The 72089-nt window shown below is 34.7% G+C and overlaps 2 protein-coding genes across 2 annotated transcripts in view; one reads left to right on the forward strand and one right to left on the reverse strand.

Annotated features, from left to right (window-relative positions):
• Nucleotides 1–2153: 2153 nt before the first annotated feature.
• Nucleotides 2154–36734, reverse strand: ubtd1b (ubiquitin domain containing 1b). Its single transcript, XM_056469047.1, has 4 exons — nucleotides 36439–36734; nucleotides 36167–36339; nucleotides 10365–10592; nucleotides 2154–8176 (listed from the first exon to the last, which is right to left on the reverse strand). Exons 2-4 carry the CDS (start codon nucleotides 36237–36239, stop codon nucleotides 7794–7796), a joined length of 684 nt encoding a protein of 227 aa, XP_056325022.1. The 5' UTR covers nucleotides 36240–36339; nucleotides 36439–36734; the 3' UTR covers nucleotides 2154–7793.
• A 2474-nt stretch (nucleotides 36735–39208) lies between these two features.
• The window catches only part of mms19 (MMS19 homolog, cytosolic iron-sulfur assembly component), a 44905-nt gene continuing 12024 nt past the window's right edge, over nucleotides 39209–72089 (forward strand). Inside the window, exons 1-21 of the mRNA XM_056468969.1 lie at nucleotides 39209–39328; nucleotides 43338–43386; nucleotides 43927–44027; nucleotides 45613–45698; nucleotides 45773–45847; nucleotides 47217–47286; nucleotides 49702–49830; nucleotides 50321–50382; nucleotides 52012–52098; nucleotides 52279–52353; nucleotides 57594–57671; nucleotides 59369–59507; nucleotides 59703–59857; nucleotides 63450–63528; nucleotides 63960–64085; nucleotides 65801–65882; nucleotides 65960–66057; nucleotides 66363–66485; nucleotides 68184–68351; nucleotides 70141–70225; nucleotides 71940–72042. Coding sequence (XP_056324944.1) covers nucleotides 39241–39328; nucleotides 43338–43386; nucleotides 43927–44027; nucleotides 45613–45698; nucleotides 45773–45847; nucleotides 47217–47286; nucleotides 49702–49830; nucleotides 50321–50382; nucleotides 52012–52098; nucleotides 52279–52353; nucleotides 57594–57671; nucleotides 59369–59507; nucleotides 59703–59857; nucleotides 63450–63528; nucleotides 63960–64085; nucleotides 65801–65882; nucleotides 65960–66057; nucleotides 66363–66485; nucleotides 68184–68351; nucleotides 70141–70225; nucleotides 71940–72042 — 2058 coding nt within the window. The 5' untranslated portion in view covers nucleotides 39209–39240. The remainder of the gene's footprint in view (nucleotides 39329–43337; nucleotides 43387–43926; nucleotides 44028–45612; nucleotides 45699–45772; nucleotides 45848–47216; nucleotides 47287–49701; nucleotides 49831–50320; nucleotides 50383–52011; nucleotides 52099–52278; nucleotides 52354–57593; nucleotides 57672–59368; nucleotides 59508–59702; nucleotides 59858–63449; nucleotides 63529–63959; nucleotides 64086–65800; nucleotides 65883–65959; nucleotides 66058–66362; nucleotides 66486–68183; nucleotides 68352–70140; nucleotides 70226–71939; nucleotides 72043–72089) is intronic.

Genomic DNA, 72089 nt, shown 5'->3' on the forward strand with positions numbered 1-72089 from the left:
TAGACAGGTGATACAAATATATTCCGTTACACATCGTAAACACTGTTAAGTTGTTTTATCATATGTATTTGGTGTTTTGCAAAGAACTGCACACAATAATTATTTATTCCTAGATATGTTCCTGTACATATCATTAATGTGAAAAGAAACTAAAATTGTTTGTATTATAGCACCCCCTAGTGTTCGTTTTAACCTAGAAACGTCAGTCAAATGTATGTTTGAGTTCAGTTTTTCCTGTGTTTAGATCCACTAAAACAAGCTCACGCATCGTAACCCTTTTAAATCTCTTCTGAATGTCTATTTGGGTTAAAATGTTTCTGTTCAAACTAAATACAGTTGCATAAATATCCAAAAGCAAATATGAAGGTTTTGACTTCATCAACAGCAGTGCATGTATTTGGGCTGTTGTCAAAGCGTGAGGGTTTCAGATTGTGCTGAATAATGGCAGCAGGAACGGTTCTCCTTCAGACCTGTTTTTCGAGGTCAAACCACTGCCAGCCTGGACGAAAAAGCTTGCATAATATGCGGGATTTGAGGAGTAAACACATTTCTGTGTACAGTTTCTTTCTTATCAGAGCATGTAAATCATGACGCAGATACATTCAGACAGATCCTCTTTGTTCTAATCGATGATCTGAGGTTTTGCTCCAGAACTGATGCATGATTTTCCACATGCGCTTCACACTTTGAGGGAATTTTCGAGGTTTGTTTATATGAAAATGTAAATTGTCACTTTATCTGCCCTCAGGATCTAAACTTAAACAAATGAAACAAAATATGCAACAACAAAAAAAAGAGACGTATCTTCAAAACATCATTTATTAAAAGGTTGGAATTATGAGATTAAGTGAACTTATGAATCCATTTTTTGCCAGACTCATCTAAAACGTACTCTTATACACTCTTCAGTGTTTGGACTCTCAGTAGTGATTATTAAACCACACTGAACTGAGCTAAACTGAACTGAACTTAAACACTACAAACTGAACTACACTGTTCCTATTTACTGTGACCTTTTATGTGAAGCTGCTTTGACACAATCTACATTGTAAAAGCGCTATACAAATAAAGGTGAATTGAATTTCATTATATCCCTTTTAATGTCAGAATTATAACTTACAAAATAAACTACTTCAGTGACTTCAATGTTATCTCATAATCGCTGACATTTTCAGCAATGTTTGAATTATTTTCTCATAATTACAACATCCGACTTATTATTTTAGCATTTCACAATAATGAGCTGTCAAAGCTTTTTTAATTCTTATTTAAATTAGACTTATTCTCAATTACTATTATTAATTTGTCAAAGACAAGCATCTCGTAATTGCAAACTTTATTTTACTATTATAAATTCATAAAGTACGAATTACATTTCTTAATTTCCAACTTTATCTTACAATAAAAACTTTATACCTAAATTAAAATCATATTTTTCACCATTTTACTTTATATCTCAAAATTGCAGATTGATCTTAAATACGAGCATCTCACAATTACCAAATTCATCTCATAAGCACCAGCTTATCTCATAATTACAGCCCATCTCATAAATTCTGACTCTTAATTCGTGTCTTTATAATTACAGTAGTAAAATACGTTTTTTTAATGTCATAATTTAAAACTTGATGCGACACGGTGGCTCAGTGGTTAGCACTGTGGCCTCACAGCAAGAAGGTCGCTAGTTCGAGTCCCGGCTAGGTCAGTTGGCATTTCTGTGTGGAGTTTGCATCTGGTTTCCCCCACAGTCCAAACACATGCGCTATAGGTGAGTTGATTAAACTAAACTGGCCGTAGTGTGTGTGTGTGTGAATGTGAGAGTATATGGGTGTTTCCCAGTACTGGGTTGCAGCTGAAAGGGCGTATGCTGAATAAGTTGGCGGTTCATTCCGCTGTGGCGACCCCTGAAGAACTAAAATGAAGGAAAATGAATGAATGAATTTACAACTTGCCTAAATTTGGATCATTTTTGTCATTTGACTCTGATGGACACATGATTTTCACTGACAAGAGGTTTGGACCAAGGGAGAGTAAATGATATTGCAGCTGACTGTAAAATAAAGAAGATTTAGAAGTTTCTTACTTAAAATTTTAACCTCAAATGCCAAAAAGAAAAATAGCAGTTTGCAAAAATTAATTAACAAAGGCCAATCTACAACAATGTGTATATCTTTATATAGAAACACAGGAGAGCAACCCAGAGTCGCGTGATAGAAAAGAGCCGTATATATTGAACCCGCCAGCGCTCCAGAGACTCAAACTAATGAGGAACAGTTGCCGTTGAGGTAATGAGCTGTTTCTAAGCGGTGTGGGGTGTGCAGACAGTCACATGGTGGAATAATCATGAGAAAGTGAAAAGAAACCTCTCCTAATACACACATAACCTTTGTTACAGATGCAGACCAAATGTTGCAATGTGTTCTTAAAGTGACGCTCCAAATATACAGTTGAGGGAAAAATGATCAGCTCTCATGTGAAATTTTGTATTCTTTGTCCAAATATTTCCCAAGTCATGTTTAACAGAGCAAGGAAATCATCTGAGTATTTCCTTTAACATTGTTTCTTCTGAATTTTCTTTTCTTTTTAGCTTGGCTGGAATAAAAGCCACTGTAATCCAATGACTTGCCTAGTTAACCTACATTAACCTTGTTAAGCCTTTTAAAGGGGACCTATTATGCACATTATTACAAGATGTAAAATAAATCTCTGATGTCCTTAGAGTGTGTCTGTGAAGTTTCAGCTCAAAATACCACACAGATAATGCTTTATAACTCTCTGAAACTGCCCCTTTTAGGCTTTTATCCTAATTGTGTCGTTTTGGTGACTGTCGCTTTAAATTCAAATGAGATTGTGCTCTTTTTCAAAAGAGGGCGGAGCTACAAATGCCTGTGTCTCAACATAGTGGCAGATTCAAAACTCTAATGGCAGATGGCTGCTTCTCACTCAGGGCTGTTTATGCTAATGAGGGAGAGATGGTCACTAAGGGGCGGGGCTTTGCCCTTCTGATGACACGTAGAAAGGGAGAATGTCAATCAAAGTGTTTCTGCAGACTGTTTTCTATCAAGTCTGATTATATAGGCTGGATATTTCACACACTGTTGCCACACAACTGTGTTTAAACCCCCATAAAAGTGATTTTTGCATAATATTTCAGCTTGGCTGGAATAAAAGCCACTGTTATCCAATGACTTGCCTAGTTAACCTACATTAACCTTGTTAAGCCTTTAAAGGGGGCCAATTATACGCATTTTTACATGATGTAAAATAAATCTCTGATGTCCCTAGAGTGTGTATGTGAAATTTCAACTCAAAATGCTAAACAAATAATGCTTTATAACTCTCTGAAACTCACCCTTTTAGGCTTTGATCCTAATTGTGCAATTTTGATGACTGTCGCTTTAAATCCAAATGAGATTGTGCTCATTTCAAAAGAGGGCGGAGCAACAGATGCCTGTGTGTCAGCATAGTGGCAGACTCAAAACTACTGGCGGACAGCTGTTTCTCACTCAGGGTTGTTTATGCTAATGAGGGAAAGATGGTCACTAATGGGCGGGGCTTTCCCACTATGATGACACGTACAAAGGGAGACTGTTTTTATCAAGTGTGCTTATAAAAAAATATCCTTAATTAATTTTTACAATTACACGCTGGTTAGTTACACACACTGCTGCCACACAACTGTGTTTAAACCCCTTATAAAAGTGATTTTTGCACAATATGCCCCCTTTAAATGTCACTTCTAGCTGAATACCAGGAAAAAATATCTAGTAAAACATCACGTACTGTCATCACGGCAAAAACAAAAGAAATTAGTTATTAGAAATTAGCGATTAAAACTATTATATTCAGAAATACGTTGAAATAAATCTGTTAAATAGCACTTGGGAAATATTTTTAACAGGAGGGTTAATCATTTTGACTTCAACTGTATCTATAATGCCACTTTTATAATAAAAAAAACATAAGAAGCTACTTAAAAGAAGTCAAAAATATATAAAGAATACAGAATATAATCTCCCAGAATATGATCAATATTCTCTTGATTGCAGCCTGAGCACTTACAGCATAACAGCACTATAAAAACAGAGGAAGTCAGACGGCCTTTAAAGTGACAGCGTCTCTGATTCTTCCTTTATACGGTTTCTTTATACCTGTAATCTACAGGCCCACAGCCGCTAATGGAAATGCGCAGGATCACTGGCAGATTAACGTGTCTTTTGTGCACTCCCATTTTCACAGTGAGCCTTTTCAGAAAACGTTTCGGAAACGTAGATCAGCTACACATCGATTGAGTATTACCAGCGTGATTTCCAATGATTCGAAGATTGCATAGTACTGGTTTGTGCTCGTAGACATCAGTCTTAACATACAAAAACAAACAAACAGAGCATGTGATCTGTATAACATGCCTCGTAAGCGAAATACAAACAGCATTGAAGAACCATCTACTCTTCGGTTCAAGGCACGGCTATTCTAAGATACTCAGAAGTGTGCAAAATGAAGCTCAAGTTGGAGATTTCTCGCGTTTTGGACTTTGCAGGATATGCATAGTCGAGGGACTTATAGTCAGTGTGTGCTTTAAGACCACAATTCACGTTGGCACAGATGTGATCCGTGGTTTATTGGTTTCTCCAGATGTTCGAGGACTTGCTGTATGCAGCTTCCCTACAACACCTGGGTATTAAGACTTGTATGGCTTAATAATAACATAAATTATGTGACTTTACTGAAATATCTAGTAGAGAAGCAATGAATGATTTACGTTACTTAAAAAGAATAAAAAGTGCATTAATTTTGGACTATAGGGGGCGCCATTATTTGAAATCTTCATTATCTAAATACTCATTTCTTAATATTATTATCTAAATATTCATTATTTAAAACTGTTATTATTATACAGATTGTTAAAGAAATATTGAGATGAGTAATCATGTTGACAAATTAAATAAATAAATAAAAAAGATTAAGATGAAATCAAAATAATGAAAAGCGAGTCGAATAATCAGTCTGATTATCACTAGATTTCAGATCATCATCAATGGGGCGCCATTATTTTAGGTGCGCAGTTTGAGATGGGAAATGTCGAGTTGAGCTCTCATTTTGACAAAAATGTGAAAAATAATAATAATAATTATCCAATTTTGAATTTAGAAATCGAAATAATGAAAGCGAGTCGATGACGTTTATTCTAGACTTTCGTTATTTTCCTTTTTAGCTCAAACTAGCTAAGAGGAGAGTCAGCATTTTGACAAAAGTTTGGAAAAAATAAAATGTATCTAATTTTGAAATAATGAAAAGTGAGTCGAAACTTGTGAAAATGACGATATTTCATTTAGACTTTCGTTATTTAGCTTTTTAACTCATATTTGCCATTATTTATTGCGATTATCATCAGATTTCAGATCCTCATCACAGAGGCGCCATTATTTTAGGTGCGCAGTTTGAGAGGGGAAATATCAAGTTGAGCTATCATTTTGACAAAAATGTGAAAAATAATAATAATAATTATCCAATTTTGGATTTAGAAATCGAAATAATGAAAGCGAGTCGAAACTTGAAACGTGAAAATGATGACGTTTATTCCAGACTTACATTATTTTCCTTTTTAGCTCGTTCTCGTTATTATATAATCTGATCATATTCAGATTTCAGATCATCATCAATGTGCACCGTTATATTAGATGTACAGTCTGATTTGGGAAACATTGAGACGAGTCATCATTTTGACAATAATCTGAAAAATAATTTAAAAAACAACAATTATCCAATTTTGAATTATAAAATCAAAATAATGAAAAGTTTGATAATGAAATTTGTGGAAATGATGACGTTTATTCTAGACTTTTGTTATTTTCCTTTTTAGCTCAAACTAGCTAAGAGGAGAGTCAGCATTTTGACAAAAGTTTGGAAAAAATAAAATGAATCCAATTATGAAATAATGAAAAGAGAGTCGAAACTTGTGAAAATGACGATGTTTCATTTCAGACTTTCGTTATTTCGCTTTTTAACTCATTATTTATTGCGATTATCATCAGATTTCAGATCCTCATCACAGAGGCGCCGTTATTTTAGCTGCACAGATTGAGATGGGATATTAAGACGAGCCATCATTTAGACAAAAAATTGGGAACATTTTTTAGATCCAATTTTAGCTCATATTTGGCATTATTTGTTCCGATTATCATCAGATTTCAGATCATCATCAATGGGGTGCCATTATTTTAGGTGCACAGTTTGAGATGGGATATTAAGACGAGCCATCATTTTGACAAAAAATTGGGAACATTTTTTTAGATCCAATTTTAGCTCATACTTGCCATTATTTGTTCCGATTATCATCAGATTTCAATCATCATTAAATCATCATATTTTAGGTGCGCAATATGCGATGCACTCGCTGAGCTACTGGTGCTGCTTGTTGCAATTTTCACTACAACTCTGAAAAGTCAAATACTGATACAATACCACATTAAGACATTTTTGACTAATATACCGATAATAAATGAATTTACTTCACTTCTGTTGATCTTTATAGTATAGTTGACAACTATCTGTATAGTATAGTTGATGTATCCAAACATCAAGAGAAATCTACGTTTAGAAAAGAAACACTAGACAATAAACATTATAACCGACGCTAATCTACATCTGATTTTATTATCGATAATAACTGGAGAAAACCGTCCACTTACTGACCAATCACCAGCAAGTTTGTATTTCAGTGATTGACAATTGGTAATTTGTTCACATACATTCGTTTCTCAAAGCGAATTTCTCTCAATATTCGAGAGACTCTTTATGGAGAAATTTGGTATTTGGTTTAAGTGTGCGCTTGCGTCGATCTACTACACCTGTGCGCTTTTTTAGTAGTTGTGCTTTACTAATTACTAAATCCATCAGTCATACTTTACACTTCTTCTTCTGGTGTTGTTTTTCTGAAAATTATCACATCGTATCAGTATTTTGTATTCCCAGTTGTGTTGCTTTTATCCTAGCAACATGAAGTAGTGCAACTGTGACATAATCAAAAATAATGGCGCCCCCTATTGTCCCAAATATGTATAAACCGATGTGGATTTTAAGAAAATAATGTTTTTTTGAAAACACTTCTTTATTCTGTTGAACACTAAAGAAGATATTTTAAAAACTGAAAACCTGTAACCATTGACTTTCATAGCAGGAAAAAACAAACACTATGGAAGTCAATAAATGGTTACCAATGTGCAACATTTTTCTAAATATCTTCTTTAGTGTACTTCATTAGTATTTTGTATTTCCAGTTGTGTTGCTTTTATGCTAGCAACAGGTAGTGGTGTAACAGTGATGTCATCCAAAACAGTGGCGCCCCCTATTGTCCAAAATATGTTTAAACCGATGTGGATTAACATAATTCTTTAATGTTTATTTACACAAGTCTTTGTCCTGTTGAACACTAAAGAAGATAATTAGAAAAAAGCTAAAAACCTGTCACCATTGACTTCAATAGCAAGAAAAAACAAATACTATAGAAGTCAATTGTTACCGGTTTCTAACATTTTTCAAAATATCTTCTTTAGTGTACCATATAAGAAGAAAGGTTTATGCTGAGTAAATGATGACAGAATTATCATTTTTAGGTGAACTATCCCTTTAAATTAAGCCATATAAGACTCAATACACAGAATTCCCTTTAAAACAGCAGAATTGAGTTGCTTGATTCGTTTTCTTCGCGTGTGTGTGTGTTTGTATACGTGTCTGTGTGTGTGTGTGTGTATTTGATTCTGCTGTGTTTTGGTCCTTTATTTTTCCTTGTCTCAGTGGTTTGGTGTGGGTTGGTTCACGATGACCTGAATGACAAAATCCTTCTGGATCTTGGTGTCCTGCAGGCGGGTTTTGTCCGTGAGAAGCTTTCCGGAGAAGAACCAGCGCTGGTGGCCGATATCAATGTCCTCCTGAGCTTGTAGTTGTTTTTTCAGCAGGCCGATGGTGTCGCTCATGCTGGCGTTCAGACGCAGGTCTTTGCCGGTGGACAGTCGAACCTTCAGCTGAAACTCTTTCTTCTGGGTGGTCTGCGGTTCGGGATTGTCTGACAGGTCTTCTTCGCTTCTTTCAGAGATCAGGTTGACTGGTGGAGCCAGGCAGTAAACTGGTAGCTGGTAGCGGTTGCCAAGTTCGTCATAACACTCTGTTAGGGATCCTAAAGTGATTAAAAACACAAATGGACACAGGAGTGGGTAGAGTATCCAAAATCTATACTCAAGTAAAAATAGCAACTTTAAAAGTTACTTGAGTAAGAGTTAAAATGATTCAAGTACCTAGTTCAATTAACTAATCTTGCAATGTCAGCTCTAGATACAGTGTGCATCGCATTATGAAACTATTCTTAGAGTAACAACATATAAAGGATGAGCAAATGAGGACAGAATTTTCTGTTTTAATTAAGTTTAAATCGCCCAACACGGAAAAAGATTCAGAAGAAAGCTGAAAATCTGTAACCACTGACATCCATAGTAGGAAAAACACATACTATGGAAATCAATGGGTACAGGTTTCCAACATTTTTCAAAATATCTTCTTCTGTGTTCAACAGAAGAAAGAAACTCAAAGGTTTGAATCAAGCAAATGATGGCAGAATTTTCAGCTTTGGGTGAACTATACTTTCGATAAGCTTTTATAGAGTCATATTTTCCATTACATCAATAACTGCACCATGCACATCAATAACTGTCTGGTTTAGCTTAGCTACTAAATACGACCTCCAAAGACTATGTTGAATAGTTCGGACTGCTGAGCAAATCACTGGTACAACCCTTCCTACTCCCCAAGAACTGTACTTATTCAGAGCGAGCAGAAGGGCTGCCAAAATCACTCTGGACTCCTCACACCCAGCACACTGCCTCTTTGAACTTTTACCTTCTGGTCGACGCTACAGAGCACTGCGCACCAGAACAGCCCGACACAGAAACAGTTTCTTCCTTCAGGCAATCCATCTCATGAACACTTGATGATAATAATTGTGGAACCAACATCACTACTTGCCATACACTTTTATACACATATACACTTATTTAACAACACACTTTACATGGCAGTTTGCACATAACAGCTGCACATATAACGTTGTATATAGTAATAAACATGTACATACACTTGTCAATCTGTTTATTTGCATTCACTACTTACTTGTATTTTTTTTAATATATTTATTATCTGTTTTTTGTCCTGTCTCTGTTATCCTGTTGCACTGTAGAAGCTCTGTCACCAAAACAAATTCCTCGTATGTGTGAACATACCTGGCAATAAAGCTCTTTCTGATTCTGATTACTGAATCAAAAAATCAAAATACAATAAGCAGAATTTCATACTTCGCAAGCATTTTTCATACTTTTGTTTCATAGAAAAGTGCAGCTCAAACATTCTTCCAAACTTCTAGAAAATCAACCGACTAAACTGAAAAGGCTAAGCAGGGACTCTCAGCATGTGGTAATGTGATGCTGGTTCCGTCCACTACTTCAAGTAACTAATCTTGCAATGTCAGCTTTGGGTGAACTATACGTTTAATAAGGTTTTAGAGTCATATTTCCCATTAAGGAATTTAATAATAAATAATAACATTTTATACTAAAATTCGACTAATTTGCATTTTCAACTAAAACTAAACATTTATTAAAGTGTCACTTTTCCTGGAAAACATGGTCATTTCAATTTCCCCAAAATACACTAAGTAGAATTTCATACAAACATTTTTTATACTTTAGCTTCATGGAAGAGTGCAGCTCAAACATTCTTCCAAACTTCTAGAAAACCAATAAGGCTAATCAGCGACTCTCACCAGGTGATAATGTGATGGCTGGGTCCACTGGTTCAAGTAAGTAATCTTGCAATGTCAGCTCGATGTACAGTGTGTATCGCATTATGAAACTATTCTTAGAGTGAAAACACAGACACAGATTTGCACGTCTTCAGCTATCATTCACACTGGTATTATGCACACTAAATGAAAGTGAGAGACGCGTCTCTTTAGCAACCTTTTGCCACACAACCTGTCCAACGTGGTGGCTCATGATATTTGCAAACAAATCACATGAATTAATTATATTTATAACCATTTGAGAGTAACGGAGGAACGACATTAAATGTAGCGAAGCAAGAAAGTCTTTCCTTGAGTGAGAGTAACAGTACACATCTTTAAATGTACTCAAAAAATACAAGTTCCCCAACCATTTTGGTCAAGTAAATGTAGTGAAGTAAATGTAATTCGAAGTAAATGTAATACTAAAAGCTCAAAACCTTTCCAATCTTTTGCTTCATAGAAAAGTGCAGCTCAAACATTCTTTAAAAGTTCTATAAAAGCCAAACTGACTAGGCAAAGCAGTGATTCTCACCATGTGGTAATGTGATGTTGGCTCCGTCCACTATAGCCTGAGCCAGTTCATGATCACTGCACTCCAGAGCCACAGCGGCCGCTTTCAGGGCGTCCCAGATCTCCTTGCGGCCCTCAAACGCCGGCGCCGTATCCCAGAATTCATCCCTCTTACTGCGGAGCTGCCCCTCCGTCATAGGATAATCACTCTTCCACTTGGGCTTGTCTTTCTTCAGCGGCTCATTACGACCTGCAGATGCACATGAGATGTAAATTACCAATAATATGCTGTGCGTGAAAAACATTACCTTTCCATTTTAATTTGAAGCAAATCCTTTTAAAGTTCACCAAAAAAAAGATACAAAAATAAATAAATCCCAAACGTGAATTAGGTGCATTAGGCGTCACACACCGGATGCGCTGCTCAGCACCAGCCGCTCGGCACATTAGGCATCACACACCTGATGCGCCGCTCAGCACCACGACACGGCGCGCACATGACAGTTGGAAGTATCGCACACCAGACGCGCACATTCGCATGCTATTTGAAACAAAACCAATCAGATGGCGCTCTGTGGCGCGGCAGAAATATGAATAGTGTCCCGAGTCGTGGCTGGGCGCTGTGGACAGCCACCGACTTGCGGCGCCGGTGTGTGTAGAAACCTATGTTTAGTTAATTTAGTTAGTCAGAATAATGTGCATTTCCACCAAGTTGCTAGAGTGGCTGACTGTAGTATTGGTAACCTAGCAACCAACAGGCAAGGCAAGCATAATAGAAACAGCTGATTGGTCACGTGATTGTAATGTTCATTATGTCAAGGTTTTTCCCACTTCATTTATTTTAGTGGTGGTGTTTGGGAGAATCAAATTCAACTTGGTTAGTTTAGTTAATTGTTTAGTTTGTTTGTTAGTTAAGTTAGCTTACTTGGTTAGTTTATTTTGGTTAGTTAGTTAAAATTAGGTACGTTTCCACCAGGTTGTTAGAGTGGCTGACTGTAGTATTGGTCACCTAGCAACCAACAGTAAACAAGGCAAGCATAAAAGAAACAGTTGATTGGTCATGTGAGTGTAATGTTCGTTATGTCAAGGTTTTTCATTTCATTTATTTTGAGGGGTGGTGTTTGGGAGAATCATTTTCAACTTAGTTGGTTACCCTGCTGAAAATACCAGCACATGCTAGTAAGATATGTTTTGATGCTGGTATGCTGGTCTTGCTGGTCCCGATGCTAGTCTTGCTGGTTTCAATGCTGGTCTGAACTGCTGGTCCTGACCAGCATTGAGACAAGCAAGACCAGCGCTGAAACCAGCAAGACTAGCATCGGGACCAGCAAGACCAGCATTGAAACCAGCATCAAAACATACCTTACCAGCATGTGCTGATTTTTAAGCAGGTTAGTTTAGTTAGTTGCTTAGTTTGTTAGTGAAGTTAGCTTAGTTAGTTAGAATTAGGTTTTTTCCATCAAGTTGGAACTGACTTACAGAGTGGCTGACTGTAGTATTGGTAACCTAGCAACCAACAGTAAACAAGGCAAGCATAATAGAAACATCTGATTGGTCAATGATCATTGTGTTAAGGTTTATTATTTCATTTATTTTAGAGGGGTGGGGTTTGGGAGAATCATATTCAAATTAGTTGGTTAGATTAGTTAGTTACAATTAGATGCGTTTCCATCAGATTAGCAAGAGTGGCGGACTGTAGTAATGGTAACTTAGCAACCAACAGTAAACAAGGCAAGCGTAATAGAGACAGCTGATTGGTCACATGATTGAAATGTTCGTTATGTCAGGGTTTGTACAGCAAATGTGTTTCCATCTCCCATTTTTTGCCAAAAATTTTAAACCACCTCAAGAGTGCTTTTATTTATTATTATTATTTTTTTAAACAGACACTTTTTATTTTAAAAATTGTGGTTTCTGTGACTCATTTCTTATGCGATGCTTCAAAATGCACATTAACACAGTGATGGAAAATATATTGACTACTGGGCAAGGTACTTTCTATCTTTATCCCCACCTTCCCATTAGTTGCTGTTCAGCTATTGGCTAGAATGGCGAACCCAGAGCTGAAAAAAAATTCTTAATGGCAGAAAAGCTAGTAATAGCTAACAAAAATAACATTTTTATTATTTGCAAGTAGGGCTGCACAATATATGGTTTCAGCATTGATCTCACCATGCGTTTATCCTCAATAGTCACATCACTGGATTATAAATAGACATTTTATGGAAACACTCATGATTTGTGCAGCCATGGTAAAGTTTAATCAGAGTTACTGAAAAGCTTGTGATTTGGTAAAGCATTCAGGCTCAAGAAATTAAAATGTTTAGCATCTTTAAAAAGATTAATTGTAATTATGTATTTATATGATGAATGCTAAACAGTGTTGCTTTAGGTTCCATTATTCAATGTGTGTCCCTGAATATTGCTATACTCCCAGACAATCATAAACCATTGTTTATTTCACTTGCATCTTTACTCTAGTCTACTGTATATTAGTCAATATTCAGGTGCACACATTGAATAATGGAACCTAAAGCAACACTGTATGGCATTCATCATATAAATGCATCATTTAGAGAGGTCAAACCCAGATATATCTCAAACCCTGCTAATGTGCGAGAAACAAACAATATAGCATTTCCTAAATCTACAGCTGCTGTAGAAATACTATGATGATTTGTGAGGATCAAAGAGAAGTGCGCCAGAATCGTACTCTTCTGATGAATTACGCTGAGGTTAGATTGAATCAAATGTACATGCATTTCCACAGAAAAGGCATTTCTGACTTCACTAATGTAGGCCGACAAAGACTTTCCATGCGTATTTTCCATCAGTACTTTTCTCTGACGCCTAAACTGGCCAACAAACATGAGACTTAGCGGAATGTTAAAGTAATAGTGTAATAAACAAGAATTGACATTTAGTGCTTACAAATGATTATAGTGTAATGGAAAATTTGGGGAAGGAAAGTTTTACACAACAAGATCAAGCATTACATTATTAAGCCAAGTAGAAAGAGCAGATTTTGTCACCTATGACTACAGATATGCCGCACTATTAAATATATTTAGTACAGTTCAACAGTTTGTCATCAGAAAAAATATTTTAGAAAGTGTGTATAGCTTTATTTTGCAAAGACACACATTCACATTCAGAATATACACTGAAATGGCATTACATATAGTTAAATATAAAGCTTTTATATAGTTACAATAGGTCAATTTATTAATTTGTAGTGAACTTTACAACATTTAAAGGCACAGTATGCAATATCTGCCACTAGAGGGCATGTATTCACAACAAACAAAGGTGTAGTTAGATGATGCTATGATTGAGTGTGGAATCGTGGGAGTTGTGGTCTTCACCAGCAAAATATATAACAGTGATCTAGTGGTTGTTTCATGACCAAAATCATACATAATATGCATTTAATGGTTTTCCATCAATATTTTCAAAAGCGTCTCACCATCTGGCAGAAGCTGGCGTAGCGGGCGAGAACAAACTATTAACATGACTTTTAGCCCAAAACTCCTAATTTGCTGCTAATTAATAGTTAAGGTAGTAGTTGGGTTTATGTATTGTGTAGGATTTGGGATGTAAAATAAGATCATGCAGAATATGTGCTTTATAAAGTACTAATAAACACCCAATATCAAAAAATTGACAACAAATTAACCACTAGTTGATGAAGAGAATTAATCCATATGCTGAATTCTTTAATATGGATTTTATTTGACAAAGACGAGGGGACATCATACAGGTTTAAACTTTGCTTTGCTTTTTTGGTGGTGAACTACACCCTGCTGAAAAAAACTGCTTAAACCAGCCTAGGCTGGTTAGCTTGTTTTAGCTGGTTGACCAGCCTGGTTTTAGAGGGGTTTTGGCCATTTCCAGGCTGGTTTCCAGCCTGGTCTTAGCTGGTCAGGCTGGAAGATGATCAGCTAAAACCAGCTTGACCAGCCTAATCAGGCTGGGAGCCCAGCCAAAACCAGCTATGTCCAGCTTAAACCAGGCTGGTTAAGCTGGTTTTAGTTGGATTTAGCTGGTCCTTTTCCAGCCTGACCATCTAAGACCAGGCTGGAAATGGCTGGAAACCAGCCTGGAAATGGCCAAAACCCCTCTAAAACCAGGCTGGTCAACCAGCTAAAACCAGCCAACTAGCTTAGGCTGGTTTAAGCTGTTTTTTTCAGCAGGGAGGGCTCGACAGTGCGACCATTTTGCTCGCATTTGCGACTAGAAATAGATGTGTGCGAACTGGACATCACATGTGCGATTTCTTTTAATAAGCTTGATTGATGACTTAATTCACTCAGTCACGGTAAAACAACATCCTCTTCACATTAAGTTATAGTATATTACGTTGGAAATCTACTGTAACTGTAGCACGTGCTGACACGATCAACAACAGCACATCTCTACTGGCTTATTTACTTCACGTTATGCGGTCTTTACATTGTTTTGACTACGTTGCTAAGCAACACAAGGCACCGAATGGCGGCGTGTGGCACATCGTGCGAGCCTCATAGAAAACGTCCACAATTCGGCCATGGATGGCATATCGTGGGACATCCAGAGTGTAAGACCCAATTCAACACCACACTGTGTGCTTCTAACACTGACTTTACCTGGGGCTCGGTTCTGTGTTCGCGAGAAACCGAGAACCCTCTTCATGCAGACCCACAGAGACGCGCTGGATTCAGAACTGCTGTTCTGACTTCTGGTAGTAGTTTTGAGAAGGGCGCGAGGACACGTGGAAAAAAAAAAGCCTTTTACTAAATAGACTGACCCAGCGAATTATTTAGGGTAACAATACATCCTCTTTTTCCTGGACATGAGCCAGATTCAGCTTTCGTTTTCGATATTAAGTTGGATACGTTTTTGCATTACTTTATGCGCAAATATCTCAGAGAGATATTGAGGAGCGCTAATAAGTCTCGACTTCAACTGTATATATTAAATACACCTTTTTAAAATCATTTAACACTACTTAACGACTGATTTATCCAAAACACAAATATGCAATTCAGAGGCCTCAGTCTGGAAATAAAAGCAGAAGTGAACCGTCCTCCCACATGACGGAGCAAAGGTTGTGTGTTTATGACTGTTTGTCTGCAAACACACTCCTCCCCTATGACTGATCGCTTAAGACAAAAAAAAACAACAGGCTTCATCCATCCAGATCGCATCCATCATCAGCCGGAGGGCAAATGGCCAGCTCTGCACATCACCTCCATGAGCCTCCTGGTGTCTTATGGACAAACAGAGAAATTGTTTTAAATCAACAATCATATGTTGAGCCTAAAAACACTGATTATAATATGGCTGATGATTAAGATTTTGTTGTGTTTACGCATCAGGGCTGAAACTATTAGACCACATTATGAACAACCGTCTATTACTGTTAGTCATGTGATGTAATGAGATGATTGTTAATGCACTGCATCTGGAGACTTTAAAAGTGACTAATTTAGCTTTAGTTACAATGTGCGATGGTGTCACAATAAATCACAAGCAAAGTGAAAACAGTAATAGATCAGACTGTCCTATCTGTAGGAGATTACATCCTTAAAGGGCCCTTGAGATGCCAAAATAAACACTTATATGCTCAGTAGTTTTTGCAAATGTTTGATTTTGACCTGCAATGTTCCCTGAGCTTCACCTATATTGTTGGTATAGGATTAGTTTGATCATTGATATGAAAAAAGAAAGCTTTAATATAGACTAATTAACAATAAATAGAGTACAAAACATGCAAAACATTCATTTAATTGTTTAAATATACAGAAAAAAAATCTAATACATCACAACTTCTGCACAGATCTGCATTTATTTTCTAATATCACTTTATTTTAACTATATTTTACTGGTGCAAAATTTAAATAATAATAATAATAATAATAATAATAATAATAATAATAATAATAATATGGGCCCTTGAGTTGCCAAAAAAACACTTATATACAGGATTCTGACTGGCATCTAGGTTTTGCAAATATTACAATGTTCCCTGAGCTCCACTTATAATGCTGGTATAGTATTAGTTTGATCATTGATATAAAAAAGAAAGCTTTAATTTAGACTAATTAACAATAAATAGAGCACATAACATACAAAACAATCATTTAATTGTTTAAAAAGACAGAAAAAAAATCTAATATATCACAACTTCTGCACAGATCTGCATTCATTTTCTAATATTACTTTATTTTAAATACATTTTACTGGTGCAAAATTTAAATAATAATAATGATAATCATAATAATAATGATAATAATAATAATAATAATATGGGCCCTTGAGATGCCAAAAAAAACACTTATATACAGGATTCTGACTGGCATCTAGGTTTTGCAAATATTACAATGTTCCCTGAGCTCCACTTATAATGCTGGTATAGGATTAGTTTGATCATTGATATAAAAAATTAAAGCTTTAATTTAGATATGACTAATTAACAATAAACAAGAGTAAATAACATTTATTTAATGGTTTTAATAAAGAGAAAAAACTAAGACATCACAAGGCTTTCACAACTTCTGCACAGATCTGCAATCTTTTTCTAATATTACTTTATTTTAAATTTACTGGTGCAAAATAAAACAAAAATAATAATAATATGGGCCCTTGAGATGCCAAAAACAACACAAAACACTTGCATACAAGATTCTGACGGGCATCTATGTTTTACAAATATTATGTTCCCTGAGCTTCACTTATAATTAACAATAAATAAGAGTAAATAGCATGCAAAACATTGACGCAGTTGTTTAAATATAGAAAAAAAACTAATATATCACAAGGCTTTCACAACTTCTGCACAGATCTGCATTCATTTTCTAATATTACTTAATTTCAAATAATTTTTTTTGGCGGAAAATAAAAATAAATAAATAAAACGTCCTAATCATGTTATCGTGTTTTTCAGATTACATCCTTAAAGGGCTCTTGAGATGCCCATATGCCCAGTAGTTTTGCTAATGTTAGATTCTGACTGGCATCTAGGTTTTACAAATATTACAACGTACCCTGAGCTCCACTTATAATGCTGGTATAGGATTAGTTTGATCATTGGTATAAACAAAATTAAAGCTTTAATTTCGATACGAGTAATTAACAATAAATAAGAGTAAATAACATGTAAAACATTCATTTAATAAATATAGAGAAAAAAAAAATCTAATTTGTCACAACTTCTGCACAGATCTGCATTCATTTCCTATTATTACTTTATTTTAAATATATTACCACTCGCACAAAATTAAAAAAAATTAAAAATAAAAAGTCCTAAACATGTTATTGTGTTTTAGACAAAAAAAAAAAGAGAGAAAAATAATTTCAATCAAAAATAAAATGTCAATGAAATACAAGTATAAGGCTGCGGGTAGTAAGTACAGCAACAGTAAGTTTACATACAGCATATAATGAAAATGACAGATGTAAGCTATAGTTTAGCAAACCTTAAAATCAGATTACTGAAACGTGTGGCACTGAATATTTATATTCAAACACTTGTGAAACTGATATAAACGTGTGATTGCTGAATAGTGTTTGCCTTTCTATATTTAGAGTTAATGATTGAACAAACGTATTAAAACTGATGACGATGGAGAACGAGAGCTCATGTGTGTTTATGCAGAATTCAATTCACATGTTTGACTTGTTGGCCAAACAAAAGATACATATCAGCCAATGCAGAGAATTAGGAAATGGCATATATTGCATAATTATAGGCCTCTATGAATGTATTTATTTTGAAGAGAGCACTCGAGAATTATTGAATAAGCAAACCCTAGGGGACTTAGTCTTAATCTTTTGCTATGTCTGGCAAGAATTATTTTTAATTCTTTTAAAATCTGCGAATTTATGAGGAATTATTGTTAAAGTAAAGTAGCTTAAACCATAACAAAGGCGCTGGATGTAAGTTTTTGACTCTTCTAAAAAGCATAAAAATAGCATAATATGTTTGCAGATGTTTCAGAAACATGCTAAGTGAACATTCTTGTTTATCTGAAAAACAATGCTGGAGTCAGATATTCTGCTTTGAGAATGCGTTTTCCGTGCCGGAAATTTTTTTTGGTCATTTTAACCCGCCCAATGCCAGTTTAGCCAATTATATTTCAGCACCCCGGGTTGCCTTGGTGGAAAACAGCGCATTTCATTCGTTCATTCAGAAAGGCTCTGAAAGCTTGAGTCCGTGAGCGAAATGCGACCTCCGGTGGACAGTAGCAGACTCTGAAATGAGACCATTTCAGAGTTCCACATGAGGTTATTAATTAGCAAATAATATAAATATTACGAGTGTAAACATTAGATGAGCAGGTTACATTGTAACCCTGTGTCCCAACAACACGCTACGTGATGAGATTTGCAGTGATGAGCAATTTGGCTGTTTGCACCAGACGAAACACGACAGGAATTTAAATACAGCCAATCAGAAGCACAGAATAGTGCACTCACTCATGAAATGGTAAGGTTTATAATCTAATTAATACATATTAAACCTCTTTAACATTATTAAATGTCATGTAAAGCGGCATTCAAACTTACATTGTAAGCATTTAACACTGAATAAAGCACATGAGGTGTACCTGAGGTGATCATGTCATCAGGTTTTCTGTTGTTCAGTTGCAAAAATGTAGAAGCAGTTTCTAAAATATAAATTCCAGGTATGAAAATAGTATTATGAAAATACTCCTATTGCGTGCTGTTGCTTTAATTTAGAACATGATTTAAATCAGCCTTAAATAGTCCAAAGTCAGGCACAATGCTCGTCCTCAATCTGGCAACCTGCGCTTGCATGCGTTTTGATCCAGGAATGCAATACCTAGATTAACCACTGGGTGTCAAACTTACATTCAGCACCTTTAAGGTTTACAATACATTAACTTAAAGACAGAAAATATTACTTCTGCTTGTAAATGCATGTACACCTCGCTAGAGGCCATGGACCTTAGCTTCTTTGCCTCTAGCCTCTTTGTTAGAGCAACCGACTCCCATGCGGAGAGTAACCGGTTCGATCCCAGCTCAGAGCGGGTTGGGTGATGTTGGACTGGCGGGGTTACATTGGTGCCGTGACCCAAAAGGGAGTGAGGTTTAGGGGGATGAGTGTAACAGAGCCAGCTAGAAAAGTGCTATGCATGTAAAACTCACTCCTCTGAACCCGAAAATGTGCTCCAGCAACAGACGCTAGAGGCCATGGTCTTCAGCCTCCTTGTTAGAGCAATCAACTCCCATGCGGAGAGTCGCCGGTTCAATCCCAGCTCGGAGCGGGTTGTGTGGTGTAGGACTGGCGAGGTTACATAAACAAAGTTTAATCAAATATTTGAATTCAGTTTGACTGGTTTAAGTTGAGATGACTAGAAAAGTGCATTTCATTGAACTAAATCATTTCAGGGAGGGAGAATAATTTTTACATGATTTCACCATTCAACCCAATATGTGTTCATGCGATGAAAGTTATCCAATCAAATGCATCTTTGATGACCTATAGTCAAAATTGGACAGCATTTGAAAGGTTTTACCCCTTATTTACACGTGTACTTGGTATGGTTCATATGCGATCAGACAGACAAACATGCATATTAAAGAGGTCACGTGATCTTTTAAAGTGTTGTGATGTCGGATTCTCTTTAAGTGCATCCAAGGTCAGAAAACTGTGATTTCTTTAAATCAGGGATCACCAAACTTGTTCCTGGAGGGCCGGTGTCCTGCAGATTTAGCTCCAACCCTAATCAAACACACCTGAACAAGCTAATCAAGGTCTTACAAGGTATTCTTGAAACAATCAAGCAGGAGTGTTGAGGCAAGTTGGAGCTAAACCCTGCAGGGACACCGGCCCTCCAGGACCGTGATCGGTGACCCCTGCTTTAAATCATTTCTGCGCTTAAAGTCTTTAAGCTCCTCCCTTCAATAAGCCAACTCGGCTTTGATTGGTCAGCAGTCTGTTTTGATTGGTCTTGCCAGTATGAAAGGAAACCATTTCAGAGTGCTCATTTTGTTGGTGGGCGGGGATTATGCAAATATGTTACTTTCATCATGATGTAGATCGGCAGAAAATATAAGAACTCAGAGATGACAACTTTCTTTTGAGAGACAATATCTTGATTTTTAAGCAACAACTTTGCAGAATGTTTATGCTGACACAAATACTTTATTGAAACCCCACCTATGACCTGCTCTTTAATATTGCTTCAAATTAGACCCTTGATACGAGCAAACAATAATGACACTGGCCTTATCAAACCCTTCTAATAATAAAGCTGCTACAAAAAGAGGAAGTTCCTGCTGATGGAGAGATACCACGTCTGATACACTGCCAAAGTGTGGCCAAACACTCAAAAGGTCACCTTCATCCAAACACATTATTTATAGCATGGCCAGCTTATAGGTGTAATGAGAAATCATCAGGACACACTGTGTGATTTAAAGCATGGTTGCACCCACAATGCTTCACTCTACCTGACAGCACAATGGCCATAATAACCTTTAGGACTGCATAAAATTCAACTATCACTTAATTCTTTTAAGCCTGACAACTAAAAACTTAATTTATTTATTGATACACACCCCTGTATACATTTTTGGAGAGCGCCAAATGTGTCCAGGGAGGTACGTTTTTTTTGCAGTTTTTGTTTTCGCGCATCCACTAGAGGCCGCTGTGTATGCTTTATCAGATCTCAAATGTCTCTTGCAAGTGCCATTCGCGCCTGCTGTTCTCACGTAAATCCACCGGCGGCTGGTGTCGACTGACTGACTGACCTCCCACCCACCCTCTTCCATAAACTCAACAGACAGTGTTTTCAAAAGCAATCCAGAAAAAGAAAAAACCCTAGCGACCACCTCATTTTTACCACATTGTCAGACCTTACCACATTCTGATCATGGTACTTTCTTGTTTATTTATTTTTTTGCTTTTTGTTTTACCCGCTTTCTGGAACTGTTTTTTTACCAGACTAGAACCCTGCCGGTCAACTCCTTCCTGCGTCTCAAGTCTGCAGACGTACGCAGCGAGCAACTGGTGACCCAGAAAAGTTGTCCACATGGAGGTAAGCGGTCAGCTAGTATCGTGAAAAGAAATAAATGTCATACTAGGCATGGGCCGGTATTAAATTCTTACGGTAATGATAACCTTGGATAAAAATATCACAGTTTTACGGTATCACAGTATTGAGATTACTGCTATAAAATATATTCTTTTTAAATGTCTGGGTAAAAACTAACTTTTTTCTCCTTTGAAAACAATACATTTTATTTTTGGAAAGATTTATAATGTTTTAGAGCAGAAAACATGTCAGGCTAAATAATTCAAATTAATCATTGACTCTTGCGGTCTTTATTAGTTTAAAAACACAGATTTATTTACAATTTATAAAAGCATCTTTGCTCAGCTTTTTGAGATAAAAATTGTTATATTGTTTTTAGGTCTGTTACTGTTGTCCTAAAAACTGTCAGATACTGTTGTCCTAAAAAACAAACAAAAAAAAAAAAAACGTAAATAATACATTACACATACCTTAGGAAAGGTATAGCAGAAAATTTGGCGGTTTTAAAACCTAGACTTTTCCAAACCGCGGTACACCTTGAAAACGGTTATCGGTTTTCTCGCATCCACTAGAGGCCGCTGTGTATGCTTTATCAGATCTCAAATTTCTCTTGCAAGTGCCATTCGCGCCTGCTGTTCTCACGTAAATCCACCAGAGGCTGGTGTCGACTGATTGACTGACCTCCCACCCACCCTCTTCCATAAACTCAACAGACAGCGTTTTCAAAAGCAATCTAGAAAAAGCCCTCGCGACCACCTCATTTTTACCACATTGTCAGACACATTCTGATCATGTTATTTACTTGTTTATTTAATTTTTTGCTTTTTGTTTTACCCGCTTTCTGGAACCATTTTTTTTTACCAGACTCAAACCCCGCCGGTAAACTCCTTCCTGCGTCTCAAGTGTGCAGACGTACGCAGCGAGCAACTGGGCCAACTGGTGACCCAGAAAAGTTGTCCACACGGAGGTAAGCGGTTAGCTAGTATCGTGAAAAGAAATAAACGTCATACTAGGCATGGGCTGGTATAAGATTCTGACGGTAATGATAACCTTGGATAAAAATATCACAGTTTCACGGTATCACAGTATTGTGATTACTGCTATAAAATATATTCTTTTTAAATGTCTGGGTAAAAACAAACTTTTTTCCCCTTTGAAAACAATACATTTTATTTTAGGAAAGATTTATAAGAGCAGAAAACATGTCAGGCTAAATAAATCAAATTCATCATTTACTCTTGCGGTCTTTATTAGTTTAAAAACACAGATTTATTTACAATTTATAACAGCATTTTTGCTCAGTTTTTTGCTGAAGATACTGTTGTCCTAAAAAACAACAAAAAACGTAAATAATACATTACACATACCTTAGGAATGGTATAGCAGAAAATTTGGGCGGATTTAAAACCTTGACTTTTCCAAACCACGGTATACCTTGAAAACGGTTATCGCCCCATACCTACGTCATACCACCCCGTAGTGTTTGCTTTAAAGACAGAATGCAGCTATACATAGCTCTGGTTACATAATTTGCGTTCTCCAGAAATGTGTACGGGGGTACGTTTTCACAATGAGCCTGTGTTACATATTTTCTACTAAAGTGTAAATAGATATGCATATAAAGCACTTAACACTTCATATAAAGCACTTAACAGTTAAGAGCTAATTTAAAGGGATAGTTGACCCAAAAATTAAAAAGTCATCATTTACCAAACATTTATGGAGTTTCTTTCTACTGTTAAATGCAAAAAAGGATCTATTGATGAAAGCTGGAAACCTGAAACTATTGACTTCCATAGTATTTGTTTTTACAACAATGGTTAACGGTTTTCAGCTTTCCTCGAAACACCTTTTTTTGTGTTATTAGAAAAAAGAAACTTATAAAGGTTTGGAATCACTTGAAAGAGTAAATAATGAGTAAATTTAAATTTTTGGGTGAACTATCCCTTTAAATCAACTTAATATTATGTTTTCACATGGCAATTTTAGCAGTACAATTATTAACATAATTTGCATCCAATTTCTATCGAATTTAAAGAGAACAAAACCTGAACATAGATAATAGAACACGACTGTGTAATTGTTTTTCACCAAGATTTCACTTTTGTAAAGTGTTTGTGTGTCTGCAGTTACTTAAACTTGAATCAAGCACTACAGTTTTAAAACGGACGAATAATTCAATTCTTAAATCAATTAACATCTACTTTGAGATTTTGTTGTGGTCCAAATGGAAACACATACAGGTCAATTACTCGATGTCAATATTTCATCTGAAAAAGTCAAATAAAGAACGGTCACAGCGATATATCGGTCGACAGCTAATAATATACATTTACAGAATTATCAACAATAACAGATAAAGTAGTGTTAGTTTATTGCCTCTGTTTTGCACCTTGATATCCATGACCATTCCAGATAATATATAGTTTTAAACAGCTAAAATGTCAATTATAGTCTTTTATAAAGCTGTGGTCACACTGCACTTTTCTCCCTATAGACTTTCATTCATACGCACGCGAATGCGTCAGACTGAAAAACGCAAGGTCATGCGACAGGTTTCGCAGTTCGCTGCATTGGAAAGTTCAAGCTTGGTGAACTCTGACCTGCGAAATCGCATCACATGATTGCGAGACCAATCGAAGGTCAAAACATGACCTCTCTGGACAGAAATTTAAAACATGGACAAATCGCTCGCTTTTTTAATGTCTAAACATTGTTTAATCCCACCCCTTTTCGCAGCACCGTACGACAAAATTTCGCATCATCAAACTCTAGTGTGACCACAGCTTAATAATGAGGACAGAACATAAGTCCCAACATTCAATTTAAGATGAAAACAGCTGTGAATAATCAACTACATACATCGGTTATTGAAAAGATAATTTTTATCCATTTATAAATGTCATTTTGGTGCTCTTTTGGCCATCAGCCACATTAATATTGAATTTACCCTCATGGTCTAGAATTTTCATTTCATGCATACTATAATTTGCACTATAAAATGCACTACTGCCATTTATTACTAGCAAAATTCGAAACTATTAATCAAACAAAAGAAGGCATGTCATAAATAATGCAAAACAGATAGTTTTGAAGTTTTGATTATGTTAACCCAAGAAAGTCTTTTCAAAGTGACAGCCGGAGAAATGCAGACAAATAGCTTTGTTTACAACCCACTTCTGTGGTCAAATAAAAGAGACCGCTGACAATGTGAAGAACTCGACAAGGGAAATGTTCCCAGAAGCCAAGTGCACATAACAAGACTCAAGATTGATGCCTGTTTTCTTCCAGTTTCATTAGACAGACAGATGCACACATGAAGACAAGAATAGGATGCTTGAAAACAACTAGAAGGAAGGACTCAAAGCGCAGGGTTGGATTTAACTGTAAGTTGGATAAAATATGGACAAACCCTTGCTGTATTCATTCAATTACATTTTAACTGTCGAGGCGGTCTATATTTTGTACAAACTTAAACTAATAAAATAACAACATTCTTTTAAAGTCATCAAATAAATCATCAAAAGGTGACGAGGTAGAATCTTGCACTTGACTTGAGGATCATAAATTGCACAAGAAACAGCATTTTTCCACATTATGATTATTATCAGGTACATTAAGTAACACTGATTACATTGCTTTCCCAAAGATAAACTGACATCAAGTCTTCATGTTAAAATCAGGAGAAAAAGATTTTAAACGTTCATTTCCCACTAACTTTATTATTATTTTTATTATATACACGGACTATGCATTTATATGCACAAACCACACCCCCTAAACAGCTCCCCTCCCCCTCACACTCTTGACTTAGGGCTGATTTATACTTCTGTGTCGAGTGAGCGACATGACCCACGGCGCCTGCCTTGCGCGTAGTCGTGCATTTATAATCAGCGTGCTGTTTGTGGTGCTCTGCAATAACACTTACGAAACGCTAGCTGGCAGTGAGGTTATGTTCCTCTGTGTCGAGTTTCTTGCTGGTGTTTTATTTTTTTCTGAACGCTACCTTAATGTATAAGTAGCTCAAACTCGCTCATTCAGTGGCAGGAACTGGCAGATGTGCAATAACTTCAATCATAAGGTAAACACAAAACAAAAGTTTCCATCTGGAGCTCCTTCACCGGACTCGGGACATGTAAACAAGTGCTCTGTCGGGCTCGGAAAGCTCTAAGCACCGCCCACACTCATCACTGCTACCAAGCAGACCAATCTCAGAGCTTGCGCTATGCATCGTTCCGATGTGTAGTTACATTTTTTGAGAGGTGCACGTCAGAGTCAGCCACAGCGAAGGCTATACGACTCCACGCAGGCTGCGCCGGACCATAAGCATGTGCTTGATGCAGAAGTATAAATTAGCCTTTACTGATTGCACCACCACCCCTCCCCAAATATTCACTCTCCAATGGCACCTTTATGTGTGTTCACGCACAATATGAAGCATCACGTTGAGCAAGTCCATGAATGAAGAAAGTTCAATGTCTAGAATTTTCTTCTTTTCACCATCACCACTCATGAATGTTGTTTTAATTTACGTGCGTGAGGTTACCATAGAAACACAAGTTGTTTACCCTTTATTATTGTCGCGATTTAAGTTTATCCACAGCGCCGACTTATTACTTCCGGCGAGATTCTGAAGTGCGCATCCGATGCACGATAATGCTGCGTGAGAGAATTTATGAAAGTTACGTGATCATGACAAAATGGCGGATGTAGTGAGTCAGAGTTCCATTCATACTACTCGCATTCATACTGTATAGAATGTACTTTTCTAAATGCAGAGTAAATTTAAATTCAAATGCAGTACCTACGGAGTAGTAGGCTACGTCGGACGCAGCCAATGTGTTACCTTTTAAGGAGAGGTAAATTGCTAAATTGTTGCAAACACTTGGTATGGGTCCAGATCGGCGATCACAGGATTTCATCTCCGTTATTCGCAGACGATGTTGTTCTATTGGCTTCATCGAACATGCACCTTCAGCATGCACTGGGGCGGTTTGTTGAGGAGTGTGATGCGGCTGGGATGGGAATCAACGCCTCCAAGGCCATGGTGCTCCACCGGAAAAAGGTGGTTTGCGATCTCCAGGTTGGAGGAAAGTCCTTACCCCGGGTGGAGGAATTCAAGTATCTTGGAGTTTTGTTCACGAGTGAGGGAAGGATGGAAAATGAGATTGACAGGCGGATTGGTGCAGTAATGCAGTTGATCTATCGGTCTGTTGTGGTAAAGGAGCTGAGCCGAAAGGCAAAGCTCTCGATTTACAGGTCAATCTACGTTCCTACTCTGGAGGAGCTTTGGGTCATGACCGAAAGGACAAGATCTCAGATACAAGCCGCCGAAATGAGTTTCCTTCGCAAGGTGGCAGAGCGCATCCTTATAGAGAGGGTGAGGAGCTCTGTCACCCGGAAGGACCTCGGAGTAGAGTCGCTGCTCCTCCACATCAAGAGAAGTCAGCTGAGGTGGCTTGGGCATCTGTTTTGGATGCCTTCTGGACGCCTACCTAGGGAGGTGTTCCAGGCATGTCGCACCAGGAGGAGGCCTCGAGGAAGACCCAGGACATGATGGAGGGACTATGTCTCTTGGCTAGCCTGGGAATGCCTCTGGATCCCCCCGGAGGAGCTGGAGGAATTATATGGGGAGAGGGAAGTCTGGGGTTCTCTCCTAAGACTGCTGCCCCTGCGACCCAGCCCCGGAAAAGCGTACGAAAATGAGATAAGACGAGACAATTGATATGGGCTGGATTAAAACAAACAAAGTAATGTTCAACTTCATTCTGTTACAGTTGTTTGCAACCACTTCACTTAAAAAAATAGAGTAAATCCAAATGAATCATTTGTTTTCAGTGTAGTGCATTGATATTTTTGTATACTGAAAATCAGTTGATGCGATGCATTTTTTAAAATTAAGTTATTTTGCAAAAGAATTTTCACCACAGCTCTAACAACACCCCAAGACTGTAATGCATCGCTCTTCAACAGAACTTTCCCCACCGCTGGCTATTATTTACACACCACCACCACCACCAACAACAAGTGTGGGTGTACAACAGAGAACATGACTGTCAAAGTCCAGCACCTAATATAATCTCTACAGTCAAATGATACGTAAATGTTTATGGCCTTTTCAGTGTCTTGAGGGCAGGAGCTGGAAGGCGGCGAATAAAGTAGCATTCTTCTCATGTGTCTCTCGAGTTACACCCCACACAAGCAGCGACAGATTCTCTTCCCCCACTGGCATTACAGCAGGAACACCAGAGGTTCCCTTTTCCTCCCGACGCATCAGAAAAATCCGCCACTTCTCTACCTCAGAACTGGTTTCATTGTTGCGGAAAACATATTTTATGATGCTTTGGTTCTGAAACTGTATTAACACCGAGTATGCAGATTGAAGTCAGTGTGTCGAGAGAGGAAGAAAAAAAACAAAGATATAATAAAAAACACATGCACCAAAAAATGCAACTCTGTGTGTTGTTCTGGTCCACAGCAAAATCAGATATAAACATGACATAAGCCATGTAGACTAATTCACAGATGATGGATGTATATACATAGTGCAAAGTTAATTTTTATAAGTTATTTTTATTATTAATATTATTTTTTATTTTATTGTTACTACTAATACCACAACTTATGAACTGATTTTATTCATGTGATTCAATTTTGGTGAAAATCAGATAAACGACCTGGGACGAGTTCGATCAAACAGGTTTTGCGAAAAATTCAAAATAGCGCAAAAATTTTCATGACGAAAAATGACGTCATAGGGTGCGTTTGAATCGGCTTGAGCCAAGGATTTTTGATTGTAGCCCATTCGGTTTAAAATTTATATGAATATATTAATTTATATTAATATTAATATATTCGATATTAATTTATAATTTTTTTTTTTAAATAAATTTATAAAATTTATAACGATATTAACGATAAACATATGTAAAACTTTGGACAAGTGTTGGCACTAGAGAGTTTGAGTTAGAGACTTCAGGTTTGCTGTGGTTCAAGTTGACACTGCCCTCTATCATTGTGCCAAATTATACAACTTTCCCACGCATGGTTGTATGGGCTGCCATTCAAATCTGGCGGAAGAAGAAGCGGAAGAAGAATAATAATAATAGGAACGCTAACGAAAGCAATAGGTGCCTTCGCAGCTTTGCTGCTTGGCCCCTAATAATGCTTTTATCAAGTTTACTAGACAAGAACAATAACGTCAGACTTGCAAAATAAAATTTCTCATAAACTGATACTGTTGAGTAAACAAAAAAACAAATAACAAAGTCCAATAATTTAGACAAGGTTTTTTTCTTCACTTTCGCCAATTAGGGAAGTTTTTTCCCTCTCCGCTGTCGCCACTGGCTTGCATGGTTCGGGATCTGTAGAGCTGCGCATCGTTGGATTTGCTCTTCAATATTTGGACTCTCAGTAGTGATTATTAAACCACACTGAACTGAGCTAAACTGAACTGAACTTAAACACTACAAACTGAACTACACTGTTCCAATTTACCATGATCTTTTATGTAAAGCTGCTTTGACACAATCTACATTGTAAAAGCGCTATACAAATAAAGGTGAATTGAATTTTAATTAAACTAATATAAATTATAATGTGGTTATTTGTTATTATGACTAATACAGATTCACAAATAACATATTTTTCTGTCTTTTTTTACTCAATCTTGCCTTTTGCAATAACAATACTCAAGATCACACATTACTTATAAACTCATTTATTTGAGTCAATTGCAAAGTTCAGTAACTCAATTAGTAATAATTATATTATTCTACTAGTCAACTTCACAACTTATGAACTAGGGCTGTCACTGTGCGATTAATCGAAATTGAATCGCAATAGCGATTTGAAACGTTGCGATTAGCTAAATTGCAAGAGGCTGAAATATATTATTTCACTTCCCCCATGCACCCAGAGCAAATGCATGACTGCCATCTGTGTGTGACAGTCTTACTAGCGAATTGAGTGAGCAATTTCGTTCTGCCAAATCAGAATTGTGCATTCGAACTATGCGGAACTCCCACAATAAAAAAAAACCAAACAAACAAACAGGAAAGCGCAAACGAATGGGATGATGCCGCTTCAGAAGCATAAATAGATGAATTGATATTAAAGAAAAACAGCACGTCAGTAATATGGGAATATCTTGGTTTCAAAGTCACAGACACCAAACAAAAGCAGGTCATTTGTAAGAGTTGTCGCACAATTATTGCCACAGCACGAGGAAATACAACCAGCACCTAAAAAAGCACTGCAGGTGGCTATATGAAGAGGGTCTTGCTAAAAAGTCAACAAAAAGTACTGCCAGTGACACTCGATCTAGTAGCAAGCAACAGCACAGTACAATTTCAGAGTTGTTTGCTGATATAAGTTAATATCTTTTATAAGTTCCTTTTTTTAACTAACACTCACTGCATTTTAGCAGTAAGAGGCTATCATACAGATTATTGAGCTGAAGCTTGACTACAAAGTTAAAACGCAAATCAAAAATCACAATATCGGTCAAAAAAACACCTAAAAATAAATATATAAGTAAATAAAATAAAAATCGCAATTAGATATTTTCTCCAAATCGCACAGCCCTTATGGTGAACTGATTTTTCAGAGTCAAAAAGAACAAGTTAAACATATACACAAGAATTTTGCTATATTATTCATAATTTTTTAGATGATTATAATGCTTTTATTAAGTTTATACTTGGAACAGGAATAACACACAATAGTAATACTACATAAAATGTACAACATAATATATTATCCCATGTAAACATAATTTATTCATGATTATACTGCTTTTATTGTTAAACATTTCATTTCTCTACTAATTAACATCAATATTCATCTTCCTGTTAATCCACAACAACCAATCGCTTAACTAACTGCTCTTCTCCAAAGACGGTCTGGAGATTTATGTCTTGTACTATCAGGCACGTAATACACAGCCTATGAGAAAAAGACACTGTTATCTCCCAGAAGACACACACAACCTGCTGAAGTACAGATAATAACCCAACAATACACACTCCAAGACATGTGGCCCTAAGACTTTCACTGACAGGAGTCACAGCTGCTTGTTATCAATGGACAATGAAATTAAAAGTCTAGAACATCCTTCTGTTTCACCACAGTTTATGGCAAAAGCACAAAAGACACACTAACATGGAGCAAACATGCTTGGACATGTCCTGGGATGCTACACTGGAGCCTTCAAGACTGCCAGCTCCAACATGCACGGCGGTAAAGAGAAAGAAAAAGATAGAGACAGCACAGACGGCAGATTATGATCAAATTGTGAAAGTTTCCAAAGGCCTATGCTGTCATTTCTGCAACAGTACTTCAAAGAGTTTCAGAAACAGTACAAGTACTAGCAAACAACAGTCATCCGGTGTATGTGATGTCAAAAAACATTCAGACGACTGAAAATTTAAAACTTTCACGTGTTTTGGTCGTTTAATAATGCAACAACGGCATTTTAGGGGCTTTTTAAGCGTTTTGCAATAACACTCCATTTACCTACTTGTATTCACATAATCAGCCCATACAGGATTTTGCGGGACTTTTTATTCTGATTTTTGCAGCCTAAAATTGCTGATTTTGCTGCATCTCTTCTTAAAATTTGAGGCAATATTGTCGGCGCCAGTGGTGTGGTGGTTAGTGCGTCGACACATTCACTCCGGTGCTCACGGCGACACGAGTTCGATTCCGCCTCGCGGTCCTGTGCCGATTCTTCCCCTCTCTCTGCTCCCCATGCTTTCCTGTCAATACTCTCTACTGTCCTAACGAATAAAGGTGAAAAACCCCAAAAAAATTATTATAAAAAAAATAATAAATGAGGTAATATTTGCGGCATTATTTTGGAGGGAGTCCTGGAGGGAGTGTATAATATAGTATTTCAGCCTGATATCACAAGGAAACCTAACTATTGTATTGGCTAAATCGTATGAGCTCAGTTGTACGAAAATGTAAAATTTTTAAAAAGGAAGCGCTGCACCAAACCTAGGGGTGGGCGGTACACCAGTGTCATAGTCATCACCGGTGTGACATTGCGCCACGACATGGATTTTCTAATACCGTCAATACCGTAATAAATCAATTATGCACCTTAAACAGCTGCATTTACATCAATAATAGCTAATTCTAATAATAAGGCATTAAATTTTCTTTAAACGTTCAGTTGTGGTCTGAATACCTGTCCTTATACTACAGGGCTCGAAATTGCAACCATTTTGGTCGCATGAGCGCCCGAAATGTAATCTATGCGCCCTCATAATATATTTGGGAGCATTTGTGCGACTGAATATAATGGTTGTAGTGCAATCTGATTTGATTTTCTCTAAAAACTTGCTGAATCGCTCTACGCTGCCGCTGCATTGGTTCATATAGCTGTCAGTCACTCAACGCTTCCCGCTGTCAGATAACAGGGAGCTTTTGTTACTGCAGGAAATGCAAACGGCTGAAGTGTGAAAAGTGCACAGGTTTGCAAACCTCACCTAAAGTTATAATAATAATAATGTCGCAGATGACAGCGATCATAACATGAGGTAAATGTTGTCCGCCAGCTGAGATCAATCGAGTGTTTTCGGAGAAGGTGCCTGAATCTCGATGCGTTGCATTCACCGCGTGTTCAGCGCAAATGTCCGCTAAATATAAAATCTAACACTGTACACATCATCGCCAAAGAAACTCACCTTTACTAAGTTTACTCTGAAACTACGGCTCATAACAAAGAGCGGAATTGCGCCGGTGGTCATCATGAGAATCCTGCTCTGTCAGCTCATAAATTGGTGCGGCTGACTCGCCTGCTTTATTCCACCAACACAGAGAAATGAAGATCAGCTCATAACGAGACTGAGCATTTACAATGACCCAAACCAAAACTTTTAAAGAGTGATAGAAGTGAGACTTTCTTTTGTCCGTTTTTCCTTGAGATGTATATTATTTTGCTATTGAAAGTTATACCATGATATTATACCGTCACCGTTCAAAAGATGAAAAATATCGTGATATTAATTTTAGGTCATATCGCCCACCTCTAACTAAACCCCACCCCTAAACCCAACCGTCATTGGGGAATAAACAAATCCTAATACATTTTACAAATGAGATTGTACAAATTCATACAAATAAGCCACGAAATCAAAAAGTTACGAATTGCAGCGAGATTGCCCTGATATATCCATGTTTAATATCAAATCGCCAGAAAGTGATTTTTTAAAAAATTGTTTAAATATTGGTCTCTGACAAGTCCAGAGGACTTTACTACTGGTTAAGACCTGTGATAGAACAGTGTTGTCACGATACTGGAGTTCGGTACTGAAATTATAAAAACATCCAGTCCGGCTAACATTTGAATGCGCTCTTAAACTGAACTTCCCGACTGTTTACTGAGGGTAACCACAGATACAGGGACACTGGAACATTTTAAAGACGCCAAGAACAGCTGGTCTGTCTGAGCAAACACACCAACGATCCGCTGATGAATCGACTGATTTTCGCGGCTTAAAAAAAACGCTCCAGTGTCCCTGTATCTGTGGTTACACTTAGTAAACAGCGGTGAGTTTGGTCAACTGATGACCTTCGCCGCCAATCACAGTCATTTCTGTTGAGCACGTGAACACAATGTTAAATCAGCGCTGTTTAAGAACGCACTTAACAGTGCTCAAATGTTAGCGGGAAATGGATGTTTTATAAGTCTGGGTACCGAATGGTACTGAATTTCAGTATTGTGACAACACTAGTAGAACAAAAACTTCAATAAAAGGAAAAAGCAATAAATGTTGCTCTCACATTAGGATCAAGTTTATGAATGGCTATACAATATAAGACTTTTGATTAAACATGGCAAACATTTAGGCTGGGGTTAATGTATTATCATAACAAATAAAAAATCATAAATACCACCATAAATCAAGGTATTATTACAGTACTTTTTAAGGTGATTTTGTCTCTTGCTGTCAATAAAGTAAATATACAAGGAGCATGCAATGGTGCTTTAAAAAAAAACACTGCATTTCCACTGAACTTTAATACCATGTTTACAACAATGATAAATGCTCACACATATACAGTATACTTTATATTAGTCAATGTGTTACAAAGAACAAGCGTCATAAATGCAAAATACATGCTTTTTGTTGGTGGTGGATTGTGCATTTTCACAATGCTGAATATGCACATTTTGAGTAAAGCCATGATAAAGTACTGAAAACAAAACCTGGTGTACGTTTATTTTAAAGTATTAAAGTGTCACTATAGTATAGTTAATAGCAAGTTCATAAATGCCATGAAATTTACATGAGAAAATCTTGAGGTGATCTAAAAACTTCTCTAACAACGTGGGAAACACTATATATATATATATATATATATATATATATATATATATATATATATATATATATATATATATATATAAAAGTTATGAGAAGGCCCACACAGAATCTGTTCGCACTGAAATCTGCATGAAATTTAGTCTATCGAGTCTATTTATTAACTAAATTTGTGTAAATATATATTTAATCAGTTTCTATAATAATTTGAGTCATATTACTGACCAATACCAAGACAATGAATTAATAAAATACAATTTATTTACAATACAGTTTATAAAGTAATATACCTTGTCTTTAGTAGATATAATACATAAGAGACTTTCTTTGTTTAACAAACAAAATCAAACCAAAACACGTGAACCTAATTGGATTTGCATTGTAAACCTTAAATAAAAGTTTAAAAAGTAATCATTTTAGTTCATGTTTTAAGTTTTTAGCTTCTCTCGAAATCATTCCACATGAATCCACAGACTTTTTAACTAAATTTTTACGAAGAAATAGCAAAACATCCACAGATTCTGTCTTGCCCGGGTAATTAGTAATGAAAAGATCATAATAAAACATATTATAACACCACTTTAGATATATAAATAATATGGTATTTGCTTATATTCTTATAGCATGCTATTTACATGGTTAGTCAATGAGATTTAAAAATGCCATGAGAGAACATGGTAATAGCATAATACTTTTTTGCAATTACTGGATTGCGCATTTTCAAGATATTTGAAATATGCATATTTTAAAGAAAGCCACAGTACATTCTTTCAAAAGAAAACACTGATTCCATAACCATGATGCTTTGATAAAATAGTACTACACCAGTGGTTAGTTTACATATATATGTGATAAAAGCGTCCTGTTGTTGTGGTACAGTGATTCTGAGAGTACGGTCACAACAAATCTTATAGCATAAACCATTTATATCTTTAGTTTTATAATTATAACTATTTATATTGTTATATAGTCATTGGCTCTGTACTTGTACTCTGCTCAAAGACAATAAAGTTTAATATAATCTAATCTAATGTGCCACTATAATACCTTGGCATAACATGAAAACACCACAGTAATGTTGTCTATTGCATGCAAATGATCACAATTTGAAAATAAAAAGACAGTATGAAAACTAGTGCCTAAATAAAAGGCAACAAAACTATTGCACTTGAATGACAAATGGTTTAAAAAGAAGAATACCTTGGTACATTTTGCATGCAAGGGCAATACTATGTTATTGTTACTTTTTAGGAGGTTGATTGTATATTACAATACATCAAATGTACGCACTTACATTTAATAATTAATGTCTAGTACATAATTCATATAATAATTTATGTCTAAACAAAGGCTTACATGAGAAAACAAATTGTAGAGAGTAAGAACAGTCAGTAATTGTCAGTACATGCAAGTTAGATCCCTTATTAAAGGGATAGTTCACACAAAAATGACAATTCTGTCATCAATTACTTGCGGTTTACTTGTTTCAAACAAATATACTTCTGTTGAACACTAAAGAAGATATTTAAAAGAAAGCTGAAAACCAGTAACCATTGACTTCCATGGTATTTGTTTTTCCAACAATAGAAATCAATGGCTACAGGTTTTCAGCTTTCTTCAAAATATCTACTTTAGTGTTCTACAAAAAAAAAAAACTTGTAAAGGTTTATAACCACTTGAGGGAGAGTAAATAGTGTGTAAATGTTCATTTTTGGGTGAACTATACCTCAATACATTACAATACACCTGACCTGATATTTGCATGTCTACAAGAAAGCCACACACAGAAACAAGCATGCAAAACATCTCCCTGAAAAACATTCAAGCATTAACTGCATTTAAAAAAATGACTTTTGCAGTTTGTTCAAACAACGCATTTAAAATGAGTTGAAACAACACGATTCGTAATGTTTTTCGTGACAACTCAATTGTTTTTTGTTCAATTTAAATGTGGAAAAATTATTAAGTTAACTTAATCGATTTGTGTTGGGACAACATGAAGGAATTGTGCGAAACACAGCATTTTTATAGTGTATATACTGTATAGCTGCAGGTTAACTATGTTTATATACGATCCACCCAAGACAGAACTCCTTAACTTGAGTATTGAGGTAAAGTTAGTTTTATATTAAATACTAAATATTGAAATCATATTAGCAACAATGACTTGCAAAGTCCAACATTGTTCACAGTGAAATAAATTGTGCTAATGTTGTTAACAATTCATAGCCTACTTACATGTGATTTTAGACTGAATATTCAAAGTACCATGGTAAACAATATAGAGACCAAGTCACAAGTTGTCACTGAACGAATGTGAGAATATAAAACCAACTTTCCCCTTAATAACTTGACTGTGATGTAGTGATAATGTGCAATAAGCAACTTTGGACGTATAATTATTGTGATTTATATAACTAAAATTGAGTTTAATTGAATTAGCGTCTCACCTCCACGTTTCCTCTGCGTCCTCGATCCGCGTCCCCGTGACTCCGCGCGCTCGCGCCCCACGCATCCTCCCATGGTTGTCAATCAAACGCAGGCCACATCTCAAGACAGCAGCTATTTATTTACACTCCTGCTTTAATATCATTTGATCCGCTGAACGAAGCCTGTAACTTTACTATAAATACAGTAGTAGCGTTATAAGTGATATACTAATAGTTTGTGCATTAAGGAAAAGCCTCCAATGCAAACAAGCGACCAGAAGTAAAAACTTTACCAGTCGTAGAGCTCGCGATGATATGTCGGTGATCTGGCACGAGACTCGCGTTTAGTTATTTCTGGCTTTATCCCACGAGCTAACTTACAGCAGCTAAGTTAGCCGGAGCACGAGCTTTAACTCGTAAATACAGTAGTAAATGACAAAACAACACTAACAAGACTAGTGTTCGAGATGTATAGGCTGCTCCGTGCTCGGTTTAAAGTATATCAAAACATATAGGATTCGCAAAGCCTGCCTGAGTTCTTTATCTCTCTCGCTAGTCCACCTTTTCCCCCTACTGATGTTTCCAACTAGTTCACGTTACTGGTGTTCACTGCGCAGGCGCGCTCTGAACACGTGACCCTACCAGAGCCGCTGCTCTAGAGGAAGCTTCAAACTCCGTTGAAAAATAAGGCAACACTTTTATGCGTTTGTTCGGTACTATCTTTAACATTCTTGAGCTAACTTGCAGTCTATGGTTAACACAAACACACACACAATTGGTTTTACATTTGCTTATTCAGACTATCACCTTCTTAACATAATTTTAGGGAAGCATTGTTTGCTAATTCTAAATAGCGAATCATATTAGCAGCCAATGATTATCAAAGTACAACATTCTTCCCAGTCAAATAATCAGTGCTAATGTTATTTTAAAGTCAAAATTTCGATATGTAACCCAATATTTAAAGTAAACAATATATGTATATAAAAGTTGTCACTAATCAAATATACGAATATAAAACCAACTTTACCTCAATATTTTACTATTTACTCATCGTCAAATCTTTATGGGGTTTTTGTTGAGCACAAAAGAAGATATTTTGTACTTTGATAATCATTGGCTGCTAATATAATTTCACTATTTAGAATTGTTAAGTGAAACTATATTAAGGAGAAAGTCAGAATATGCGAATATAAAACCAACTTTACCTCAGTGTGCTGTGTTACTAAACGTACATTTGTGGACGTTTACTTTTTCAAACACCATGAAGTATCATATCTTATAGGCACATTAGTACAGCTGTAAAATGTGTAGTGTTTTTTTGATTGAGTGGCTTTTTGATTGTAAATGTTATTATTTAGAATTGAGGTTCGAAATGCATCAAAGCATTGATTGAGGTAAAGTTGATTTAAATTCACACATTTTTGACTTTCTCCTTAATAATATCATTTCCAAAAAGTGTTATTTGCTAATTCTAAATAGTAAAATCATATTAGCAGCCAAATGACAAAGTACAACAATGTTCGCAGTCCATTATGTAGTGCTAATGTTGTTTTGAAGTCATGCTTGCATGTGACTTCAGACCAATATACTCAAAGTACCATGGTAAACAATATAAGGAGAACCATTTCACAAGTTGAACTGAATGAATGTGCGAATATATATTTTGAAGAATCTTGGAAACTGGTAGCCATTCTTAGGAACAAAAATACTATTGAAGTCAATGGCTACTGATTTCCAACATTTTTCAAAACATCTTCTTTTGAGTTCAACAGTAGATAGAAATTAAAACAGGTCTGAAATTAGTAGTTGGTGTGTAAATAATGACTGAATTATCATTTTTTTGGGTGAACTGTCCTTTTAAAGGTATAGTTAATTTACTTACCATCAGGTCATGGAAGATGTTGGAGACCTTTCAGTTTAGTAGAACATAAAAAAAAAGATTTAAATGGAAACCTCAAACCTTTTTTTGACTTAAAATGCAGATAGTCAAACTGTCTTTGATAATCTACTGAAGAAAAAAAGTCACCTACATCTTGGATGGCCTGGGGATATTTTCATCTTTGGGTGAACTATCCTTTTAAGATTTAAAGTGAGTGTATTTGCCTGCAATGAAGCTATTTAACATATAAAAAGCTATTATGATGTCGTTTCTTCTGGCAAGCATTCACTTACTGTGTGAGTTATTGCCCTTTTCAGCATGTTTGCTTGTGTTCAGAGAAGGACATTGTTTTGTGCAACTTTTAGTAAAAGTTTATATGTTACAAACATCTTTGCAATGGTAAAATTAAAACTACAACAACAAAAACATATAATTGACATTTAGGTGGGATCAATTATTAGAGTCAGGAAGTCCATTCTTCTCACGAATGATACTGAACCAGAGATCCTCATCTCCACAATTTTTTTTTGAAATCTCTGACTGAAATTTACAAGTTTCCTATCTGTGTGTTTCAATTTGAAAGGAGCAGCCTATACAAATCATTCAATACTAAAAACATTTGAAAATATATAAATATTAATTAAAGTTCACATTGGGTTACATTAAAAATAACCACGAAAGACAAAAAAATATTTATTTTTCAAAACATAATCTTCCGAAAAGCAAAATTACATAATTAACCTTTCAATTTTACACCAAAAAGCCAAGAATAAACACAAACACACAGCACTGATCTCGGGTATCATTTTCAAACATAAGAAAACAAATAGCAAACTATGCAAATATTGAATTTTTATGAATGCTAATTATTAAGAACTATTGATGTTGTGTTTTCACTTGTAAAGTCTTTTTATTTTTTTATGAAGCCCATGAACAGTGTATAAAATATAAGTATATACATAAAATAACAAATAAGCAAAATAATTACAATGAAAAACCATACAAATAAAAACAAAACAAAGAAAAAGTCAGAAACAACTAAACACAGGGGTATTAAAAATAGATATTGGAAAAGCTAAATTTAAAAGTCATTAAACATAAGCAAACAGATAAAGTTTTAGAGACTTTTCATCAAGAAAAGTCGTTTGGCGGTCGTCGCGGCTGCAGTGCGCATGCGCGGCTCAGTTTGAAGCCTGGCTGGCTGCTCTTCAGGATGGCCGCGGATAACAATGTGCTGCTGGGTTTAGTGGAAGAATTCGTGTCCGGACAGCTTGATAGCAAGGCTACAGACACCTCCACAGGTATCTCATCCATCAATCTATCTCGTCTCTCGCCACTTTGATCGCTGACTCCAAAATAAAGCTCTCCGAAAAGCCGCGTGTGATGCTGTGTCTGAATGCCGAAAGCTAGCCACCACATCCTGCACACACACATACTGTGGCTGCTGACAGGCGCTCAACACAAACAGCAAACCTTTGTTACAACTGCACGACATTTTTGATGATTAATTCTTTCAAAACACGAGTTGCCATGCCGTCGTTTCCTTTATTTACTGTTTGGGTGATTGTCTGCTAGGCTGCTAGCAGAGCACCTTCAGTGAACCTGACTGTGTGTACTCAATATTGAGATAAAGTTGGTTTTATATTCACTCATTCGTTCATTTTTAATCCGTGACAACTTGTGACACGGCCCCTATATCTATTGTTAATCTTGCTACTTTGAACATTCGGTCTGAAATATCATGTAAATACGACTTCAAAACAACATTAGCACTATTTAATTGACTGAACAACAATGTTGTACTTCGATTGTCATTGGCTGCTAATATAATTTCACTATTTAGAATTGTTTAGTGAAACTATATTAAGGAGAAAGTCAGAATATGCGAATATAAAACCAACTCTACCTCAGTGTACTGTTACTAAACCTACATTTGTGGACGTTTACTCTTTCAAACACTATGAAGTGTCATATCTTAACTCGGTCCTGGAGGGCCAGTGTCCTGCATAGTTTAGCTCCAACACTAATTAAACACACCTGAACATGCTAATCAGTGTCTTCAAGATCACTAGAAATCTATAACTAATCTAAACTGTGCAGGACACCGGCCCTCCAGGACCGAGTTTGCCCACCCCTAAGCACATTAGTACAGTTGTAAAATGTGTAGTGTTTTTTGATTGAGTGGCTTTTGATTACAGATATTAATATTTAGAGGAAGTTTGAAATGCATCAAAGCATTGATTTGACTTTCTTTTTAATAATATAATTTCCAAAAAGTGTTCTTTGCTAATTCTAAATAGTAAAATCATATTAGCAGCCAATGACTATCAAATTACAACAATGTTCGCAGTCCATTATATAGTGCTGATGTTGTTTTGAAGTCATGCTTGCATGTGATTTCCAGTGTTGGATAAGTAACTTTAAAAAAAGTAATGGATTACAAATTACTGACCATTACTGGAAAATTGTAATCTGATTACATTATTCAGATTACTAATTACTTTGAAGTTACTTTTAAAACATAAAATATACCTAAAAAATATGAAATAAGCTGCAGCTCTTTCAGAAATTTAGTATTCACAGAAAAACATTACAATATGTTGATGACAGCAGCTTAAATTCAAAATACTTAAAGAGTTTGAATGGCCCAAAAGCAGCTACGCTTCTCTTCACATTCAGAAGATGCCTACACTCCCGATCCTGCACAAAAATGTTCAATTTAGCCAGTTTAGGCTCTGGGTGCCGGTGTCCTCCTTGGCGATGAGTAGATTGCTTTCTATTCCAGTGCTTGAACAACTTTCTGGTCGAGTTAAAAGCAGTCGAAAGTTTTTTTTTTTTTAGACTGCATTTCGCAGCAATATTTTTGTTCAGTTTGATGTCTGTATTTCCACTTGAAGAAGCAACCACTCTCGCTTATTAACTGACGTTGCAGCAGAAAACGTGATTTCAAAAACATTTTTTTCTTCCAAAAACTATATTTTTAATGCAATTACACTGACTTTAGTAACTAATCCAATTGCACAAATTTAAAATGTAATTCGTTACATTACTGCATTCCTAAAAAATGTCATTAGAATACAGTAACCCATTACTTAGAAACGCGTTACACCCAACTCTCGTGATTTCAGACTAGGCATGAGCCGGTATAAGATTCTGACGGTATGATAACCTTGGAAATAAATATCACGGTTTAATGGTATCACGGTATTGAGATTACTGCTCTAAAATATATTCTTTTTGAATGTCTGGGTAAAAAACAAATTCTTTTCCCCCTTTGTTCACAATACATTTTCATTTGGGAAAGATTAAAAATATTTTGGAACAGTAAACATGTCAGGCTAAATAGTTCTAATAAATCTTTTACTTCTGCTGTCTTCATTAGTTTCAAAAACACAGATTTCTTGACAAACAGCATCTTTAAATATCTTTTCTGGTGGAGATACTGTTGTCCTAAAAAAAAAAAACGTTAATAAAAAGTTTTACACATACCTTAGGAACGGTATAGCATAAAATTTTGACGGTTTTAAAACCTTGACTTTTCCAAACCGCGGTATACCTTGAACACGGTTATCATCCCATGCCTATTTCAGACCAGATATTCAAAGTAGCATGTTACAAATTGTCACTGGTCAACTTTACCCCAATAAGAGAAAGTCAGAATATGCGAATATAAAAACAACTTGAACGTATTTACTGTGTGTTTCACTAAACTCTTTCAAACAAAGGATCATATCTTTTAGGCACATTTCAAAACGGCATATTAGTATAGTTGTTAAATGTGTATTGTGTTTTTACTGTGTAATATTTACTCACTGTACACATGTAAGAGTGGCTTTTGATCGTAATTATTAATAGGGTTGAGGGTTTCCAAGCATCAAAGCATTGATTGAGGTAAAGTTGGTTTTATGTTCCCACAGTCTGGCGTTGTCTTTAATAATATCATTTCCAAAAAGTGTTCTTCGCTAATTGTAAATAGTAAAATCATATTAGCAGCCAATGACTATCAAAGTACAGCATTGTTCACAGTCCAATAAATAGTGCTGATATTGTTTTGACATCATACTTGCGTGTGATTTCAGACTAATCTACTCAAAGTGCCATGGTAAACAATATAGAGACCGTGTCACGAGTTGTCACTGAATGAATATGCGAATATAAAACCAGCTTTACCTCAATGTAATCTTTACTGACTTACACAAATAAGAGTGGCTTTTGATTGTAATTAATTATCAATATTTAGAGTTGAGGTTCAAATACCAATAGTTTCCAAGCATCAAAGCAGTTTAATGTAAAACTACAAATAGTACAAATGCGCATGCGTTTTTAACATGATTTACACAAGACACACACTAACATTTAATTCAATGTTATAATAATAAGAGATTATATGCTGAATTGCTGACTTATTTGGAACAAGAGTCATTTTGATGACTTTTAACAAATTGTATGTTAGTGTATGCAGCTAATAAATAATAATTAACTGGTGTTTTTACGATATTATACTTTGCGAGTATCATTCTTGACCCATTTGACAGAGACAATTAGTTTATATATGTATCTGTTATGCTGATTGGCAATTGGACATTATTTATAGTATATCTGAAAGACTAAAGTTGAAGCTCAATTTCAGTTTTGCATTGTAAGTTCATATTATACCTTTATTTTTATTTGGCAAAACTGAAATGAGAATCTCGTCTCTCTTTCTCTCTTATAAATGTTGCTTTTGGAGAAGCAATAATTTGTTCATGCCTCAGTGGTCATTTGCAGTGTATTGTGTTTGTCATCGACAATAAAACCTAACTTTTTTGATCATAAAATTAAGCATTTATCTATCTAAAGCACTTGATATCACCAAATATAATTTGTATTTGTTGTATGTAAGTCTAATCTTAACGTCAAAGTCAGCTTTGTTGTCAGTTCTGCCTCATGTACATACATACAGAAAACTAAAGTTACTCTCAAACCCTAGGTGCATACAAGTAATAAAAACACTACAAGATGAATGTAAATGTACAATAAATACAAATAATTTTAGTAAAAACGAAAATACAAAAAAAATCTATAAAGATCTCATTTATTTATAATGCAAGTTAGCAGAATCTTTTTTTTAATTAACTATATGAATATTTGCAACTGCACTATTTTTTCCACTGAGTAAAATTGATATGTATTTTTTTATCAGGAATGTACTATGTAGCACAACCCATTTTTTTTATCAAATATGACATTACATGACTTAAAACATATGAAATCATTACATTTTGTTTCCAAATGTTTTATTCAAGGCTTCAGTTTCTTTCTTTTTTTAAGGTGTCAAGAACGGGCAGTTCACAGTTCTCCAGCTGGTTGAAGCATTGGGGTAAAGTTTTCTATATTGTCCACCCATCCATCCACCCATCCACCCATCCATCCACCCATCCACCCACCCATCCACCCACCCATCCATCCATCCACCCATCCATCCACCCATCCACCCATCCACCCATCCATCCATCCATCCACCCATCCATCCACCCATCTATCCATCCACCCATCCATCCACCCATCCATCCACCCATCCATCCATCCACCCATCCACCCACCCATCTATCCACCCATCTATCCACCCATCCATCCACCCATCCATCCACCCATCCATCCACCCATCCATCCACCCATCCACCCATCCATCCATCCATCCATCCATCCCTCTCTCTCTCTCTACATATTATCCTAGTGCATACATATGTGCATCCCTAGATAAAAGTACAAGTAGTGCTAATAGTAATATAAGTGAGGATTTAATGTGTGCATTCATGTTGTTTTTTCGTTAGACTCCATTGGCGATTTGTATTTGCTGTGAGAAATGCATTATAAACCTTATTTTATATTTGTGTGTATGTTATGTTTGTGAATTTAGGGTGAGTTTGACCAGCTCTCAGCCTCAGACTCGTGGCCGAGGAGTTCAGCTGCTTTCTCAGGTTTTGCAGGAATGCTACAGCAGCCTGTCGGAGCGCGAGGGTGAGACATTCCTCAAGCCTTACTTTGAATACTTTTGATCTGAATTAATTTCCACAGTGCTGGCAACGTGGTATTAGGGATTTTTTGTTGATCCAGTCACAAGTGAACAATGCTAAATACTAGTTTTGAAGTTCTAGCTATCATATCCAAAATAAAAGTTTGTTTTTACATAATGTATGTGTGTATTGTGTATATTTACTACATGGCCTATATATATATATATATATATATATATATATATATATATATATATATATATATATATATATATATATATATATATATATATATATAAATACACACACGCATAAAAACATAACTATACAAAACATTAATATTTACATGAATATTTATTTTTTATATATGTATACGTGAGCAATATCACACGAGTAGCATTGCGATATAGATGTATATCAGCACTGATGGGAGGCGTGCTTTGGCTCGAGGCCACAGGCCGAGTGCCTTAGTATCCCACCAGGGATAATATATAGCCATATCACACTGCTACAAGTGACATTGCGTTTATACAACAGTTCGATGGCATAATCGTGTATATAAAACTAAAAATCAAGCACAGAGAGTCTCAAAAACCCTTTTTTAAATGAAGAACTACATTCTTCTGCGATTTATTCACATCTGCAGCTAACCATCAGAACAGCAGAAACCATTGCTAATACACAAACATCACTTTAGAGCTAGTATTTAAACAATTCTCTTGTGTGATGTCTAAAATGATGACAAAATATGTGATTTTGCTCACGTTTAAAGATTATAAAGCTGAACAGCATGAAATGCCATCAGTCTACAGAGATTTCCCAGTGTTTCTTTGTTGCTATCGGGAGATCACAATAATTAACCCTGAAAAAGCCAAAGCAAGCCGAACACTACCAAAATACTATGGTATAAATACAGCACTACAACATACAAAAAGAGAGAGATCGACTTAGTGTCACTTACTTGTTTTATAAAGATTTGATCAGCTGTAGTTTGAAACATACGCTGAAAAAATGCTGTTTTTCTCCCCTATGGACTTATTATGCGGTCTCTGTCACCATCTTGTGTAAAACATTAGCCATCTTTGCTCTGCTCAGTATGGCAGGCTGGCTGCCAAACCGCTGAATCTCAGAAATTATGAATATTTAAAATAGCCACTATCCTCATAAATAAACTGCATAGTTGCAATCTAAACAACTACATTCTCGCCTAAAAAGCCCCAAAAGTACATTAGCTGTCCAACAGCTGCAATATTTGTCAAACTAGAATTCCCTGCATGACACTTCACTTTATATGATTTTTTTGTTGACATTATTGTTATGGTACTTTATATATATATATTTATTTAATTTATATAATTATATATTTATTTTTTTATTTTTTTATTTTTTTTTAATGAAATGCAGTAATTTATCTTTAATACCTATTAGTATTTTATGTTTCTACTGTATTTTTAATGTACAATTCTGGAAACCACAACTGCAGTCCATAAATGTACTGTTTTTACAGTGGTATGGGCCTCAGGTAGAATGATGATCTGTGTTTGACTTTCATTGATCATTGTGGCTCGTCTAACATGTTTTGTTTGCAGTGGAGGTCCTGATAGCGTTCTATGAAAACAGACTGAAGGATCACTATGTTATCACTCCACATGTTCTTCGAGGGCTCAAAGCTTTGGTGAGTGAGCACTTTTGCTTTTAAACAAGCTTGTAATTATTGACTCTATTAATGATTTTTGGCTTTTCTTTCAGGCAAAATGCTCAGTTCTGCCTCCAGGTTCAGCAGTGTCCATTTTGAAATCCATCTTCCAGGATGTTCACGTTCAGGTAATGGTTTTAGCTTGAATGTAGTATAAACCAATTCATTTTCCATTGACCTTGCCTCAAATAAGATATATTTATGCTACTGATCTAAAGTTTGGCATTAGGAATATTTTTCTTCATTAATAATGCATCAGATTGATGAAAAGTGAACATAAATGCATTTATAATGTAACAAAATATCAAAAAAGTATTGTCGTATTTATGTTTTTATATATATTAGAATTGTTTCTGAAAGACTAATGTTCACAATTTACAAGTTATATTTGCTAATGTATATACTAACATGAACTAAGAATGAACTATGCTTGTACAGCCTTTGATAATCATAATTCAACATTTACTAATGCATTATTAAAATACAAAGCTGACCTTATTAACATTAGTCACTGTAAGTTAAGAACTAACAATTGTATTTTTATTAATGTAAACAAAGATGAATAAATAGCAAATGCACAAACGAATATAACCTCATTGTTAAGTGTTTCGGGAGCAATGAAAAGTCAATTTTATAATGTATTGCAGTGGAAAAGAGATTTCAAATTGTGATGATAATATATTGCTTAATATTACTGTTTTTAGTAGTCAAATTGGTACAGCCTTGGGTTTCAAACTTTTCAAAAATTATGCACAGTATCTTTAGCTAAATATTTTATTATTTGCTGTAAGCTGAAATAACTATGTTTCCATCCAAAGATGTTAATTAAATTTATGCACAAAATTGGATTATCGCATAAAAGACGTGGGAATAAAGCAGCGTTTCCATCCAATAAGTCAAAGAAAGCAAACTCATCACTTCCTGATTAACTGGCGCCAAATATCAATAGTAAAAACAGAATTTGCTGCAGTAGGAGAAGCTGCGAGAATCTTTTCTTTATTTAATGAATTACTTGCGCCTCAGAAGACAATGCCGACACGCAATGAACACGTGGTGGCATTTGAAGACGTGAGACTCGGCGCACAGGCGCTCTTGACAGTTCTGGAGATCATTAATGTGTTTTATAATGACCAAAACAACATTTCAGATGTTTTACAGTGTGCTCAGCCTGCTGGTTTATCCATTTATACACATTTTTATCATCACATGATATCTTATAACAAAATCACATGACTTTTTAAATGTGCATACTGGAATTTGTTCACTAAATGTGTTTCCATCATAGTTTATGCTTATCTTTTTTTTTATATATCCAAAATGCACATAACAATAGGTGGATGGAAACAGATAATGTCATGTATGAGGATAAATAACTCTATTAAAACGTTAACTAATCTACATTCCTGAAAATCTTGTCTGATTATCAGCACAAGTCATTCTTATATCTTTATTAACAAAGGAGTTGTAATATTCGTCTGTGTTGTTTCTCTGCAACAGTCTCTGATGGTGGCAGAGCGATCATGTGTTTACAACATTCTTATCAGTCTGATGGAGTCCAGAGAGGAAGGTACATTTTCTTTTTTCAACTTTTTAGTGATGTACAGTTAAAGACAAAATTATTAGCCCTCTTTTAAAAATGTTCATTTTTTTTTTTAAACTATTTCCTAAGTGCTGTTTAACTGGGAGAATATTGTTTTCAACATAATTTTAAACAAGAAACAAGATTGCAAGATACTAGTAATCAGCTTAAAGTTTTAATGTCTTAAATTTCAAAAACAATATTAAAAAGTCTTAAATTTGTTGAAGTATTGTCTTAGTTGTCTAAGTTTTTTGATGTTTCTTTCATTTGTCTATGTAAATTTGCCCAATAATGCAGACACCCATCCACTTACCGGCAGTCCATCTCAATAAAACTTTTAACAAAACTCTATTTACCAATATGGTTTTAACTATCTTTCTTATAGGAATATTTGGCTAAAAGTTCTCCATTTTATTTAGAGACCATAAAATGGTGAAGGCACTGACCAGGACAGACTGTTGTACATTTAGTTTATTATAATTTTCTGTAGGAATGAGTTTTAAACCACAGCGGTTCGAACTGTAGTTCTGCCGAGTGACTAAAAAGTTATCAGTATTGATGGTAAAAAAACTGTACATTCTAGTCAAACCATTCTTCTGGAATCTTATACCAAAAACGGACATAAGAGCAGTATTAATAGCTAAAAATGTGCGAGAGCGTTGATATTGTGTGATTGTATCGTATGCAATATGGAGCAATTAAGCATGGATGTTAAATCAAAAGTAATTCACAAATACTTGATAATGAAATGATTTAATGACAATATCTTGCTATGTCTACAACTGAATTAATTACAAAATAACTGTATGTAATGATGAGATATGAAATGATAAAACATATAATATAAATTGTACCCAGCTTAAATGTAAAATTAAAGTTACCAGAGGTAGAAGGAGAGACACAGGGGGAGGGAGAGAAAGGCAAAGAGAGCAGGCCCAGAGGTTAGCCTGATTGCAGTAGAGTCAGAGAAGATAGACTCCAGAGGAGGAGAGGAGCAGAGCAGGAAAGCAGACCAGGAAAAGACAGGCCAGGAAAAAGAGCCAGAGCAGCGTTTTACCATCCATTTTGTATCTTTCTCGATCATGTGACTAAAGCCCAGATTCTGAGGCATTCAAACTGACCAATCAACATGTGACCACATCGTAAAACCCCCAAAGTCCACACACCAGGCCCTGATCTTATCAGTATCTGCCTTTGGAGTCAGTATGGACCTTCTTGAGTCTAAAAGACATGTTTTGCCATATAAACAAATGCATATGATAATTTTAATTCTTACAATTTTAAAAAGGAAAGTTACAGTATGTAAAAAAATGTATATAATTAGGGTTTGCTACATTATTGATATGGTATTGACACATGTTTTAAAATATCCGGCTAATACATAACTAATTAGAAGTTAGTAAAAATTAAACGTGAAACAAAACAAAAAAGTATAAGGCTGTTAAACTGTCCCAACCTGAAGCATTTTTAGCCCTGTATAAGTGTGAAATTTCATTCATGAGGGTCTTAAAAAGGTCTCAAAAAGTCTTTCATTTGACTTGGTGAAACCTGATTAGGGTAATTAAGCAAGTCATTGGACAACAGTAGTTTGTTCTGTAACCGATTGAGAGAAGAGAGCTAATCATTTTCAGCTTAGCATTTAATTTTTTTTATTTCAGCTTAACTAAAAGAAAAAAAAACTTGCATAAAACATAATAGGAAAATGTTGATAAAACATAGTAGGAAACCATGTGAAACATGTCCTTGCCATTAATAAAGTGCTAATAATGTTGTGATTGTATATAGATGAGCAGCAGTGTAATGCCTCGTTCACACTAGCGTCGACTTCGTAGCTGCCTGTCGCTCTGGGTGGCGACCTGCTGCGAACAGGTCTGTGTAGGTATATACAGCATAGAGCAGTGTTTCCCAACCCTGTTCCTGAAGGCACACCAACAGTACACATTTTCAACCTCTCCCTAATCAAACACACCTGAATCAACTTATCATAACATCAGAAGAGACTCCAACACCTGAAGTTAATGGGTCAGATAACGGAGACATCCAAAATATGTACTGTTGGTATGCCTCCAGGAACAGGGTTGGGAAACACTGGCATAGAGAATACAACCGGCCTCTGCAGGGAGCAGAAAGAGGATCATGTGAGCTCTGCTGGTGCTCCTATTGGCTGTCACTCAATAAAGTTGCACTTCATTTGCATAAAGTAGTAGAATTCCCAACTTTGTCGCGTCGCTCGACATGCCCATCTGGTCGCCAACGATTGCTGTCCCCCGCGAAGACTGCTGCCGCTGAAAGTAGCTTTTCTTCCTTTGAAATGAATGGTCGCTTGCCACTTTGCCATTGCGAGTCGCTCGTAGTGTGAATGAAGCTTAAAGCGTCAGTTCTGAAATATCTCCTTTTTCGCAGAGCTCAAAGGTTTGGGTGCAGACTTCATTTTTGGGTTTGTACAGTCAGTGGATGGAGAACGAGATCCACGCAACCTCCTGCTGGCCTTCCAGGTGGCCAAGAACATCATTCACAGGGGTTATGATCTCGGTTAGTAAACCTGAAATTGCAGATATGATTAATATATTTTACATTAAAAATGCATAAAGATGCAATTAGAATGATCTGCTCCACTTTATATTAGTCGGCTTTAACTACTGTGCAGCAAAATATAAATACAATGTACTTACTGTGTTGATAATGTAATGCAGAACACTTCTGATGCTCTTGAGGTGTTATGGGTAGGGTTAAGGGTGGGTTAAGGTGTAATGGATGGACAACAGTGTAATTACAGATGTAATTATATGCAGATCAATCATAAGTACAATGTAAAAACATCTATTTACACTTACAAACACTGTAACAAATAATTAAGTTTAAGCACAAGTACTTATTAGTTAAGGCCAACTAATATAAATTAGGACTGAATGATCTATATTATGTATTATAGTTATTTTTATTTAATTAATCTCTATTTACTCGACAATTTGAAAATTTGAGCAGATAGTTGATTGGATAATGATGTCTTAATTTCTTTCAGGTAAATTTGTAGAGGAACTCTTTGAAGTGATGTCCTGTTATTTCCCCATAGACTTCAGCCCTGTAAGTGCTCCTATATACAGTCACACGATGTAGCTTTTCTCATTGTACCCTAAAACTCTGTACATTTTTTAATGACTAGATCACAGTCTTACAATACTGATCAAAAGTGTGGGATCTGTAAGATTGTTACAGATGTTTTTGAAAGCAACTAGCAATGCTCACCGAGGCTGCATTTATTTGATAAAAATGTAATACTGAAAAATATTATTAGTTTATACCACCAGTTTCTACTTTTTTTCTATCTATCTTGAAAGCTATTTATTCCTGTTGTTTATACTGTATATTTCAACATCATTTCTCCAGTCGTCAGTATAACATAATCCTTCAGAGATCATTCTAATATACTGATTTGCTGCTTTGCATTTTTTTGTGTTGTCTGTGTTCATTTTAATAACCATACTTTAATGAAAAAATAAAAAATAACCTAAAAATAAAAAAAAACTTAAAAATAATTATTGAAAATAACCTAAGATGCTGACATGGCATTAAATAAAAGTAAATACAGTAATAATATTTTAGTTTTTTTGTAAAACATACTATTTTTTCAGGATGCTTTGATTAATAGAAACATTTTAAAAGGTTTTGAATTTTTTTTTATTTATTTTTTTATGATGATAAAACATTTAATGACATTTAATAACATTTAAAGTTTTTATGTAAAGCGTGATGCTGTTTTTCGGGACGCTTTGATGAATAATGAATTCAAAAGAACAGCATTTATTTTAACTAGAAATCTTTTGTGACATTATAGATGCGTTGGCCTTCTGATTAGTTCAGTGCATTCTTGCCGAATGAAACTGTTAATTTCTTTAAAAGTCTTCAGTATCATGTGATACTTCAGAAATGATTCCAATATGAAGATTTTCATTCATTCATTTTCTTTTCGGCTTAGTCCCTTTATTTAATAAGGGGTTGCCACAGCGGAATAAACTGCCAACTTGTCCAGCATATGTTTTACACAGCAGATGCCCTTCCAGCTGCAAACCGCCACTGGGAAACACCCATACACTCTCATTAACACACACATAAGCTACAGACAATTTAGCTTAATTCACCTATTGCGCATGTCTTTGGACTGTGGGGGAAACCAGAGCACCCGGAGGAAACCCACGCGAACACAGTAGAACACGCAAACTGACCCAGCTGAGGCTCGAACCAGCGACCTTCTTGCTGTGAGGCGATCGTGCTACCCACTGCGCCACCGTGACGCCACAATATGAAGATCTGCTGCACTTTATTTCTTATTATGATCAAGCCATTAATACTAACCAGTGCGAGAGAGCAAAATCAGTATCGATACTAACCAAAAGCAAGATTGTATTGTTTTAAAATTCCAGAATCGATACTTATCGAAATATCATTATTGACACCACTACTCTTGGGTATCCTTGCGCTTCTTTTCAGACTGCTTTATATAGCTAATGGAAAAGAACTGTTTATTTTAACCAGAAATCTTTTATGACATTATGAATGCCTTGACCTTCTAATTAGTTCAATTCATTCTTAATAATATCAATTACTTAAAAGCTGACCTTAACAGAAATATCCATCAATACAACAACCCCTAATGAGACTTGACAGGAAAACAACTGGACTCCTGTTTTTTTCCCTCTGTCTTTCTCTTTTCAGCCACCCAATGATCCTCATGGAATCACACAGGAAGAGCTTATTCTTTCTCTACGGGCTGTTCTGACTGGGACGCCTCGGTTTGCGGAGGTAAAACCTAAACTCAATTCCCTCTTTTAAAGACTCGACTCAATAAGCCTTTGTGTATCATTGTACTCAATGCCTGTGTGCATCAATAGACTGGAAATTATGCAAATGGTTAAATGAATGGGTCTTTTGTAGATGTGTGTGTGTTTGTTTATTGTGTTTTGTTTTCTTTCCCCTTGACAGTTTCTGTTACCATTGATCATTGAGAAGATGGACTCGGATGTTCAGAGCGCTAAAGTGGACTCCATGCAGACTCTGGTACTGATGTACAGTTGAATTCAGAAATATTAGCCCTCCTTTTTTTCAAATATTTCCCAAGTGATGTTTAATAGAGCAAGGAATTTTCACAGTATTTCCTATAGTATTTTTTCTTCTAGAGAAAGTCTTATTTGTTACGGAGACCCGGAAGGGATGTGATGGTAGGGGAAAAAATGGGTGGGAGAAAAAAAACAAAGATGTTTTGCGAGGGAATGCAAAGATGTTTTGGGTTCCCTCGCAAAACTGTTGTTTGACAAACACTTCCTACATGTCAACCATCCCTTTTTGCCGGAATACTCTCATATTTTACTATTCTATCCTGCTATCATCCTATCATTAAGTATTTTCCCATATTTCTCACATATTTTTAATCTTGAAAGCACGCTGAGATTAATATAAAAATGTCTGCATTCACCAGAAATTCATTTGCTGGTCTTCACGTTTGATAATAGAGGTGTCACTTTAAATGGCATGATCTGCCATCAGGTTATCTTATGGAGTGCATGCGTCAGTCAGCGCTTATACATGCATTCGCTGATTCAGAGGTTGCATTTGAAGGGCGGTGATCGACGCACAGCTTTAATGGAAAGAAAGTGAATGCAGACATTTTTATATTCATTTCAGCGTGCTTTCAAGATGAAAAATATATGGGAAAATACTTAATGATAGGATGATAGCGGGATAGAATGGTAACGTACGGGAGAATCCCGGCAAAAACAGGAGGGTTGATGTGTATGAAGTGAGCAGATAGTGTTTGTGGAAAAACATCTTTGCGAGGGAACGCAAAATCTTAAAAATATATTTTCCTATCACTCTGGGGTTTTTTTTCACCCACCCATTTTCTCACACCCTGTTTTTTTCTCTCACCATCACGTCTTTTCCGGGTTTTACCTAGAATAAAAGCACTTTTTAATTGTTTTAAACCCATTTTAAGGCCAATATTATTAGCCCCCTTAAGCAATATTTGATTTAGATTTGTCTACAGAACAAACAATCGTTGACAATACAATGATCTGCCTAATTTAACCTAGTTAAGCCTTTAAATGTCACTATAAGCTGAATGCTAGCATCTTGAAAAAATATCTAGTCAAATATTAAGTGCTGTCATCATGGCAAAGATAACAGAAATCAGATATTAGAAATGAGTTATTAAAAATATTATGATTAGAAATTAGTTATTAAAATATTATGATAGAAATGAGTTATTAAAATATTATGATTAGAAATGAGTAATTAAAAATATTATGATTAGAAATTAGTTATTAAAATATTATGATAGAAATGAGTTATTAAAAATATTATAATTAGAAATGAGTTATTAAAAATATTATGATAGAAATGAGTTATTAAAAATATTATGATTAGAAATGAGTTATTAAAAATATTATGATAGAAATGAGTTATTAAAATATTATGATAGAAATGAGTTATTAAAAATATTATGATTAGAAATGAGTTATTAAAAATATTATGATTGGAAATGAGTTATAAAAAATATTATGATTGGAAATGAGTTATTAAAAATATTATGATTAGAATTGAGTTATTAAAAATATTATGATTAGAAATGAGTTATTAAAATATTATGATTAGAAATGAGTTATTAAAAATATTATGATTAGAAATGAGTTATTAAAATATTATGATTAGAAATGAGTTATTAAAAATATTATGATTAGAAATGAGTTATTAAAAATATTATGATTAGAAATGAGTTATTAAAAATATTATGATTAGAAATGAGTTATTAAAAATATTATGATTAGAAATGAGTTATTAAAAATATTATGATTAGAAATGAGTTATTAAAATATTATGATTAGAAATGAGTTATTAAAAATATTATGATTAGAAATGAGTTATTAAAATATTATGATTAGAAATGAGTTATTAAAAATATTATGATTAGAAATGAGTTATTAAAAATATTATGATAGAAATGAGTTATTAAAAATATTATGATTAGAAATGAGTTATTAAAAATATTATGATTAGAAATGAGTTATTAAAAATATTATGATTAGAAATGAGTTATTAAAAATATTATGATTAGAAATGAGTTATTAAAAATATTATGATTAGAAATGAGTTATTAAAATATTATGATAGAAATGAGTTATTAAAATATTATGATTAGAAATGAGTTATTAAAATATGATTAGAAATGAGTTATTAAAATATGATTAGAAATGAGTTATTAAAAATATTATGATTAGAAATGAGTTATTAAAAATATTATGATTAGAAATGAGTTATTAAATATTATGATTAGAAATGAGTAATTAAAAATATTATGATTAGAAATGAGTTATTAAAAATATTATGATTAGAAATGAGTAATTAAAAATATTATGATTAGAAATGAGTTATTAAAAATATTATGATTAGAAATGAGTAATTAAAAATATTATGATTAGAAATGAGTTATTAAAACTATTATGATTAGAAATGAGTTATTAAAACTATTATGATTAGAAATGAGTTATTAAAACTATTATGATTAGAAATGAGTTATTAAAAATATTATGATTAGAAATGAGTTATTAAATATTATGATTAGAAATGAGTAATTAAAAATATTATGATTAGAAATGAGTTATTAAAATATTATGATTAGAAATGAGTTATTAAAAATATTATGATTGGAAATGAGTTATTAAAAATATTATGATTAGAAATGAGTAATTAAAAATATTATGATTAGAAATGAGTTATTAAAAATATTATGATTAGAAATGAGTTATTAAAAATATTATGATTAGAAATGAGTTATTAAAACTATTATGATTAGAAATGAGTTATTAAAACTATTATGATTAGAAATGAGTTATTAAAAATATTATGATTAGAAATGAGTTATTAAAAATATTATGATTAGAAATGAGTTATTAAAACTATTATGATTAGAAATGAGTTATTAAAACTATTATGATTAGAAATGAGTTATTAAAACTATTATGATTAGAAATGAGTTATTAAAAATATTATGATAGAAATGAGTTATTAAAAATATTTGATTAGAAATGAGTTATTAAAATATTATGATTAGAAATGAGTTATTAAAAATATTATGATAGAAATGAGTTATTAAAAATATTATGATTAGAAATGAGTTATTAAAATATTATGATTAGAAATGAGTTATTAAAAATATTATGATTAGAAATGAGTTATTAAAAATATTATGATTAGAAATGAGTTATTAAAAATATTATGATTAGAAATGAGTTATTAAAATATTATGATTAGAAATGAGTTATTAAAAATATTATGATTAGAAATGAGTTATTAAATATTATGATTAGAAATGAGTAATTAAAAATATTATGATTAGAAATGAGTTATTAAAAATATTATGATTAGAAATGAGTAATTAAAAATATTATGATTAGAAATGAGTTATTAAAACTATTATGATTAGAAATGAGTTATTAAAACTATTATGATTAGAAATGAGTTATTAAAAATATTATGATTAGAAATGAGTTATTAAAAATATTATGATTAGAAATGAGTTATTAAAACTATTATGATTAGAAATGAGTTATTAAAACTATTATGATTAGAAATGAGTTATTAAAACTATTATGATTAGAAATGAGTTATTAAAAATATTATGATTAGAAATGAGTTATTAAAAATATTATGATTAGAAATGAGTTATTAAAAATATTATGATTGGAAATGAGTTATTAAAAATATTATGATTGGAAATGAGTTATTAAAACTATTATGATTGGAAATGAGTTATTAAAAATATTATGATTGGAAATGAGTTATTAAAAATATTATGATTGGAAATGAGTTATTAAAACTATTATGATTGGAAATGAGTTATTAAAACTATTATGATTGGAAATGAGTTATTAAAACTATTATGATTGGAAATGAGTTATTAAAACTATTATGATTGGAAATGAGTTATTAAAACTATTATGATTGGAAATGAGTTATTAAAACTATTATGATTGGAAATGAGTTATTAAAACTATTATGATAGAAATGAGTTATTAAAAATATTATGATTGGAAATGAGTTATTAAAAATATTATGATTGGAAATGAGTTATTAAAAATATTATGATAGAAATGAGTTATTAAAAATATTATGATTAGAAATGAGTTATTAAAAATATTATGATTAGAAATGAGTTATTAAAACTATTATGATTAGAAATGAGTTATTAAAACTATTATGATTAGAAATGAGTTATTAAAAATATTATGATTAGAAATGAGTTATTAAAACTATTATGATTAGAAATGAGTTATTAAAAATATTATGATTAGAAATGAGTTATTAAAAATATTATGATTAGAAATGAGTTATTAAAACTATTATGTTTACAAATGTGTTGAAAAAAAAATCTCTCTGTTAAACAGAAACTGGGAAAAACAAATAATAATTCAGGAGGGCTAATATTTTTCTGACTGCTTGACTTACTAGATCAGTGCTTTTCAGGATTGAGATTTTGCATTGGTGTTTATGTGGAAAGACGCAGCAGGCTGGCAGCAATTTGTTTACCATGCAAAATTAACAAACAGCATCATGCATTCAAATTTATATGGTCATTTTCAAGAACGAGTGCACGTCACTCGAGCTATTCATAATGCCGTCTGTCTAATTTGACTAAATTGTGTCAGACGCATTTCTGTTTATCAATTTAAATAAGCGATTTGAATGTACGCCAACTTACTGTGGATGTATTTTGAGTTATTATATTTAAATAACACTAAAAACTATCATAAATATTGGTTCTTGGAAAAAAGAAATAAACAGAAGGATGCTACGTATAAAAATAAAATTTAAGCTTGTTAAATATTGATCACATTATTTTAATGTGCGATTCCCGCTATTAGCAAGCCATTTACAAATCATTAACAAAGAGTTTTAGCTCAATAAACTACTAATTAGGTGCTTATTAATAGCAAGGTAGTATTGGATAGGATTAGGGATGTAAAATAAGATCAAAATTTATAAGTGGTAGTAAACAGTTAATATCTTAATAATAGGCAGGTAATAAGCCAATAGTAAATGTCTAATCATCTTGTTTAATCCCGCACTTTTTCGCAGCGCCGCACGACAGAATCTCGCATTATCAAACTCTAGTGTGACCTCAGCTTCAGTCCCCTTTAAATGCAATGCTTCACTGTTGCTCTGGCTGAAAATACCTCATGAAAAAAATGAGACATGTCAATGTGTGCTAAAAATAAAGTATGCACTGTTTCTCTGTGTGCTAGGCTGCCTGCGGTCAGACATACAGCCATAAAGAGCTGGCTGAATTCCTTCCAGGCCTTTGGAGCTCAATACGGAGAGAGGTAAGAGAGAGCAGAATGAAACAATAGACTCAGGAACTCACAGGTGCTTTTCTCATATAGTTAGCGCTCTACGGTAATCTCGAATTAGCTCTCTACATAATATTTTCCCACCACTTTATGCCAAGTTTTTGAACTTTAAATCGCTACAGTGTGTTTCTATGAAGATCTGGTAATGTGTTATACAAAACACATGCTCAAAGCGTTTCTTTCTACAGCTCTTAAAGGGACAGTTCACCCAAAACGTGAAAGATAATTACCTCACACACAAAGTGATTCTAAACTTTATTGAACTTCTGTTGAACACAAAATAAGATACTCTGAAGAATGTTGGAAGTCAGTGACTTTTTTTTCCCTTTGTGTTGGTTTGGAAATGGGTGGCACTGAAGCTCAGTGGTTAGCACTGGCGCCTCACAGCAAGAAGGTCGCTGGTTCGAGTCCCTGCTGGGCCAGTTGGCTTTTCTGTGTGGAGTTTGCATGTTCTCCCCGTATTGGCGTGGGTTTCCTCTGAGTGCTCCGGTTTCCCCCACAGTTCAAATACATGCAGTAAAAGCGAATTGGGTAAACAAATTGGCATTAGTGTGTGAATGCAGGAGTGTATAGGTGTTTCCCAGTGATGGGTTGCGGCTGGAAGGGCATCCGCTGTGTAAAACAGCTGGAATAGTTGGCGGTTCATTCCGCTGTGGTGACCCCTGATAATAAAGGGTCTAAGCCGAAGTAAAATGATGAATGTCTTGTAAATGATGCAGAGTTTTCATTTTTTTGTGTGTAAACTGTCCCTTTAAACTCTAGAATTGGGTTAATCTTGATTTAGCTTTCATTATTTTGGCATAACAAAAGAAAGCACATGTAATCTGACTTAAAATGCATTCTACATGCATGATGGCTGATTAGGGAGTATTAATCAAGAAGTAATATGTAGTAACTCCTTACGACTCATTTAAAACTACTTTTGCAAAGTTTTCTTCAGTAAAACTTTTATAGTTTGCTTACAATTTTGCCTTCATCATCAGAAACTTCATCTACATTAATCTTGTATTAATGTGTCATTTTTGATATTAGCATTTTAGCGCAAATATTTGAATGAATAAAAATGAGAACGATGAGAATGAAATAGGAATGAGAAAAAAACAGAACATAAAAGTGTAGCTAAAAGTCTTGTGGATACATAAACACTGCTTTTGATTGGTTTATTTATATGGGCAAGTTATATTTTGCTTTTTTATATTTTGGGTTTTTTGATTTAGATAAAATATAAGATAAGCAATAGTAAATATATTTAAAAATTATAATTGAAGATGTACTAATACTTGAAAATAAAAAATTAGTAATATATCATCACATGAATTTACTAATATTGTGGACCTAAAAGCGTAAACATTTCCAAGATAAAATGAAAAATAATTAATATATTATGACATGAATTTATTAATTTTGTGGGCCTAAAAGAACGTAAATATTTCCAAGATAACATGAAAAATTATTAATGTTTTATAGCATAATATTATTAATATCGTGGACCTAATAAAACTTCCAAGATAAAATGCAAAAAAAATGTAAATATACTTTTTTTGTGGGGAAAAATGGGTCTTTGAACAAACACTTTTATAGCTATTTTTGTATTTATTTTATAAAGCATTTCTATTATATGTAGCTATTGATTATATTTGTTAGTTTATTGGATTCATGTGTGTGTGTAGGTTTTCCAGACGGCCAGTGAGAGGGTGGAATCGGCTGGTCTGTTGGCTCTGAGCTCAATGGTGTCCTGTCTTTCGCACTCTGTGCTTAATTCTGACTCGGAGGATTCCCTGCAAGTCTTTCTGAGCCTTGTCCTCAAAGGTGTATATATATATATGTATATGTGCACACATTAATCAAGAAATTAATCAAGAAATAACAGGTTTTTAAAAAATCTAATAGAATTTGTTTTGAACATGAGCAACTTGGTGATGATAGAAATCAACTATCCCATTAATACAGTGATGTTACTGTACATAAAGAGCAGAAATATCTGAGCCTATCTCGTCCTTTCAGACTGTCAGCATCATCTCTGTGAGCCGGATTTGAAGCTGGTGTGGCCAAGCGCTAAACTCCTGCAGGCCGCAGCCGGAGCCTCATACAGAGCCAGTCTGATAGGAACGCAGACCGTCATTCCTGCCCTGCTGGACCAGTACAATAACAGGACGCAGGTACAGTTTTGTGATTACACACTCAGTGCTTACATTTTCCACATTATTATTATTATTGTTGTTATTATAATTATTATTATTGTTGTTGTTATTATTGTTGTTGTTACTGTTGTTGTTATTATTGTTGTTGTTACTGTTGTTGTTATTATTATTATCGTTATTATTATTGTTATTATTATCAGTATTATTATTATTATTATTATTATTATTATTATTGTTGTTATTATTATTATTATTGTTGTTATTATTATTATTATTATTATTGTTGTTATTATTATCGTTATTATTATTATTATCGTTATTATTATTGTTATTATTATCAGTATTATTATTATTATTATTATTATTGTTGTTGTTGTTGTTGTTATTGTTATTATTATTATTATTGTTATTATCAGTATTATTATTATTATTATTATTGTTGTTATTATTATCATTATTATTATTATTATTATTATTATTATTATTATTATTATTATTAAAGTGAGGTAGGTGATCTGCCAAAATGTCTTCTCCTGCCGTCCTAAGCCACACCTCCTGAAATCACAATCGTGCGCACCTTAAAGATATCAGAAATCCACTATCATGTCATTCACCAGTTAGAAAACTTTATAATACTACAATACCCAATGAAAAACTGTATTATATCTAGCACGCTTTCAGTTTTGTAGCAAGCAAAACTTGTCATAATGTGCAATATTTCATGCATGCAGGGATTGCTGGTCTCAGTCTCTCACACGCTTTGTCCTAAACCAACTATGGTGCTAAGCCGGCAGGGTGCAGGACTAAACCATACTTGCATGCTATTTCAGACCGACTATTAAGAGTAGCACGGTACAATATAGGGAGCGCGTCACAGGCTGTCATTGTTCAAAAATGAACCAATGTGAATATAAAACAAACTTGACCTCAGTAAAGCAGGCTCGGCGGAATAGCGCTATTTACTGATGCTTTGTTATTAAACTAAATAAAAATCTTCATTATCGATGCTGTAAAAGGCCCTTATGAAACTGAAAATAGTCACATCAACCAGAAGATTTCAGTGGCTGAACAACACTTCTGTGTATATAACCCATTCATAAAACAACACAATCTACATCAGCTTTGCGTGACTATAAACGTTTTAAAACAACATTACCTGTCTGAAAGAAATACTTCAGCCATGGTGTCATCCTTCCTCCAGCGTGCAAAACTAACTCCAATATTGATTCAGGATTTTAAATTGTTGATTCAGCATTTGATTTTACTGCTGTCACTCTCATGAGCATGTGCACGCGCAAACAGCGTATCATTTTTAGTCTTATGCCTTACCCAGAATATAAAAGTACATATGAATTCATTTAGATCATTTACTGTAATCATTACTATTGGAATGTGAAGAGACTTTTAACAGCACGTTAATAAATGTTTCTGAAGACAATCACCGACTGCACCTTTAAATTCATTTTGGAGAGCATAAGATATTGCATTGGAAAAATAAGCAAGTAAATATGTATACCACCACAGCTGCCCTTACCAAAATGGGTCACACTTTATTTTGGTGGTCCGTTTGTTGAATGAAGTTACATTGCAACTAATTCTCATTAGCTTATAAGTAGACTGTTAGGTTGGGGTTAGGGTTAGTTGACATGTACTTGCAAAGTTTCTTATAATCAGTTAAATGTCTGTTGAATGTCTGTATCAACAGATATTAAGCAGACAGTCTACTAATACTCAAATGGACCATCAAAATAAAATGTTACCCCAGAATGTTTCTTTAATGAGGAGTTCTTTAGTCACAGTAGTATTTGCAATGCTAAAATGTTTTGCATTTTCGTTGTCATTCATAATTTTTAAATTTTACTGTTATTAATTAATATTAAGATTATTATTTTATTATTATTTATTGTATATATGCAGTTGAAGTCAGAATTATAAGCTCTCCTGAATTATTAGCTCTGCTGAATATTTTTTCCCCAATTTCTGTTTAACTGAGAGAATTTTTTTTTTTTTATAGCACATTTCTAAACATAAGTTTTAACCATAGACGGTAAAAGATATGGACGTAGTATCTTTAACATCACCCATAGGTTTCTGAACACTGCAAAAGAAGCTACAAGTAGGCCCGGCCAAGCATCACCATTTTGTTCGCACCCACGGCGGGATACCAAACAAGGGCAAAGAGGCGGAGAGTGAGCGGAACTACAGACACCTGCTGGCATTTTGCTTAGACCTGGCTTAGACAGACTTTACTTTGGGAGAAGGGCTTAATACTTCATTACTTGTGACTCGTTTGAGTCCCTTCCACATGTGCTTGGTTGTACACCATATCAATAAAGTGTTTAGACTTTTAAAAACACTGTTGTAACACATTGACCCACTAAGCATTGTTCTTATGATGTTTTTCTACAGGAGGAAAACGAGAATTACATCCAAACACTTCAAAAATAGTCTGTGTTGGTAAATGCAGGGCTATTGATGAAATCCAGCATAACAGTGTATCGCAATGCTTGAGATGATTGTTCGATAGCCTACAGCTAAACAATCTGTCAGATTCTGGAGTGTTTTACAGGTCTAAAGAAAAATATAAATGATCCTAATTAAAACAAATACATTTATAGAGATGGTATATAAGTATATAACTTCACTCACCTGGGAAATGGAGGCAACTTGAACGGTTTGTGAGCACAATTAAGTGCACACAGCATGCCATATCATCTGATAATTGTCGGAAATGATCCCAAAAGGCAACTGACTGTGTAAAGAAACATTAACCAAAACAAAAATACGATGAATATGCCGAGTTCAGCAGCTAATCAGCCGGAATCAGCTGAGGTGACGAGACAGCAAGCAGAGACCTAGCTGTCACTCAAGTGACCACGCCCTTAATTATGCAGACTTAATATAGCCTAATATAAAGGAAACAGATGATTTATAAAAAAATTCACCCCCTCACAGTTGTCATGAAGTGTAATATCACCTATATGAAGCAGAATCATTCTTTGTACCAGGCTGTAAACCTTTTTTTCTGCTGTAAAGTTGGCCATTCTAACAGTGGGCTCAATAGAAATTTGCTCCATATGGAGCCAGGACTAGCGGAATTTCGATGAGTTGCAGTTATAGTTAGTTCCGTATTAGCATCCCGAGGGAGAGCGGGAGGTTGACGCTTGGTTTTAACTCATTTCTAATAACTGATTTCTTTTATTTTTCACCATGATGAGAGTACATAATATTTGACTAGATATTTTGCAAGATACTAGTATTCAGCTTAAAGTGACATTTAATGGCTGAAGTAGGTTAATTAGGCAAATCATTGTATAAGAGTGGTTTGTTCTGGAGACAATCAAAAACAAATATTGTGTAAGGGGGCTAATAGTATTTACCTTAAAATGGTTTAAAAAAAATTAATAACTGCTTTTATTCTAGCCAAAATAAAACAAATAAGATTTTCTCCTGAAGGAAAAATATTATAGGAAATACTGTGAAAAATTCCTCGCTCTCTTGAACATCATTTGCCAAATATTTGAAAAAGAAAATCACAAGAGGGTGAATAATTCTGACATCAACTATATTGATTTTTACGCATGGTTGATGTGTGTTGATCTGTGTGCAGTGTGCTCAGCGGCGCACCCTTCTGGAGGTTCTGCAGGGTTTCGTTCAGCCCACTCCGCTCAGCCGGCCTGCAGATGGAGGTATGTGAGAGGAGAACATGCTGAATACACATTCACCACCACAACAGACTTCTGCTGCCCTATTCACCTACTTAAACTACCTTATTAAAGTATCCACTTCTTTTTGTGAAGAGGAAGTACATAATATTGAGTGTTGAAACTACAGGTCAAATCAAAACTTAACCATATTAATCTTGTCAGCTTATATTGCTAGTTTTGTGGTGAACAATTCATCTGTGCATGTCATTAAGAACAAAAATAGCTTGCCTTTGTAATCTGAAGTGAAATCTGAAAATGCCCTTCCTGTTTGTTTTCAGTTTACTTCTCAGATTAGGTCTGTCTGAGGTATTGGGTCGTGGCTAACACTAAATATAAGATATAAATGTTTGTTTAACATGTTGATGTGTTTCTCTCTGTCTCCTGTATATCCACACACACACACACACATGCAGAGGAGAGTGTGTTGGTTGCGTTTCAGCAGTCGTTATGCACAGTGGTGTTTTCTGCATTGAGCGAGACGAGCGCTGGTCTGCAGGTCACAGCTACACGAGTGCTCACTGCACTATCACAGCAACCAGGTGAGCAGATACACATTTCTGAAAGATTGTCATGTATGTAGTCAACAAGTAAATTTTTAAAAGTAAATGTCAAGACATCTCTAATGTATCAGTATTTTTAAGAAGTCTGAAATTCGGGGACGTCTTTTACTATTAGGTTACCTTTTAATTCTTAAGTAACTGCTTATGGTTTTGGTGATTTGCTGTTCACAAATACAATGGTGGCCCAAATTATTAGAACATTTGACTTTTTGCTGGATTTAATATCATACTGTTTATTGCGTTCAGATGGTTCAACTGAGCAGAACAGATATAAAAGGAATTTTAACTTTAATATTTAATATACAGTCAAGTCCAAAACTATTCAAACCCCTGGCAAATTCTGACGTTTTTGTTCAAAGTTAAATAAAAACTGAGATTGTGATCCCTCCCGCAGTGATGCCTCTTGTACATTTCCTTATTAATTTTTGAGAGAAGCCTGTGTCATTTCTAGTAAAATGAAAAACATAAATAAATAAACCTTATGGTTGAAGAACAGTAACTGTAAGTCAGAATTTGCTAGGAGAATGAATAATTTCAGGCTTGACTGTAAATCCTTTGAATTCTGTTAAGGAACTTGATTGTGTGACAATGAAATAGGACGAGCTTGTTTCTTTGTTAGAACAATGACCTAATTCTTGATATAATGACCTAAATCTTTGTAAAAGGGCTCTAATCTATGTCATATTAAGCGTTATGATGATTTTGTAGATATTTCATTAATTTTATGGCCGTTATAATGACACAATCAGTAAAAAACTATTGAAATTTCTTTAAGATGCGTTCTTATCATTTAAAAAATATATATTTAAAAAAATGTATTGTTACAAACATCAAATTTATTGTAATATAGTAACAATAATGTCACCTTGGTATTGACCTGAGATTAGTTTAGCCCCTTAAATGTCACCATCCCATAACCAGGATGTTTTTCCAGTTCATTAATAAACAAAATTCTAAACCTGAACTTCATTCATTCATTCATTCATTTTCTTTTAGGCTTAGTCCCTTTATTAATCTGGGGTCGCCACAGCGGAATGAACCGCCAATTTATCCAGCATATGTTTTACACAGCGGACGCCCTTCCAACTGCAACCCAGTACTGGGAAACAACCCATTCACACACACTTATACACTATGGCCAATTTAGTTTCTTCAATTCCTCTATAGCGCATGTATTTGGACTTGTGGGGGAAACTGGAGCACCCAGAGGAAACCCACGCCAACACGGGGAGAACATGCAAACTCCACACAGAAATGCCAACTGACCCGGCCAGGGCTCAAACTGGCAACCTTGTTGCTGTGAGACGACTGTGCTACCCACTGCTCCACTGTGCTGCCCCCCTATACCTATTATTGTTGTTGTTGTTTTTAATGTAACATTTTTTTTTTTTAGCAATCAAAGGAAATTAAAATGTGTTGTTTTTTTTTTGCTTTATCAGGTTCATATTAGGTCAGACAGAAAATAACAAAATAAATGCTATATAAATAATATATCACCTATAATTTGACAGTTAACACACATACTTATGACAGTTAAGTGACAATAAAGTTAAGTTGAAGCAATAAATTACTTATTGGAAATAAAAACCGAACAATAATATATATATATATATATATATATATACATACAAAGCAAATAAATAAATGTTTTTCATGCTGATGACTCATTGTCACTCTTGTTTTGCTCCTTACAGGCTTGCTGGCTCAGAGCCATGTCGAAAACGCTGTTGATCATTTGACCAGACTCATTTTAGAGGAAGAAGACGCTCAAGTCAGGTAGTTCAATGTCTTAGCAACTTTTACACTAATTATTCCTTCACAGTTTCCCCCACTCTGACCTTTCTGTCTCTCAGTTTGGCAGTGGTGGAGTGTTCAGGCTCTCTGGCTCATCTGCATCCCCATGCGTTCGTCTCCAGGATGATTCCCCAGCTGAAGGAAAAGATCCTGTCAGGTGGGACTTTAAGAAGTTTGGGATGAAGTACATCCAGGATCATTGTTGTCGCAGAGTAAAGTGCGCCAGGCTTATCTACAGGTTTGAATAAGATTGAGAGGGCTTTATTCTGCGAAAATAAACGTCCTGGATTTACTTTACCCCCAGTTATTACATGCAGGGTTCATACGGTCATGGAAAACCTGGAAAAGATCTAATGGATATTTTGACCTGACACTTTCTGGATACACAAAAGGTTAATTTTAAAGTTGGACTTATTATTGTAGCCCTTTTAATATATGATATTGCTGTACTCTTCTCTACAGACGAGTGTAGCGGTGCAGTACGTCAGCGTTGTGTTGCAGCTTTAGCGTCAGTATCCTCTCAGCCCAGTGTGGTGCAGGAAAGCTCGCCGGTTCTTCTCCAGGTGCTGGCATCAGCCCACACAGGTACACAATGCTTTGTGTGTGTCTTGCTACCTTAATGTACAAGTAGCTAAACCTCGCTCATTCAGAGGCAGGAACCAGCGTACATGCACCAACTTTAATCACGAGGTAAACGCAAAACAACAGTTTCCATCTGGAGCTCCTTCACATGACTCCACGCTTGTAAACACTCACTCCAATGGGTTCACGCGGCTCTCACCCCCGCCCACACTTGTCAGTGCTACCAAGTTAACCATTCACAGAGCTTGTGCTACGCGTTGTTGCGATGTGTAGTTACATTTTTTTGAGGTGTGCTTCAGCGTCAGCCACGGCAAGGGGTCGGCGACTGCGTGAAGGTTGAACTGGAGCATACGCGTGAGCTTGACGCAGAAGTATAAATCAGCCTTTAGACTCCATAGGAAACTATAAAATAGTGCTATTCAAACTATCTTATAAAACTGTATCCCATATTGCAATTTTTATAGCAGAAAATTAAGATATCACATTTTTCCAATATCGTGCAACCTTAGTGCTGATGTCAAAAACAGCACAAAAAAGAGAAAATCGTCATTTAAAAATCTTAAATTTAAAGCTTGTAGAAGTACTATGACAAATAAATGCACATGTTATCAATATTTCAGTAAACACAATTGAAAATCACCAGTATTGAATTCAACTAATTTGATTAAAGTTCTTTGAACACGACTGTTTAAAACTGTCTCCATTTTTTTTTCAAATGACACCTTCGAAACATCATCATTACTGTGGGATTATCAGAATCAGAATCAGAAAGAGCTTTATTGCCAGGTATGTTCACACATACTAGGAATTTGTTTTGGTGACAGAGCTTCTACAGTGCAACAGGATTACAGAGACAGGACAAAAAACAGATAATAAATATATTTAAAAAAATAGAAGTAGTGAGTGCAAATATACAGATTGACAAGTGTATGTACATGTTTATTACTATATACAACGTTATATGTGCAGCTGTTATGTGCAAATTGGCATGTAAAGTGTGTGGTTAAATAAGTGTATATGTGTATAAAAGTGTATAGCAAGTAGTGATGTTGGTTCCACAATTATTATCATCAAGTGTTCATGAGATGGATTGCCTGAGGGAAGAAACTGTTTCTGTGTCGGGCTGTTCTGGTGCGCAGTGCTCTGTAGCGTCGACCAGAAGGTAAAAGTTCAAAGAGGCAGTGTGCTGGGTGTGAGGAGTCCAGAGTGATTTTGGCAGCCCTCCTGCTCGCTCTGGATAAGTACAGTTCTTGGGGAGTAGGAAGGGTTGTACCAGTGATTCACTCAGCAGTCCGAACTATTCGACGTAGTCTTTGGGGGTCATATTTAGTAGCTGAGCTAAACCAGACAGTTATTGATGTGCAGATGACTGATTCAATGATGGAGGTGTAGAACTGTTTCAGCAGCTCCTTTGGGAAGTTAAACTTCCTCAGCTGACGTAGAAAGTACAGCCTCTGTTGTCAATTATAATGTCAATATTAAATGTAAGTGAAATGTTAAGTACTGTAATGACTTTTATGACTCTACAAATGCTGGTGGTGTGAATTAAACAGCGCTTGATCTGAAATAGTGGGAACGGTGATTAATTTCTGCCATGTATTAATTTGTGCCATGTATTTTACTATAGTATTTTCTTTTTTTTTTATAGTATTTCAGTATTCATGACTCTGATGTAATCCTGAAATGCTGTTCATTACTCAGGCAGCTGTGGTTTCTCTGTGGAGGAAGTGATCGCCGTGTGCATCAGTTTGAAGAGGATAGCGGAGCACGCTCGCAATAGTGAGGCAATTGGCCAATTCTTCCATGATATCATCATCCCGCGACTCCTAGGACTGACCTTACAGGCGACGCTGCAAAGTAAAGACTCCGGTCAGTGTTTGGCATCAATTGTGACGCTGTTGGAAAAATGAGTCTGAGTGTGCAGAGGCTGATTATAAGCTGAAGGCAAAACTAGTGGAATTATGTTGATATTAGTTGAATTTGAGTATTTCACAAACATTAGTTTATTAAAAGGATAGTTCACCCAGAAATGAAAATTGCTATCATTTACCCACCCTTTATTTGTTCAAACCTTTGAGGTTTTTTTTAACGTTTAAAAGAAGATATTTTGAAAAATGTTGAAAAAAATTTAACCATTGACTTCTATTGCATTTGTTTTTCCTACTATGGAAGTGTGTGGCTACAGGTTTCCTGTTTTCTTCAAAATATTGTGTTTAACAGAAAAAAAATCTCATAAAGCTCTTGAGTGTGAGGATATTTATTTATTTATTTATTTATTTATAATTTTAATTTATTTTAATTTTATTTAATTTAATTTTATTTATTTTATTTTATTTTATTTTTTAAATTTTTTTATTTTTATTTAATTAATTTAATTTATTTATTTATTTATTATTTTATTTATTTTTTATTTTATTTTTTATTTTTTTAATTTATTTTTTATTTTATTTATTTAATTTATTTTTTGTTGCCTTAACTGTCCCTTTAAGCCAGGGGTGGGCAAACTCGGTCCTCTAGTGATCTTGAAGACACTGATTAGCATGTCCAGGAGTGACTAATGTTTGATTAGTATTGGAGCTAAACTCTGCAGGACACCGGCCCTCCAAGACTGAGTTTGCCCATCCCTGCTTTAAGCCGTCATCTAGGGATCCCAATACTTCAAACAGCAATTAAAACTGGGATATTCTCTGACAGATTGTATTTCTGTATGAATTGAGAATTTGTTTAAGCTTGAATTGGAGATCATTATACTTAAATCAGAGTTAAAACCGTCATGCATTATCATCATTTCTGTGTTACTGAGAGTTTTATAACAACGACTGGGATAAACGTGTATAACTTTTAGTTCATATCTATGGTAGTGAACAAAATTAAAGCATCTTCACACTTCTATTGTTCCACGTATCCTCTTACTCCACTGTTTTACTAAAAGTATTTGTCAGCTAAGTGTATATTCAAGAGATTGTCACAAATGCTGATTTATCCAAAAGCTAAATTAGTCTTAATGAACTTTACACTAACTTAATTCTAATGCCAACCCCCCCCCCCCTCTTAACTTAAGTTTAAACAAACTAACATTTTTTCTAGATTTATGCAATATTTTCTTTTGAAAACTGCTAGCAAACGGCATTATTTTGGTGTACCTATCCGAATCTTTGCTAAAAGATGTTTTTTAATTCATGAAACTTGGATATTTGTCCAAAAGAACAGCACCAATCATTCCAGCAAATCATTTCACATCAATTATTTTTAATGGAGGATGAAAAAACTAGTCATTTTGAAAGTTTGCTTGAAGTTTTGTCACGCATAAATTTGCATAATACCCACAAAAACACTTTAATAAAGGCATTTTTTTGGGAAAATATTGGGAAAATTAAAATGCAATTAAAAATATGAATAATATTATTAAATCTAATTTAAGAAATTATTATTATTATTATTACAAAAACTAATAATTAAATAAAAAAACTAAAATGAATTATCATAGCTATTATTAGCAATAATAAAACTATAATTATCAGCAGGCATTAGATTTTATAGTGTAATTAATTAATTGATTGATTGATTGATTTCTTTATTAATCCCAATGGAAATTCCATACACCATTTGTTGTTGTTGGTTTGTGCTGTGTATCTGTAACTGTGCTTTTATTCGACAGGTCACATCAGTCCACTCACAGATGAAGCCGTTCTGTCTGCTATCGTTCCTGTCATCAGCACAGCCTGTGCAGCTCTACAACCAGAGTGAGTCACACACATATATTACAGGACTAATTTGACTTCAAATATAGAATAACATTTATGGCAGAACATTGACTGAATATTTAACTGTTATTAACAATTATTTATTTCTCATTCACAAGTTCTTGAATACAATTGCAATAAAATTCAATGTTGAGTTATTTGATTATCAGATGCAGCTGTTTCCATTTCTTAAGGAAACATATTTGTTATAACTAATACACAGAATCAGTCAGTCTGTGCATTACTATGATGTTAAATGAGTCCAAATTTACTCTAGTAGATACTCTAGTAAAAGTGTTTAGGTTTGAGTTGCATGCACACATTTAAATGATTTTAATGATAACTTTTAAAGACACAATTACTTCTACTACTGTTAGTTAAAATATTAAACATGTAAATCAGGGGTGCCCAAACATTTTCTTATGAAGAGCCAAAAACCAACCTGATTGAGGCTAGTGGGCTGAAGGTAAATACAGTTGCCATGTGTAATTTCCTAATTTATTTAATAAAATGTAAAAATAACTAGAAAACATTGTGTAGCAATGTTCGTTGTTGAGGGAAGAAGAAGACAGGGTCGGTGATTCAGGTAAGCAATGAAGTTTTATTTTTTTCAAGTACATGCACAACACCCGTAGTGCGTGCGTGTGTGTGTGTGCTCTCTCCCTCTTCTCTCGGCTGCTCCTTCTGTTCTCCTTAAGAAGGGTGTCTCTCCGGCCCAATCACTAGAATAAACAGGTGTTATTTATTATTTCTGATTGGCCTGCTGATTAGCCGCCGGGCTCCAAGCCTGCTCTCCCCCCTCATTGGGTGTTCGATCATGCTTACCTCTCCACACATTGCTTTATAAAATATTTAGCGTTTTATAATGAACTTATTACAGTAAATACAAAAACAAACTTATTTATAACAGAATGGAGTTACTCTGGTTTTTGCCTCACTGATGTCTTCTGCGTTGTCCTCTGTCTGTCGAGTGACATTGTTTACATTTTAAAAAATCTGATTCATTTAATTGAAACATTTCATTTCAGTTTGCTTTTTCTGTAGCTCAGCAATGAAACAAACAAAAAAATGTCACGTCAAATTAGAAATGACGATCTCCATGTTAAAGGCATTCGCCCCAACCATCTCCATCCATTCTCAGATGGGATGGTGGACCAAATCAAAGGTTACAAAGGACCAACTTACTTGGGCATCTTTGATGTAAATGGTGCCTTTAATGGCTTACTTTTATGTCAGATAAGTTTAAACTATTATTACAAATATGATTGACGTGTTTAAGCGCATGTAAAAGGTAAATTTAATGCTATGTTGCAATGTTTACCTTATTTTTTCTTCAGCATTGAGGGATTGTATGTGACATGAATAATTTAGTTTTTCTATCACCATCACCTGATGCTTATTTAAGTTGGTTAATGCTGTAAATAATAGTAAAGAGGTTTACTTGTTGCTTACAATAAATATAGCAATCTCACCACATTAAAGACATTTATTGTTTCAATTGTGATGAAATTGACAATCTGAACGTGACAATCTGAAACAAAGCTAGGAGTTGAAGATACTACAGATACTGTTTATTGAAGTTTGTTCAAGAATCAGTACGAACTCAGTCCTGTAATTGAAGAATTAAAATCAATATTGCATCACAGATGGTTTTATAAATCCAACCCTAATAAAATTGATCAAATGTTCAAATGCGAGCCATATCGTTTAACAGATCAGCGTCCCGTATGGCGGCCCAGGCGGTGTCTTTGTTCCTGGATGGAGACGCATCCTTTCTACCAGAAAATGCCTTCCCTTCACAAATCCAGCCGCTTCAGGTGAGACCAAATCAGTCATAGTGAACCACCAGGATTACGTTTGCCAA

Source organism: Danio aesculapii, chromosome 12 (genome assembly GCF_903798145.1).
Source record: "Danio aesculapii chromosome 12, fDanAes4.1, whole genome shotgun sequence".
Taxonomy (NCBI): Eukaryota; Metazoa; Chordata; class Actinopteri; order Cypriniformes; family Danionidae; genus Danio; species Danio aesculapii.

What these genes read in the sequence shown, in the direction of transcription:
- ubtd1b (XM_056469047.1), bottom strand. Translation starts at nt 36,239, where the DNA reads ATGGGAGGATGCGTGGGGCGCGAGCGCGCGGAGTCACGGGGACGCGGA. An exon ending in GACGCAGAGGAAACGTGGAG is followed by an intron (nt 10,593 to 36,166) that starts GTGAGACGCTAA and finishes GTGCATCTGCAG; the next exon opens with GTCGTAATGAGCCGCTGAAG. An exon ending in CAACATCACATTACCACATG is followed by an intron (nt 8,177 to 10,364) that starts GTGAGAATCACT and finishes TAATCACTTTAG; the next exon opens with GATCCCTAACAGAGTGTTAT.